This window comes from Physcomitrium patens, chromosome 14, assembly GCF_059467195.1.
Source record: "Physcomitrium patens ecotype Gransden chromosome 14, ASM5946719v1, whole genome shotgun sequence".
In the NCBI taxonomy this organism is placed as follows: domain Eukaryota; kingdom Viridiplantae; phylum Streptophyta; class Bryopsida; order Funariales; family Funariaceae; genus Physcomitrium; species Physcomitrium patens.
Genome location: NC_143423.1, coordinates 5,026,335 through 5,087,282, shown reverse-complemented (window position 1 = coordinate 5,087,282; position 60,948 = coordinate 5,026,335). Strand labels below are relative to the sequence as shown.

Genomic DNA, 60,948 nt, shown 5'->3' with positions numbered 1-60,948 from the left:
AAGTAGAATACGAGTCACGAAAGATACATACATACATACATACATACACGTTTACGAACACTTTCTAAATCCTACTAATGCTTATGAAGAGCCGCGGTTTAAGTAGAACAAACGCCCTTCCTGGTTGGAACGGACGAAGGCGGTCAGAACGTTCCTCTCTGCTATATACACGCGGACGGAAGAAACCCGACGTATTTCTCGTTCATTGACGTCCGGCGTGAACTCAACGAAACACGGAGACGGACGACGACGACGGAGCAAAGGGACAGAAAAAGGAAGAGCAAAATGACAATAGGAATAATAACAAAACAAAAACTGCTGCAGCGCTATTTTTGCTTCATCGCTGACATCAATCATCCTTATGCCAATTGAGTTACGGAGTCCAATCTCGATGTAAAGTAGCAGCAACAATGATAAAATGCTAATAATAGAAACAACTGGAGCAACTGTGAGAAGAACTGGAAGAAGCACAGATTGTCACCTCGATTTCAAGCTCAGATTAGTCCACGCCTCCAGTACAAGTCTGTTTTCATTTTATCTGGTGGTTTTGAATGTCTAATTTTAAGGTTTGTTGAGGGTGGTTGAAGAAAAGAGACAAGTGCAGCTGAAGATGAGTGAGGTGAGGGCCCTGAGTAGCTTAGTGTAGGAGGGAAGTTTAGTGTTGAGTGTTGCGTAAGGATTTAGCTTGGAGCCGAGTTGCTCCGTTGTGGCTGTGGAGGTGGTGTTTGTGGGGGGTTGTTTGATGTTTTAGAGAATTAAGTGGCAGAAGTTGGAGCGATAGTTAGGGGATCGTTTGCACGGGATTTGTAAGAGTTGTGCAGTCTTTTCAAGAAAGATTGATTAGGTAATGAGTTTACTTAAGAGTAATTAACTAGTATTCAGGTGAGTTATAGGGCAGATTGTGACGAATTTTCATTGACATTGTGTGTGAAGCTTCTAGTTCGAGCATTAGAGTAGTTACTATAACCAGATGGTGTGGCATAGAATTGGTGCTGTTAGGGCTCAGAGATGATAGTGTGAGTCTTTCTTTTTTCTGAATTGTTCACATAGAAGCGATGTTTGGGGATAGATTCTCAGATAGGACGAACCCATCGATGGCGGAAGCGCGGACAGAAAGTTGGACGGGGAAGCGGATTGTGGTTTCTCCAGTGGAAGGTAGCGATTATACTTCTATGTCTCAAGTGTGGTCAGAGCCTCCAATTTTGTTTTTTAATTTGTATGAACAGCATTGTCCACTTTCCTGTGTCATTGCCCTGGATATTTTGCTGAAGTCCGTCTTTTTGGTTTTATCATATGAGATGGTTAGATTCTGTACGTTGAAAGTAATTAGGTCGTGTTTTGCAACGTTAAATTATTGAGATATTCATTTGCCTCTGAACTGCAGATGCTTTTCCTAGCTTGTTGATTTAAATATTGCATTTTAGCTCTTGAATAAGTTTAAACAGTTTTGATTATGAGCGAGGTCGAGCTAGTTGTGGTCATGACTGTAGTATAGGATGCAGTGTATTATAAGATCGATATCATGGGCGCATCGTAGGCCATGGATCATGGGAACAACTCGAAATCGTTGAGTGTACTACATCTACATGGGATCCACTTCATGTTTTCGATTCAATCTTCCCCAAACTGAGATCCAGTGCAGTCTGCAGTAATTTCACATCCAATTTAACTTGAATGTGGTGCAGTGACGAATTTTTTGGGTTCGATACCATTATTGCAGCAGCTACCTGGAACATCAATCCAGAAGATCGCAGAAGTAGTGGAGCCACTTCAATTTGGTAAGAACGAGAACTGAACTATATTATTATCCGAGTTGGTTGGTGTAGTTCACACTCATTCTAAAATGATCCTCTGTCATTTAGGGAAAGGGGAGGTGCTTTTGCGAGAAGGTACACCTGAAGATGGATTGTACTTCCTTTGGAAAGGAGAGGTACACAAAATTTAAGCTTCTGATTAACTAACTATTTTGTGAGTTTTTAGCATATTGAATTTCATTCTAGGCATCATTCAGAGACACCTGCTCGCGATGGGAGAGGGGTAATGGATTAGTAGAAGGAACTATTCAGAGGTCTTTTCTGTAGTTTTTGCATGCATGTGTACTTTGACCCGTCTTCTTTTACACGAATCATTGTTCTTTTCTCATAAGTTATTTTCATTGGCAGGTAGAAGTTTCGATTCCGAACTCTATGGGAAGTCATACTTTGGGACTTTTGAAGTCAGGAGATTATTTCGGATATGGTAAGTTATCTCCTTTCTTTCTTTGGAGGTCAGTATATCTTATCCCATGATTTGCACAAACTTTGTGAACCTCTTTTAAGTGTGTCCATAAAAATGAGTAATAGCCTTTTCAAGTGCTTTTTGCGATTATCCTCAGCGTATGGTGACAACTGAAAATAAAACGTTCAGCAGATACATGAGCGGTTAGCATTTGTGTAGGTGTGTGCAACATTCTAACATGAAATGGAAGACCCCTGATTCGTGTCGTCTTTGGCAGCTTCTGCTGAACTAATTAAGAATCTCAATAAGTCCGATGTAACGGCTATTTCCGAGGTTAGATGCTGTCCTTAATGGTTTTGTTATAGGATGTGTACTGGCATTTAGCATATCTATATTACATGATTCAGATTTCAAGTGGTCTTTTTGAGCTCACCAGCGTTCAATCAGTGTCACAAGGGTTGATATTATTTGAATTTACTTTTGTCTTGAGTACAGATTGACTTTTGCCGGCTCAAGCTTAACTATGATGGTTTTGTTCATTTAGCTAGATCCTTTTGCATGTCTGGTAGCAATTCTAGTTTGATATTACTGTCTCTTGTATTGAGTTATTTCTTCTACAGTGAATCTGCCTCATTAAATCATTGCTGTGTCTGTTCAATGTTTCACCTTTAGTTTTCCTGAATCATTATGTTCTGGAGTTCATTGCAGGTTATCTGCTTTGTTCTTCGTAATGAAAATGCGCATCTGCTATCTAGTGTATCTATATGGGCACAACAACCAGATGAAAGTGAAGTTGCTCTTCTTGAGCGCATACTAGAGTTGGAGACTTTAGAGGTGAGAGGTATAGACATTATGAAAATATTTAATGGCGATGAGAAGAGGGATTCATTAGTTAGCTGTATGATATTTTTTTCTAAACAGAAGCTCTACGGTCATCGTTTTCTGATGATGCTTTGATGAATTCAGGTTGATTTGTATAAAGGATACACGAAGCCTGACTACCCCTCTTTTGGTGGGAATGTCTATGGCGGGCAGCTCTTAGGCCAGGTAAGATATGTACCCTTAGAGTAATAAATATCTTGGTTTTACTCTTGATGTGGAATGTTGCAGGGGTTGTTCAGTATTGTAATTGGTTCCATTTCAATGAACGTGTAGAGAATTATACACGTGTATGTGAGAAGACTTACTATATAGTGCAAGTTGCAGGCTTTAGCAGCTGCTAGCAAATCCGTGGATCCTGCACTACTAGTCCACAGCCTTCATGCGTACTTTCTCCTTACTGGAGATGAACGGAGTACGATTCATTTTTCTACGCACACATGTGCAGCAATTGCTGGAAGCATGCTCTGGTCAATTTTACTAAATTAGTCTTAATTCAGAGATTATATATTTTTTTCTAAAGATTTTGTAAATGATTATTTGTATACGAGCGTTGCGTGGACATGTTTCTCAAGCAGCATCATTGTTTGCTTGGTACTTTCCTGCCTGGTTCAGTGTAAGTAGTGCCATGTGTAATACTTGGCTGTACATTTAAAGTTTGTGTTATAAATGCAGTGCCAATCATCTACAAGGTAGAGAGGACGCGCAATGGTCACACTTTTGCAACCAGACAGGTTTCTGCAATACAAAAAGGCAGAGTAATCTTTACAATGTATGCCTCTTTTCAGGTCAGTACATCTCCTTCAGCTGTACAAATTCTTATTAGTCGAATGTTATGATGACCAAGCTTTCTAAGGATTATTTGAAAATCAGACTGGCAAAATTCCTCAGGTATCTGCAAGGAGCTTTAACAGTACTTTTCTTTATGATGGTTCTTTTGGTGTGCTTTCTTATAGAGATCCATGGAAGGTTTTGAACATCAAGAATCGATGCCAAATGTTCCTACTCCAGACCAGGTAAGTTCTATATTTTTGGTTGATCTTTGTTGTTTTTTATTTTGCATCTACTTCATCTTGCTGAGTTTATGTGCTAGCTTTTTCCCAAGTGTATTGCTGCTTAATTCTTTCTCTCAAATCAATGAGACATTCGTGGATAATTTTTCTGGATTTTCAGCTGTTATCCCAGGATGAATTACGGAAAAGATACTTTTCTGATCCTCGAATTCCTTTGTAAGCATATTTTTCTTCTATCCTTATCTCATTATGTCGACGGAATTTTATTGACTTTGTCAAAGATACAGATTCAAATAGTAATGTGCGGAATTTCATGGCAGTGCTCAAAGCCACCAAAATCATAGAGCTTGTGTTAGTGTAAGAGGCATGGGTATAAACGGCTATGTTATAGAGGTTATCTTTGCCACAAAAAGCAGAAAATTGATTCTTGTTTGCTAAAGTGAGTGAGGGAAAGCCATGCACCGAATGTGAATGGTCATGACGTGTTGTTTCAGGAAGAAGAGAGAGAAATGGGCTGGTGGTAAGCCAACCAAAAGTAGTCCTCTGGATGTGAAGGAAGTTGATCCTATTGACGAAGTATCTAAAGAAGCGCTACCACCATGGTAATTCAACTCTTAATCCACTTCCTTGTTGGGAGGCGCAAGCATTAATTTGAGTACTTTTACATGGTTAGTTTTTACATAGTATGTCTTTCTCCGTGTGTACTAATTTTGACGTCAAGTGGTGCAGGCAGAGCGTGTGGATGAAATCAAAAGGCAAATTAACTGACGATCCTGCTCTTCACCGGTATTCTATCTAACTCTAGACGTAATAGTGTAACTAGTAACGAATTGCGTGCTTCATGAAAAGAATAAAATTGCAACACATTATTTTACCTTTCATTTATTTATTTATTTATTTCATTGAGAGCTCATTTAACTAAAGAATCTATAGCTGTGATTTAGTACCCGATCGAATTTGGTAGTTACCAGTGGTACTTTGTGGCATTTCAGAAATGCAAACGCTTTTTCACTGTTTAAAAACGGATTGATAAATTGCATCTTTATAATGTTAGGACGTTCAGCATGATTACTGTACGTCTAAATTTATTCTGTTTTAATTATAATTGAGTAAATTAATCAATTGAACTGTCATTTTCAGGTGTGCAGCTGTGTATGCATCTGATTGGACTTTTTTAGCTACAGCAAAGCGGCCTCATCGGACAGTACCAATTCAGCTACTTAGTTTGGATCACTCGTACGTCTTATCGTATCTGCTGCATTCATCCTTCAAGTCTGTATACGTTCAATTGTTTGCCAACTAGTGTTTTGTTGACGTTAGATATGTAAAATTCACGTATTCCGCTTCATTTTCGTTGTATGGGCATTAGCTCAGTCAATTTGGTTCTGTTGCAGCATGTGGTTTCACAAGCCATTCAGAGCTGATGAATGGCTGCTCTTTGTGGTATGTTTCCGCTCATTTCCCCTTGATGTTGTAGGGCATTCAAATAATAATCCCTATTGAATTTGTTGCAATGATGTATAATCTTGTAAATGTTATGTTGTAGTACCCCACATAAGTACCATAAATCATCGTCATATAGGGTGTTTAATCTTTACAGCAGGTATCCTTGAATAAGGCTAGGTCAATTTTTGCACTCTATGGTGTCTTTGCAGCTGCTATGTGTGTCTGAAGGTTTCGGTAATGCTAGAATATGATGGAGTAGGTCACATTTGATTTTACATCACGATTACGCGCACTAGATCTTGATGGGATTGGAATGACGATACAGCAATCAAGTCCACGTGCAAGCAACGGTCGAGGATCAGTATATGGACACTTTTTTAATCAAAACGGAGAGGTACGAATTTGTGGTTGTTCATGTTCCTGCTCTTACTAATCTGCTGATTTGCAAGATTGTTGGGGGGCTTCACAGTACGGCCAAATTTAAGGGAGTTCTAGCAAGCATCTTATAGTTCTTAACTGTTTTGTTCAAATATCTTGCAGCTTGTTATGTCAGCTTCTCAAGAAGGGTTGATGCGCAAGCTTCAAAAGTCAGACCGATCCGTAGCCAAGTCCAAGTTGTAAGAGAATGGATGCCGACTGCATTGGCATTATTGGATTGTTATCTGAAGACGACGAACTTCGTATTTACGAGTGTGTCGTCTTGGCAAGCCCTAGACATATTACTTTCACATGACTTTTACAGCTAATCAGAATTCTTCTGTATTCCAAAGTATCATATGTCGATTTTTCAACAGCAAAAGATTATTTTGTTATCTGATTTATGGCCCATATGTGAGGGTTATACACCTGTGTAGGCAACATGAATGACATCTTCCTTGTATGCAGGTTATGGACTTGTCCATTGCATTAGATAGTTTCCTAAATGGTGGTACCAGCACATGTAGGCTTGTCCAGGGATAAGATTGAAGAAATTGAACTGCTGAGTCGTTGACAAATGTGTGGAAAGAGCAATTCCTACAAATGCTCACTTTATTAAAGAGGTAAATGTAGGATTTATATATATCTATACATATGAATTCAATAAATTGATGTGAAGTGTAGGTGAGAGTAATGGAAAACCATGAAAATATTGCAAACACAAAAGTGTGGATTAAAATCTGAAAAAGAAAGGAACAAATTTAGGAGAAAATTGTAAATTAGAAACACCATTGTTTAATTTAAATAAATACTTTGACATTGTATTAAGGTAAATTGTGGTATAACAATATTTGTTAGAGAGGCAAGTGTTTGAGAAATTTTTTTTTTTGTTGGATGTTATTCAATTAATGCAATAATTCAGTGATACATTGACATGATCAATATTGAATACAATGTAGCTTTCATTGATTGAGGGATCATTTAAATCGAATTACTTTCCTTGTGTTCAAATTAACATTTTTACGAACTGAAATCATTGAAAAATAATAAGATAAAAGGAAATATCCCAATAAATAATATTATAAGCAAATTTACAGTTGTGGAATTGTGCTTGGAAAGATCAGATTAATATATTCAAAAGAAAAAAAATATTAAAACAGATATTTTTTTATTTTGCGAGATTATTTAAATGTGTTTTGTAGTAGATATAATATATACACATACATTTATATTTAAGTACAAGCAAATATGCACAACCACATGTGAAGGTCAAAATCTTTTCTTGTTGTTTAGGAAGAAGAAAAGGACATCAAAGTGAGACTAAGTGAAAAATTTGCAACAAGACATTGGACCTTGGACATAATAGGTTAAGAACTCATAAAAATTTAAGATTATTTTGATTATTTTTTAAGAAGTTACTATCAAAAGTGAATTATCATTACTTTTTGAGTTGATTTTAAGTTTAAAAAGAGACGATTCAGAAATATTTTAAAAATTAAAAAAACAGTAGGTGGTGAATAATTGGCTACCTTGGCTAAAATTGCCTCATTGACTATGATCATAAACATTTCTTAAAAGTTTTTTAGAAACATGATTATTTTATAAGAGTAGTAATTCATATTTTATGTTATTGTCTTCTTTGATAATAAAGTATAAAAAATTAGAATTAAATTTTCTTTCTTTTGAAATTTGGATATTGCTTTGTGTTGTAGTTAGAAAACCAAAATATCTTGTAGATTTGACAATAGAAATAGAATTTTAAAAAATATAAAAAATATTTAAATCTTATTTTTTTGTGGCATTATAAAATGTATCAAAATATTTCAGAATAGTTGATTAAAAATTTTAATTATCAAGATCACAATTAAGAAATATGTTACAAATGCATGCACCTATCAAAAATCAAACATGTTTATGGATTTAAAGAATAACAATTCAAATCATTGAAATCTAAACTCACTTTACTACCAAAAGCACATCAACTCTTTATCTATTTAGTTTTTAAAGGGAAGAGATATGATAATAGAAAGATGAAATTTGTAAAAATACTTCTTATTAAAAAATAAAAATAAAAACTCCTTGACCCACTTCCGAAGCTTCGTACCTGGTTCCTCCCATATATTGCCAAGCGAGTTCTCATCACGAGTGTGAACAAGGACCCATATCATCCAAGTGAAGCGCGACGAATGAAACAATGACGAAACACAATATCATCCATCCATCGGTGTGGGGAGCTCCAAGTCTCTGTCCGAAGGCGAGCGTGGTCGAGAATGCGCGATGGCAGCCCATTTCAATTCGATCGGTGTTTGAATGTGTGCGTCCGTGTGTGTGTGTTTGTGTGCGCGCGCTATTCCGGAGCCGATTGATTGAGACTCAAGATGATGTGAATTTATTCCCATTTTTTCTGGCTCTATTGGTAATGTCCCGACATGGTTCCTGTTTCTGCAATGTGAGTTTGTTGCCAAGTAGGTTTTAATCCTGGAGTCGGAGTATCGGTGACTTGTTTGTGGATTGTACGCTTGGGGTGATGACACTGCTAAATGGATTCGGTGTAGGGGGGAGTTGTGACTGATCGATTGGATTTCGGAGGGAGAGTTTTTTTTTTTTTTTTTTTTTTTTTTTTTTGTTTTTGAGGTGCGGCATTGGTCTAGTTCGGAGTTTGGCTGGAGTTGCAGCCATGGCGCAGCGCAACCACAAGTACGATCGTCAGCTCAGGTGAGTCTCTATTTTGCCGTGGTTCGGCAGGCTGCCGCACTTGTGACCCTTAATGTAGCTGGTTCACCCATGGTTTGAAGTAGGTTGTAATCCTTAGTTTGACATGAATTTGATCTGTAATGTCATTGTTTTTGGTGAGTTCCAATTCTAGGTTAAGAGTACTCGAACTGGTGTTGGATTGATTATCGCTGATTGGTGTGGATGATATTGTCGTTTTGATTTATGAAGTGTCGTCCGTAGCATGGTCTTGAGATCCACCACTGCGGAGAACAATCTCTGTTTTCGGACCACTTTTAAGTGTAATTAAGAGGCAATGTGTTGTCGACATGTGCAGAATATGGGGGGAGCATGGTCAGACTGCGTTAGAACGAGCACGCGTTTGTGTTCTCAATTGTGGTCCTTCTGGCTCGGAAGCTTTGAAGAATTTAGTCCTAGGAGGGATAGGCTCTTTCACTGTTGTGGATGCATCCAAAGTCACTGAATCGGATTTGGGCAATAATTTCCTGGGTGAGCTTCGTTTGACCTGCCCATTTTCCTGGATTCTTCTTTGTAGGTCGATAAGGTCCGAAAATGTTTCGTGTACTCCCATTTTCCATGCTCGTTGATGAACTAAAGACTGAGTTTTGAACACTGCCCTTCTTCATATGATTACTTTGACTGTAGGTAGTTTTTTTTTTTTTTTTTTTTTTTTTTTTTTCCCCTCCAATGGACTGTGTCAACCTTACGGATGTTTGGGGATGTATTTTTGCAGTTGAATGGGAAAATCTGGGACAATCCAAGGCAAAGAGTGTATGTGCATTGCTTCAGGAGCTGAATGAATCAGTCGGCGCCAAGTTCGTTGAAGAGTCGCCAGAAGCTTTGTTGGAATCTAACCCGGCATTCTTCGCACAGTTTACTCTTGTTATCGCAACGCAGGTAAATGATACAGTTATCGTGCTAACACGCGATTTCTTTACGACGTGCCGTTTCGTGCTTGGCAATCACAGAACGCTCATTGTTCCGGTAGCTCTGATACGGAGTAGCCTTTGCCAAACCTTGCCTTGTCACTTATACAAATAGATGAGCTTAAAGTACATTTTTGTGTCTTTTTCTTGATTACATGTAGACATGGTAATTTCAAACCTATTTTCTACTATTATACATCTTGTGCTCAGGTTTATTTAGACATGAACTAATTCTAGTTTCAGAAAAATTCAAAGCTACCTTCATTCCTATCATTTTCTTTACCTTTAGTCACTGGGTTTGGTTTTGGCTAGATGACCGAGGCGGCTTTACTGAAGTTGGAGGAAATATGTCGTCAGCAAAAGGTTATGCTTGTAATTGCTCGCTCCTATGGCTTGGCGGGACTTGTTCGATTATCTATTGGGGTACGTGCATCAGGCGATGACTCTCTCAGTTGATCTCGCACTCTTCCTTATTTGGGTCATTGATCACCTCAATTCTTGTCACTTCATAGTATTTTTTTTATTAAGGGTGTTTGGATGATATATGATTGGAGCTTTACTTTAAAGTCCGAGGCCGTGCGCAATGTGCTTGCGATGTGACAAAACTTGATATATCCATGTTGGAAATGTCTGGTCTTTGCAGTGTTATAATGTAACTTCGTTTCCCGCCTGTACAGGAGCATGATGTAATTGAGTCAAAACCAGACAGCAAAGTGGAGGATCTTCGGCTTCATAAACCTTGGCCTGAACTTCAAAGGTCCAATATTGTCAGAAATACTGAGTTGTTTCAGCATGAAACAGTTTTTTGCTGCATTGCTCGAAGTGATGTGTGAATGATTTCCTTGTATAACACGTATACCGGCTGATACATTCTCTGTACCCCTAGGTGTCATCTTAATTAGCCAAGTAGTAGAATTTGATTGCGTGGATCTAGAGGTGACAAAGCATTATTGTGGTTTCTTAAGATCTGATAGATATTTTGCGGCTTAGCTTGCTTCTCTGGATATAGCTTGTCTTATTCCTCCTCGTATTTCTGTGTTGTGCAGCTACGTTAATGAATTCGACATTGATACCCCAGATAATAACTTGCACAAACATATTCCATTTGCAGTACTCCTGATAAAAATTTCAGAAGAATGGAAAAAAGCACACGATGGCAAGTTACCACCAAATGTTAGATTGTTCAAGGTACCCATACGGCACATTTTATCTTGAAAAAGGCATGGAATTTGATAGTTGTTAAATTTTTTGGAGAGACAAAAGTTCATATTATAATTGCTTATCCAGCTCTGTTGATTGTTACGTTAGTCACTATCTCTGTTTCTGAAGGACTTTTCGTTGTATTCTTAAAAAAATTTAGGAAGCAATCTCTGCAAGGAGGCGGGTTGAAGAAGAAGAAGACAATTATACTGAAGCTTTGAAAAATGCATACATTGTGTTGTTTCCTCCCCAAATTAGTAAGTTCTATGTTTCTGAATGATTGTATTGGTAAGGGTAAATGCTATTCTTCCATTTTCGTTTCATTTCATCACTTACTCTCTTTTTTCTCTTTTCTATAATACTTTTTTATTCAGGTTCTTATCAGGTGAGCTATAAGGTTTCAAGTCCTCAGAGAAACATTTGAATTTTGAAGTCATAAACCTTCTAGCTTCCATTTCTGATTGGTCAGTCTAGCTCTGTGTTTCAGTTCTGGTTTACGAATTTCTGAATGCCGATTTGTAATGGCTCTTCAATTCTTGGTATGTGCCAGATTCGCAATTACATGCTGTTCTGGATGACAAAGCAGCGGATGTTGATGCGTCATCTTCTGACTTCTGGGTCATGGTTGCTGCTCTCAAGGTTTGTTGAAGCTGGTCCCTATCTGAGTTGATTATCTGATACGATGAGGTTGCTATTCTACAATTTATTGAAGCCTCTTTTATGCACCCAAAGTTTTAGTTTTGTGATTCTACCATTTAGGTGGAAAATTTCTGCTTTTCCTAATTTCCCATATTTGCTCCTCTTTACTATTTCCCTGTTTAAATTTGTGCTTTCGTGAATGTTATTATCTTCTCTTATCTATAGTGTTTAAGCTACTTGCAGCTATTCATGGCCAATGAGGGTCAAGGAGATCCTCCATTGGATGGTGCAATTCCAGACATGCATTCCTTTACAGAGTAAGATGTCATCATCTCAATTAAAGTTTATGATTGTCGCGCTTTCCCGTCATAAGTCAAATATGTTTTAAAGATCAGTGGTAGATTTGGATAATTGCTTGCGGTCCCATTTTGGAAGGAATCAATTTATTCTAGTAAATGAATATGCCACCTGAACTTGTAGTCTTGACTTCTATCGCAGCTACTATATTAAGTTGCAAATGATATATCAAGCACGAGCAGAGGCTGATTTAATAGCTATGGAAGGACATGTGGCTCGCATATTGAAGCGAATTGGCCGGGAATCTTCTCCTATACCTAGAAGTACATTAAAACTGTTTTGCAAGAATGCTCGTAATTTAAAGGTATGAATGTTGGTACTTGCCTTTTCTATGTTGCCTGTGTAGTAGGTCAGGGAGTACCTTGCTACTTCGACAATTTCTAATGAATACCCGACAGTGTCTTGACCGTTTCAAGTCTCTTCAGGCAGCTCTTAACATCGTTAAAGCTTATGCAGGTATTGAGATGTAAGAGGTTGGGTGAAGAGTTTAGTCCCCGGTCAGGGCCTGAGCTTCAGAGACTTCTTGCCGTTGAAGAAAGCAGGTAAAGAGACTGTTCCGATCATCCTTATCTCTTACTTAGTATTCTTAGTGTGCAATTTCAAAGTGTAATGCAAGAGTATTACATCCAAATTCCCCATTTTCTTTACGACTCTATTAGGTTTCTGCTCTTTGCAGATAGTTATTTTAAATGATATGTTGAGAGGTTTTAAATGTATTTATGTTCGATTCTTTTACAGTCATCCAGCTTTGTATGTGCTGCTTCGGGCAGTAGACCACTTTTCTGCAACTTACAATAGATTTCCGGGTGTCTTTGACCGGTATGTGCTACAACTACTAAGAGAGATAGAATTTCCTTGATCTTTCTATCTCATGCAATGGATCAATGGCTGGACTCTTCATGTTAGATTTGGGTCTTATTTGCCTCCTTTTTTTTGAAACTTCAGAGGTGGCTCAATATTTGACGGAATTTTATGTACATCACATATTAGATTACTGACTGAGGAAATAAGTAGTTTCTTTGCAGCTTTTATTAATATATAGTGAACCAGTCTACATTTCTTAGGATTTGGTTTGTATCTATTCCTTCCATCCTGAAACAAAATGGAGTAGAATTTTAGGTACATAGTATTGTGTCTCGAAATACCAACGGTTCTGTCCATTCAGGGAGATGGAGGAGGATGTATCAAGGTTGAAGGCGTTAGCGGTAGGTCTATTAAATGACATGGGGGGAGGTGGAGCAAGTCTTCCTGAAGACATAATTAGCGAAGTATGTCGGTTTGGAGCAGGCGAAATGCACTGTGTGGCATCAATTGTGGGGGGAATTGCTTCTCAAGAATGCATTAAGGTATTAATGCTCCTTTATTCCTCAATTTGTGTCGATCATGAAGATTAATTTGTCGACTTCTGCTTTATGTTGCTTTTGACAATGTTTTTCTTTTTCTTTTTCATTTCATTGCTTTTCTTTCAATGCTCTATTCAACAATATCCTTAACTATTCTTGTGTCTTTGCAGTTGTTGACGGGGCAATTCACACCAATTCAAGGAGTGTTCATCTATAACGCTATGAGTGCCACCTCCTTAGTGCTAAATCTGTAGTTCGCAGCTGTTCTAATATCTCCTGCAACGGCTTCCTCTGCAGGTTACTAGGGGGGACATTCGCCATTCTGCAATCTTAGACCTTTCGTTCGTTTTTGCTCTCTGATCTGCTAGGTAATTCTGATTACACTGAATATTAGCTTCAGCAATCGCAAACATTAGATAAGGTGCATGGAGTGTACAGAAACTACTAAGGGTGGTTCTCCTCCCCATTAACAGATGATATGCAGACCTTCACTTTCCACTTGTAGTGGTCGGCTGTTCGTAGCTACTAGAGATGATTTTTATAATTGCAACGTTTCATGGATAACGTTTCTGTGTCAAATGATCAGCATATTTGATGGTTTTGAAAATCTTATGTCAGCCTGAAGTGTTTGTTTCAGGACAATTATGGTACTTAGGTAGAATGGCAAGAACTTATCTATTTTCAATGTGACATGGTATATTTCGCTTCTTTAGTGGAATGACATAGCTACAGAAGGTTGAAGAATCATCTCCACAAAAGCATAACATATAGCTCGCGGTTTACGAAGATCCAATCTTCCGTAATCAAGTATCAGGTTGCCCAGTTTTTAGGTGATTCTTACTTTGCGTTATATAGATTTATTCGTACTCCACATCTGCAGTAGTAGAAATGGTTTGAGTTATATTCCTGTTCTGAGTACCACAGACGATGTTGATCTCAGTTTAGAGGTACATTGGGGTTAGTTTTTGTTCCAGTATATCATGCAGGGACAGCAGTTAAGTGCTTTTTTCAGCAGAATGTTTTGTAAGAAATTTCAAGGACTTTGCAAATAGGTCCAAGCAATTAATCCTTGGAGAGACTTCCTTTGTATGAATCATATTTTATTCATTTTATTCTATATATTGTAAGAGCATAAAATCTAATAAAATCTAATTCTTGCACGCTAATGTTAGTCAATTATCATAGTATTTTTGTCATTTCAAATGGCTTTAATAGTTCTCACAAAAGAAATGAAATGCATTAATTTTATCCTTTTAGGCTTAATATTTGAGGGCAAGGTTACCAAATACTTCCACTTATTTGCACTCTAAATCCTTTAACATTGTTATATCCTCTCAAATGTGGGCTTTTGTCAATGCAATGAATATGTCTCCTTACTTGGTAATTTCACGTTTAGATACATACATTCATTTACATTAGAAAAATTCCATTTCAAACTTTTGTTTGCTTGCAATCCCAATGTTGAGATCTCATGTAATATAATAAGTTCTCTTATACACTTAGATAATCTTACTCCTTTCAATAAACAATCAACCTATTGATAGTGCAAGACAATAGACTATGTTTTGGCTTGATATCTTACTTACATGCAGGCAGAAAATTTCAAAAGAATATTTAGAGTGTAAATCAAATACTCATTACTTTTTCACTAAACCAAAAATAAATAATAAATAAATTATATATATATATATATATATATGCTGAGTTGACGATAGGGGACACGGTGATCCATTCGAAAGGGACGTTTCGTCCCCAGCAGGGAAACGTTCGAGACCCAACACCGCGCTCTTCGACTCGGAGGGGGTCCCGTTGCCGCGCTGGGGGATCACGGCAGAGTCACGGGGCCTCTGCACTTGTGCACTCGCTACTACAATTGCTCAACCTTCCGAGATCTGAAGCTTTGCTTCGTTGAATTGCTCAGTTTGCTGCGGTTTCCGGTTCTCTAAAGTAATCTGGAAGCGGCGTTTTCGAATTCGGATTCGTCTGAGGAGGTTGCATTGACTGCGGTATGGTTTTTGTGGCTAAAGAGAGTGTGTGCGGCCAATTAGGCGCTGCTTTTAGGTTGCGTGGATTCAGCTGTCAGCGGACTGTGGAGAGCTGTTTAATTTTGTACGGAATTGAGATAAATGAAAATTTTAGTGTGAGGTTCGATCTGAGTTCTCGTTTAAGGAGCATTGAAGCTGGAGGTTGTGTGCGAGTGAGTCGGCGAGGAAGAGGTGGTGCTTGGAGGAGAGGGTGTACTGGTAGTGAGCAGATCGATGTTAGGGCTTTTGGATCTCAAGAAAACGGGCATTCGGATACGGTGAAGGAGCAACCGAAGGTTTGTCTTCGGTGTGGGATGACCTATCAAGATGAGGACAATAGTCCGATTGTTTGCAAATACCACGGCCACATGACGGGTCAGTATCCTACTCTAAGCTTCTCTTTACGAAAGATTTCTTTTGTACGTGTAATGCTCTTTTTTAAGCTTTCAAGTATGACGAAAGCACAGGTCCCTCGTTCAATAGAGGATAGTGACTTAGGAGAATTGATCAATGCTGTTTCTCCTCGGGCAGATTGTGGAGGCTAACATTCATGTTTTCACCGTCAAGTAGCCCACACGTCAAGTACTGTTACCATTTCCATCGGTTGAAACAAGCGTATTGTCCTCCACTTCAACAATAAATAAGATTGTCGCAATCACTGCTGCTATTTTTGCTTCCCCCTACGATACTTCAGTGCGTTGATGTAAAAACTACACCTCGAATTGATACAACTCAGTTTCTAAAATGGACATGCCTAATTGATGCTGACTGTAGAAGAGTGGAGCGGCTTTCTGCTGCGGCTTGCAAAACATTTTGCAGTGCATTGTGATCACTCTGTGGTTCTCTTGTGCTGGGCATCAGGAGATCCAGGTTTGTATACCTACGCGCCTCCACATCAAGGAATAGACGGAGAGTGGGCTGATTCAAGTGGAGTTATTGTCTATAAATGGAATACCAAGAATGAACGACCAAATACGGGAAGTAAAAATTGGAAACAAAGGTGGACATGCTGTGGGGTGTACGATGAAGACGCTGCTCCTTGTCGTTTGGGAAGACATGTATCCTACGACGATGGAGCTACTCGATTTTGATTATGAATGTTATATACATATATCTGTGGGTATTGCACAGTGTTTGTTGAATTGCTGTGGTGAGTAGTTCAAACACAACCATTTATGCATCGCAACTACTCGTCGCAATTGATAAATGTTAATGTGGTAATGAAAGTGAAGACAATTAATTTGAAGAGAGAATTGTAACCTCGACTCACTACCAGCAGTTAGATGCTAATGAGCTTGAAAAGCGAAAAGATGCTTATCGGCAATTTCTAAGCCACGTTGGTGATGACGAGATACATCGGCCGAGCATTTCAATACCCGGTTCTACTCGTACAAAGAATGGTTTGTGCCTGGCTTGATTAGCAGAAGAAGCACATATCGTACAACAGTGCTACAATGCTTTCTATCCTCCACAATACTTAGCTACTACGATGAAATCGCCGGATCGACAAAAAAAGAAAACATACTAGCGAGAATGTGCTATGAGTTTGTGCTAAACTTCGTTGCAAAGCCCTGGAGCCTCTCTAGCTTTTTTCACGCCATAAATGCAGCTTTCATTTCATGAACTCGTTGGCGTAGATGGGGAAGAGGGCTGCAGTCAACAACCACGGCTTTTTCTCGTTGTGTGGCATCGGCTGCTTCCGAACCAATGAGAAACCGTTCGATCAATGGGAATCAACAACAGACGAATGTGAATCAAGCGAGCGAAAGCCCTCGAGATGCCGGCGATTGCATGGAGTACGATTCATGTCTAGGTCATTCACGCAGACACATCATCGTTGCATCCTGCAAGCAAACTGGTGAGTCGATTCTGGGGTAATCCCGTAACCTAAATTCTCAAAAATGTCTGGGGGTGAGACTTCACAGGTACACATCTGATTACAGTACATTCTTCAACGTTGTCCAAACATCAATTGATTACCGTGATGCAAGTTTCCTCCCGTGAAGAAGTGAACCGGTTGGAATAGACGAGGTGGAGAAGCTGGTACCAATTTCAGAATCTGCGCGGCCAATGACAGCGTCAAAAGCTATTCACCTTCACGTGACACAGTAGCTTAAGATTAGACACCGAAGTGAGATGAACGACGGAATTCCCGGGGGAAAAGAAAATGCGACAAAGACTAAAATGCTGCTACCCGAATGCTGGTATCAATCTACATTAACACCACAATAGTAAGCAAGTTATTGCTGAGAAACCAACAGATGCATAGACGTTCGGCTTCTCATACTCAAAAACTTCTGATATCTAAACCCAGAGCAGATAATCGGTAAACATGGGTAGTTACTAGGACTGAATGACATCACAAAGCATTCCCAAAGAGCAATTTATCAGCAGCGGAGCCAAGGCAGATGACCAACGATAAGATCGACTACACCGAGCTCGATAAAGTAACTCGAATCCTTCCCTCAGTAAGGTGATTTTCTCTGAGGTCTCAACAAAGTTGCATTGTTGACAAGTATCTGATAATCGGTTTTAACAACGGGTACAAGTCGCGGCGTGAGAACGAACAGGAAATGACATGAATGCGCACTTTCTCTACTCCCTCACTAGCCTCGAATTCTCCTCTCAAATGCAGTCAGTGACTTGTTGTGCTTTCCCAACGTTACCTGTAGTGAGACGGTAGTACACGGAAGTCATCACTGTCGTAACCCAGACAACCATAACAATGACAAGCATAATCCGCTGGAAGAGCTCCCACTGCTTCGTCTTCCTCACTCGCCGCAACCGAATGCTCAGTTGAGCCATGGAACACGCATCGTACATCTTGAGCGCCATGGTGCCGCCAGGGCTCTGAACTAGATTGGCAGTTGCGTGGAGGTGCAATCCCCAGGCTCTTCTTCCCTCCCCAAACACCCCTCGTTAACCCCACATCCTCGACCTCGCCTTCCCATCCACCGCCCCCCAACCCGTCGGCATCTCCCAATGCAGCATTTGTAGTGTCGGGACCTCGCGCGCGCGGCAACGAATCCCTTGCGTTTCCAGGAAAAGAAAGAGAAAAAAAGGGCGGGATAGGAGCATCATGTGGGTAGCATGCACCGGAGAGGATGTGCTCCTGGTGGAGATGCGGTGCTGCAAGGCTGGCAACTGCTATTGCGCGCCGCTGGAGTTGTAGGGGAGTTGTAGGGAGTGGGTGAGTAAGTGACGATGATGTCTCTCGCAAGGGACATGGGCAGGTTGCAGTGGTAGGCAGTGTGCAGTATGTGCAAAGATGCGACCTTGGTGTCCTCCTCTGCCCCTTGTTCTGCATCACCTCATTCTTCATGTTCCTTTCTTTCGTTCCTTCATTCCTTCATGATCCCATTCCTAATTGTTTGTATGTTTGCATGTTTGTTTGTTTTCTTTTTTTTATTTTGATGTCTATATCTTTTTCCAGATAATAGTTGGTTGTCACAGTGATACCTGGTGGGTGGGGTTAAATTCACATCTCATCCCCTCCTCGGCTCCACTTCCGATTCCGATTCCCTGGAATGCGTTGCCCCTGTCTTAAACGGCTTCTGCTCGTCAGTTTGTTTGCCTCCACCTCCTCCGCCGTCGTCGTCGTTCTCGTTCTAGTTCGAGGAAGAAGACGAGTGAGTAGGCGAGCGAGGTGAGGCCAAACCACGTAAACCATGACACCATGAAACCATGAAACCATGAGTTGACATGGGTTTTTGCCTTTTCACTTTAGACATTGCAAAATAAATCAAATAAGAGAATATGGATAGGATTCCAATATGTAAATTTTTAGGAAACATTTTTCTATAAGAATAGAATAATGTAATTCTATTGTACATTTATTTTAATTAAAAGAATATAATCCATAATTAGATTGGATAGTTTATATTCTTGATTACTTTTTAATAAAAAAATTGTAACAGAAATTATATTCTAAGTGTGAAAAAATCAACATCTTATTTTTGGTGCAAAAGTGTGTATGTATGTATGTATATATATATATATATATATTCATTCTTTTGATGTATATACAACATCCAACCTTAATCTAAGTTGATAGTTTGCCGTAATTCTAAAGCAATATTAGAAATATTAAGAACATGTAAATGTTATATGCAAACAAAAATAATTAGAAATTGGGATTCCATGTTGTTTTCTTTGATATTATGGTTTGTTATAATTTGGTCAAAAGTCCAAAAGTAATGAAAAAATTTAAGTTATTATTAGAAATAGCCAATTTTATTTAAGTATTTTGTATATATTATCTAAATATATCTAATTTGTTTATTTGGATTTTTTTTTAATATATATATTTTTCTTTTATTTATTGTAGGTATATAATTAAAAGATTGTGAATTAAAATAAACCATTTAAATTTATAGCATTCTATAAATAATTAGTTTTAGAGTAGTCTTACATTAAAAATTTAAAAATAGATATTAATATGTATAAAAAATATCTTTGTTCATTAATATAATTTATTACAAAGATAAGTATTAATTATAGGAGGTTAATAGATATAAGAGTGTGACTTCTCTCCTCCCTCTCAATGCACAATTTCTTCCTTTCTCTTTAAATAACTTTTCCCCTCCCTCTTAATAACTTCATCACTTCTTCCAAATACACTTCTCTCCACTACTAGACCTCTTCATTTTAGTAGTTCACTTCTCTTATCAATCCTCTCTCTTATTCTTTCTATTTCTCTCTTCTCTCTTTATACATATTAACTAACACATTTCTTTGGTTAAGTTTCTAGCAATGCCACACTCTTCTATAAGAAATTTAATCAATAAGAAGCAATTATAACTATGTAAGCCCAAATGATCATTTTCTTGAAACCTTGCAAAAAGAATTAATCAAATAAATAAAATAATAATTTATTTTTTTCTAAACTTATATTTAATGATATAATTAGGAATATTCGAAATAAAAATAAAGAAATAAAATATAGAACATGCCAAACTTGCAAGTAAAGACATTGACATAATTATATTTTACAAATAAGACACTTCCTTTGCAAATTGGGTGCTTCAATATCAAGCTCACTTAGTAGTTTTGTTAGATGATTTGATAAAAAGAAATCGAATTTTTTTTCTTTGAATTAAGTATTAATAAGGCCGTTAAATTTTCCAATAATTAGCTTCAAAGTTCTAAAGTCAATACAAATATAAAGTAGTGAAGTCTTATAGTGAAAGTAGTTTTGTTAATAGTAGAATCATTAAACTTGAGATGTATATACCTCAAGCAATAGTAACAAAATATAAAATCTAAAATATATACAAAATGCATAAAATTAGACTATTTCATTGCATGGTACATGACAAAAATAGTGTTCAACATTAAATTAAAGGTTTAAAGAAAGATAAACCTAGAATCACAATTGGTTTTATCACTAATGCAAATGGCTTTATTATCAAAGAAAGTCTTTTTTAATGGACATCTTATAAGATTAGAAGCATTCAATTAATATTGTAGCATCTAACTTAAATTTTATTACCAAAATAATTAAGAAGCTTTAATGAATTGATTTTCTTTTTTTTCTTTTTTTAGAGTGATTAGCATAAATATTGCTTCTACTAAACAATGTCATATTCTATACCAAAAGAAATTTTGAATCAAAAAACACTCGACTACTTACACTTATTACAAACATAATATAAAAAATCTAATCCATTGATTAACTGAATTTTTATAAGATATTAAATAAATATATAAATCATATTTTTTATTTAAATATATATATATATATATATATATATATATATATATACATATATATATATTAAATAAATCATGTCTAATGCTTTGATTTATGTAAGTAAAAACAAAGTAGTAAGAAACTTATAGTATTAAAAATAATCAAATTATATTATTCTTTTAAGTTGTTATGAATAATCAAACTACATTGCAATATTCTTAATTTTTTTTTTTTTTTTTGGTTTTATCTTCTTTTATTATATTTTTAGCTATTTAGAGTCTATGTCAATTTTTGTAGTTATTCTATTTATTTAGATATTTATCTATCTTTTGCATATTTTTTTTCATATAAATTTGTTGTACTTAACCAAGTCATTATAAATTGATTTTTTAATATAGAAGTCACATTATTTTTTATTACTATTTAAGAATTATTATTTTTATTTAAATTAAATTAATCTATAAGTATATTGTTTATAATAATGACCATATGTTGCTAAGACTTTTCTAATTTGGATGGTGTAGTAACTAAAAATATAGCTTGTTTTTTTTTAAAAAACTTTTTTAATTCTTTATTTTTTATAATCAAAATAAATTATATAAATAAATAATGTTTCCTAACTCTAAATTCTCTAAGCTTTTTTGGAGTTACAAAGTCTATATATAATAGATTTTGATGTGTAATAATTATATAATGAGTACTCAATGTCAATACTCAACAAATCTTAGCTTTCCCATGGGTTCAAAATCACACCATTATTCCAAAGAATCCAAACAATATATTGCTTTATTTTGTGTTTAAGATTCAAATCATTTGTTTTGTTAAAATTATATATTTTATTAAAATCTAATTTACCAATTTTACTAAACAAATAGTTTAATATTTTTATTTTTTAATTTTTTTTAAGATCCATTCATGGTACTTTTAAATATTTTTCTATCTATTTTTTTAATTGTCAATTTGGACCTTTTTTTAATTAAGATATAAAACTTATTGTAAAAAAGAATTTCAAAAATCTCAAATTTTGGTAGTTTAGATAATTTGAACTAAGTGTAATATTTATCATTTAAATTTCTAAAAAAATAATTAATAGATGTTTGAGAATAGAAAATAAAATTTTTCACCATTATTTTAATTTTTAATTTTTTTTAAAGAATAATTTTAAAGAGCCAAGAAGAATTATAAGAATGATATTAAAATACTATTGATAATGATATCTTAACTAATTGCATTATATTTGAAGGAGCACAAGTAGTCAAATTTGTATTTTAATTTATCAACTAAAAACTAATCCACATTGTAAGTATAAAAAAATAACTTTTAAGAAATACTTAGAAGTTTTATTAGGTCAATAGGTAATACCTAGGCCCATCTTAAATCATTAGTTCAAAGCTATTGCACAAATTTCTTGTTTTTCCAACATGCTATTTGTTTTTGACCAATTCTCAAAGTTCCAAAGCTAGGCTAAATTGTTTTATAATATAAATAAGATTATTTAAATTGGCTTCTTTTTTCTTAACAAATATGGTAGAAACATCTATATATTGACACATAACCTATTAGTTTAAGCTCTATGGAATATCAATGAAAAAAATTATTTTAGTTCAATTACTATTTTTAAATCACTATTTATATATTTTTAAATATTTTTTATTAAAATAATAATTTTACAGATATTTTAATTTAAAAATTATTTATTAATAATTAAAAAATATTTATTAAAAAAATTAATTTTAAGTAAAAAAAAAGAGGTTGTATTGAGATTTTGATCCATTTGGTTTTTTTAGAATTATTAGAATATCATTCAAAATAAATCTTAGAAATAGGAAAGTCCTTTGATTTTTATAGATCACATCAATCAAAAAAAAATTTAGTCTTTTTATAATAATTTTTTCTATATATTTTATATAAGGTATTTAATAAAGTAATATTTTATTAATTCCTAATTAAGATCTTATTTGATCCTTTATAAAGAAAAATGATGCAACCTTACATAATGTCTTAAAATAAGTATCTATTGTTAAAAAATTGATTGATCATTTTAATAGTTATCTTTATAATGTTCTAAATTCTGAATCCTAAATTCTAAAACTTTGAAGAATTCTATGTCTTAATGTTGTGAACATCTTTTTTAAATATAATTTCATTAATAGTTTCTTTTAATTCATTGAAATTATTAAAAAAATAATTCCTTAATTACTTTATTTATAAATTTGATAGAAATAAAATTTAATAGAAATAAATAAGCTATAATAATTTTGAATCTAAATGGCTACTTGCTTTTATAAAAATTAGCACATAAGTTATAATAAATATTTTTTAATTTAAAAATATTCTTTTCATTTTGATCATTTGTTGTTTTTGTGATATTATAATAAAGGGCCTATAGTATCTAGCTTTTAATGCATTAATACATTCTCTGGTATTAATCTTACTATGAATTTTCTACTTGAACTAAGTTCAAATTCTTTAATCTTGTCTTTATTTCTCATGTTGTATTAATTATGTTTGAACCATTTTTAAGGATCTTTAAATACTTGACTCTTAAAAGTAGACTTATAACATTTAGATTGCCTCTCAAATCTAGTCTTAAACTTCTAAGTAAAGTCTATTTTTTTTTAAAAAAAAAATTACAAAAGATGTTACATAATCTTATTAAATTTGAAATCTAATTTATTTTTTTTTCTTTATTTATATTATTTCGTATATATATATATATATATATATATATATATATATATATATATTTTTAAAGCATTTCCGTATTACTAGTATAAATATGTTTATCTTGTAGTTAGGTTTTTTAGGACTTAACTTTAGTTTAATAAATATTTTAATTAAACATAGTTTAAAAGTATAATATTTTTTCTGATTTTATATTCTTATATTTAGTCACTATTAAAGAAATTTGAAATTAGATAATTTTTTTAATATGGCTAGAATTCAAATATTATCTCTTTTATTGTTACAAAAAAGAAATTCTAAACCTATTTAAGATTAGAAATAATCATTGAGATAGAGTCTAAATTTTAAATTGTTTCAAGTACTTTTTTTTTATTAGCCAAAATATTACTACAAATAATAGATTCATCCTTTTTATTTTTAATCTTATTCAAAGTTTTACTTAATATTAAGAATAAATCCTCAAAAAATAAATCAACTAAGTCTATTTACGTTTTTTTTTTTTTTTTTTTTTTTTTTTTATATTTTTTGGATGCATAAAAACTAAGAAGACTAATATAACCTTAAATGCCTTGATATCTAAGTGAATTGAAGTTAATTACTAAATTTTTAATAGATATTAAAATTAAAATGCTAATCATTTTAGTTTTTATTCTTTTATAATCATTTATGTAGTATTTTAAAAAAAATTAATTCATTTTTGGCCAAAATAAAATATCAAATTCTTATGTACATGTATTATATAATTTTTATTCTTAAAAAAATAAATATTGCATTTTCAAATGATATTTTATATATTACATTCAAATCTTAGAATTTTGGATAGATCATTTAATTTATGCTCATTGCATAAGAAGATTTTAAAATTCATGAAATAAAGCAATAAAAAAGATATACCTTAAGGCATTTGATATTTAGTCTTTCTATAATAAGAATACAAGAAAATTACTTCTAATATAAGAATTTTTCTTTGATATCTCTTTTGAATAGATAATAAAAAATAAAGATTTAAATTATTTTTTTGTTTATTGAGATAGAATCTCAAAGACCTTTACAAATAAAAGATTTATTATTTATTATTTTTTTATAACTATTTTCTTTAAAAATTTATAAAATCAATAATATTGAATATAATTTTATCATATAATTTAAAGATTTTATTTTAGATTCTACTCTATAATTTAAAATTTCACATAAAATACTATAGCTTTTGCAAATCAAATTACAATTAGATAATATTGTAATAATAATATATTTTTTAAAATTATTTATAAAAAATATGTATTATTATCATAAATTTGATAAAATAAGTAGAAAATGGAATCTTAAGTTTTTTATTAAGTATTGTTTTGAAGATCAAGAATATTTTTTTTTATTAAATAGATGTAATTGTTGTTTTACTTATTCTACAATTCTTTTCAAAATAAACTTGTATAGGGGAATTCAAACACAAGAGAAGACTAAGTGCATGAGTTTTACTTATTAAGGTCACATAATTAACTGTATTCCGAACCACTAAAACACCAAGAAACATTACGATGCTTTCTCTCAGTAACAATACTCCTTCATCAATTGATAACAACAATGTGCAACCCTACATTCTCAAAATACCACTCAAAATATAATAATTTCCATCCAACACTAGGAATAACAAATTTCACTCTAACAATCTGAATTCACATAATTTTTGTAATCATAGACTTCCTCAGTCAAAACACACATAACTCTCAATAAACAACAGTTATAATCTTCCAATAATTCCTCATATAATTCAATCACTTAATACTCCAATTACATAATCAATAATTCATAAATCAATCTTTGATTTATTCCACAGACTCACTTCTCAGTATTCAAAAACTATCCATTACTCTTCAATAACAAAGAAAAAAAACAAAGAAACAAAGAAGTAGCACCAAGCTTATCCCAGCTCATGACTATCATAGTCTGGCACTCCAACAAACTTCTACAACTTCTATATAATTACTCTTGATTTTTAGATTCTAACCATGATCTTATAATTAACTACTTTTAATAACTAAATCAATCATCCGTCCTCCTGAACTGACTATTCTATGGACTATTAGTCTATTTTACCAATATCTTATAGAAACAAACTAATATCTATTCTATATAGCCTCACTCCTATTTATGCAGCGTCCTCGCAAATACAGAATTGTTACCTATCTAAAAACTACTTAACAAAACTCTACAAAGTTATTATTTCCTTTGGCCCACCCAATTAATCATTTGCTACATTATTGAATATACGTTCCATCAAATCTAGTTCCAATTGTAAATCTTCTTCCTCCCCCAGTCCTTCCATCGACTCTTTTCTCAACTGGTTTGATAGATCTTCATTATACTCTCCCAATTCATTGACATGAGCTTCCAGTTTTAAGATCTAGACATCTCGAAGTTCTAATTGATACTGCTCTTGACTCATCCATTCTGCAACATCTTCAATCGACACTTGTGACTGACTCTTCATTGTTAATTCTTAACTGGAACTACTACTCTTGAATACACAAGAAACACAAGAAAATGGTACTCCAACCAATCCAAAACAACACCATAGAATGACTTTAACTGGTGCCCCACTCCTATTCTTTTACTACCTAGTAATAATGACAACATGTTATCCATACTGTCCGTGGAAGGTAATAGGAAGTAATCTTTCTCGGTGGCCGCATTAAGTTTTCAGAAATCCTGACAAATTCAAATTTTTTCATTCTTTTTCGGCACCATCACGATTAGAGAAACCCACTCACTATTCAGTACTGGGTAAATAAAACCAACCGCAAGAAGCTTGTCCAATTCTTCCTTCACCATGACGAAATATTTAGGATTAAGACAATGTTGCCTCTGTTGTACTGGTTTAGCATTCTCCTCTAAAATGATACAATGCTCACAAACTTCAGCGGGATACCTTTTAGATCATCATAAGTCCAAGCAAAAGCTGATTTATGATGTAAGAAAAATTTTGTCCAGCAAGTCAACTCTTAGTCCTTAATACCTTTGTAGACCTTAATTGTCTGAGGCTTTGTTGTGGTCGCTAAGTTGATAGTTTGACATAAAGGTGCAGTAGCAATGTTTGGTTTCAACTCCTATATTGGTTGAAAATCAGTGAGTAAGTCCGACATGTGTAAAGTATTGAATCTTGTGTCTAGGGCACTCATATGGTGCATATCATACTTGGTCATCCAATCAATATTAACTTTAGCAGAGATTTTTGAATCTGGCGGATATATCAAGTGCTTCCCCAGACCTCCACATTGGTATACCACTCCAAGGTGTTGGACTACTTCCAAGGACGCCTCTGTAATCGATGCTACTACGTCATTGTAGAATATGTAAATAAATTTTGTGATAAGTTACTAGTTGGTTATTGATAACATTGAGAATTAGACTTATGGTTATACAGTTTAGTTGGTAACAGTAGGTTGTTAGTGAAATAAATGGTTAAGAATTCAAAGGTTCATAACCTTTGGAATCTGTTGGCTGATGATCCATCTTTTAGTAGGATAAAGAGGTTGAAAAAGGGAGATCAGGGCCAAACTGTAATAGTCGTAAGTCGGGGTAAGCTTGGTGCTACCTCTTTGTTTTCTTTGCTTTTATTATTTTCTTATGAAGAATTACGATTAAGAGAAGTATTGTTGAAATTGTGATTAGAATATTATGAAATATGACTTTGGACTGACCGTTTTGGAGAAAATCTGTGACTTTGAGAATTGAGATTATCAAATTGTGTTGTATTAAATGAAGATATTAAATTTCGTATCATGAATTGAGAAATTGAATATAATAAGTAAGTTGGAGATCAATAATTGAATATATATAAACCACAAAGAGAGTAAGTGGAAGATGAACTGATAAGAATATGGAAGTATTGTTGAATTGATATTCATAGAATGGATTATGTGTTGAATTAAGACGGAAGTAATAAGCCTTGGTATTTTGTAGTTTGATAATTGATTTCAGATAGCTAGAATACAGTCAATTGTGACACTAACAGACCCAATTCATATAATCAGTCTTTTCCCGTGTTCAAACCCACCTCTATTAGTTCAATTGCTTTGGTATATTGAAGCTTGAACTCAAAGAGAACAATATTTTGGCACCGCTGCCAGAGAAATGATAATAATATGAAATGTTAGAAATTGATTGTATAGGAGATGGAATTATATGTTGAATGAAAATGTGAGAAGAACCAATTTTAGGGTTACAAATATGTGAGGTATAATTCAAGGCAGTATTGATTTTGTAAAGAAAAATGAAAGATTATGAGTGATAATCATGAAGGGAAAGATTATTAAAGAATTAATCGATAAACAAAAGAAAAACAGGAGTAATTACGCATAAGAAATTTCCTACGGAAACGACAATAAAGAATTGTAGGTCCAAGAAAAACCAAAAGAAAAAAAATTCAAATTCAAATAGCAAGGAGACCAGTAATAACACTAATGGCCATGAGAGTGCCAGAAGTATCAATTGCGATATAAATGGGAGCAGTAGGAGACCGCACTACAAGTGTGGCACTATTACCTACTTTTAGTGGTTGGTCGGGCTCTTATCTCGATTACCATATATCTCAATTCTTGACAGCGTATGTGGCTAATAATGGTAGAACTAAAGACATTTGATTGACATGGTTGTCAATAACTTTAAAAGATACAGCTTTTGAATGGTATAATCGGCAACCAATGGGTAGATTTCTCAATTGAGAGGCCTTGAGGAATGCCTTCCTAAGCCATTTTAGACCAATTGGATTTGAAGATCAGCTTAGAGAAAGTTTGATGAATAGGAGGATGTTTGCAGGGGAATCAATAGAGTCCTATTATGGCCGGGTCACAGATATAATTCGTAAATGGCCAAATAATCAAATGCCAAATGCGTTTATATTATCGATATTAATTAACAGTTTGCATCCATCAAAATTGAAAATGTTTGTAAAAGAGGCTCGACCAGCTACGGTAGAGGCATTGTTGGCACGAGCAAAGGTGTGGGAAGAATGTCATTATGACCAATTGTTAACAGTGGAGGCCACGATGATTCCAAGTTGAAGAAGCTAACAAATACAATCAGAAAATATGTTGATGGATAATTATCTATAAATGGCTATCTCTAATATGAAGAATGTTATGTTGCAAAAATCAATTAATGCTACTCCACTCCAAGCAATAGCACCAATAATAATGACACCTTATTTTACATCGTCAATCTATCAACAATCGAAGTTGTTCATAAATACGACTATTAAAGATCCAAATGAAGCCTTGTTATTAAATCTAATAAAGAAGATGGAAGAATTGGCCATGAATTTGGTTAAAGATAAGGAGAAACGACATAAGCCTTCTAATACGAGACTTAATGTATAGTGTAATAATTGTAAGGGACAAGATCATTTTGATACGGAATGTCCATCACCCAAATAAATGGGTGTTCAATGTACATTTTGTGGAAGAAAGCACCATTCCCAAAACTGTTGGCATTTACAAAGGCAACAACAGTTCAATAATCAGACATTAATATAGCCAATTCAATGGGATGTTAATCAAGTACAGATTAGAAATATGGGTGGTTGAAAAAGTAATCGCCTAAATCGACCTAATCATGGCTTTGGAAATTTTAAAATACTAATTATAATCTGATTTATAGAACAAATATATAAAATGGTGGAAATAATCAAGGGAATAATCTCCAAACAATACCAATTCAGCAGTCCAATTCTCGACCAGTAGCAACTGGTCAACTAGGATCATTTACTATGGCTACCTAGAATCAGCCTAGTAGATATATCCTAATGGAGACACCAAGTGTACTTGATGGTATGGGCCAAAAACCACTATGTTGCTACTGGTGTCGACAAATTGGTCATTAAGCCAGTAAATGCCCTAATCCAAGGTTTATAGATGAATATGCTTCAATATGTAGAAATTGCAATCAATTGGGTCATTTTCATTATCCTTGCAATGTTCTATTTAATCCTAATAATCATGATCAGAAGATACAATCAATTGTACAAATTATAGACGAAAAAAATAACGGTACACAGGAATCATCAGTTCATCAAGTAGAAGTAGTCCAAGTTGTCCTTATAAGAAATCAGCAGAGGAATAAAGGACCAATTCAAATATTGGAGGAACCAATTCTTGTAAATCGTGATGGACTATTATTGGGGAAAAGTAATCTAGTATAAATTCCAAATAGAAATCTAATATTAGACATGAGTCAATCCTCTCCATTCAATCTTGTCAATATATTTGGTCGACCACCAAATTCCAAAGAACCAATATCAGTGCAATTGTGAGAACAATCTTACCCATTGAAAGAACCGATTTTACAAGCTCCGTCAAATTTAGTTCCAGTAGCTTTACCAATTTCTAATATAGAAAAAACTAATTTATCTACGTTTGTATCTAGGACTAGGAAGAAGAAATGGATATTGGAAATTACCAGTAATACAGAACCATATGATATTCTAAAAGATTTGGACACCATATAGTCCACAATGTCTATAAAGCAACTATTGGCGGTAGCACATGAGTGCCAAACTATCTTAAATTCTTCATTAATTCATCATAGATCTCAATATAAAGAAATCCGAGAAGTAAGTTTGAACCTCGATCCGGGTGCATCAACAATTCATGTCTCAATTGATAGAATGTTAGTATCGGGAGTGCAAGTAAATAGAGAATCTAGTGTAAATCTTATGAATGCCGTTACAATGGAGGAGTTGGGTTTGGATCACTTATTGCCTACTACAATAGTTTTGAGAATGGCTGACTCCAATCGAGTTAAACCTATGGATATTTTACAAAGTATTGATATAGTAATTGTGGGAATTAACTACAAAATTGATTATATTGTTTCTTGATTGCGAAGCTTTATATTGTCATATCCAATTTTATTGGAACGACCGTGATTGTATCAAGCTAAAGCTCGAAATGATTGGGGCCATGATACATTGACAATTGAGAAAGGTAATGATAAAATTGTGCTTTAAATGTACCCTATCTAATATCACAGAGAAACTCAAGTTGTAAGTTCAAAATTCACGTCGAATTGTGAAGATGAGTCTACAAAAGAAAAAATTGGTGCACCTGACCCAATTTATGCTGATACAAGGCAAGTTGTCGAGCATACTAGAATGAAATACCAATACAAGGGATCGAGAGAGTACTTAGTTCCTCCAGATATTATTGACGATTCTGATCATATGATTGCATATTTGATAAATAAATAAGATGTTAATCACGTTAGTGCTATAGAATTAGAGTTAGAAAGTTTCAATTTGTCAATTTTTATGAAAGTTTCTAGAATTGAGTAGAACATTATTCCAGAAACTCTTGAAATTCCACGATGCCAATCAATTAATTAAGGTACAAGGGAGGCTCTTCAAATCATTCAAATTTACGATGGTATAAAAGATAAGGAGAAAGAAATTTAGGTGGATTATTTTTTAATGCATAAAACTGCTTTTGCATGGTCGTATGTGGATTTGAAAGGAATTCTAGCTGAAGTTTGTGAACATCAAATTATATTAGAGGAGAACGCTACACCAGTAAGCCAAAGATAACATTGACTTAATCCAAAATACTCACTTATGGTAAAAGAAGTACTGGATAAAATCTTGGAGGTTGGATTTATCTATCCAATTCCTTTCAGTGAATGGATTTCACTAATTGTTATGGTACCAAAAAAGAATGGAAAAGTTTACATCTGTCAAGATTTTCTTAAATTAAATGTAGCTATGAAGAAGGATTATTTTCTTTTATCATTCATGGATAGTATATTTGATGCTGTTGCTGGACATGAATGTTATTGATTTCTTGATGGATTCTCCGATTATAATCAAGTTAAAATTACATTAGAAGACCAGTTAAAAATTACTTTTACTACGGATTGGAAGACCTTTACCTATAAGGTTATGCCGTTTGGGCTTTATAATGCACCATCTACATTTCAAAGGGTAATGATGCAAGCGTTCTAAGATTATCTACAAATTTCAATGGAAATATTTCTAGATGATTTCTATACATTTAGTATGAGAGCCAGGCATTTACAATGTCTAGGTCAATGTTTGAATCAATGTACCAAATATGAAATTTCTTTAAATTCAAAAAAGTGTCAATTTGGTGTACCTTCTCGTAAATTGTTGGGTCATATAGTTTCAATAGCACGCATTGCTACAAATCCAAATAAAATAAAGATTATAGTAGAATTAAAGCAACCAGATATTGTTATGGGTGTTCAAGCATTTGTCGGTCATGTCAGTTAATATCAGTGATTTATCTATCTATTTACAGTTATATGCCTTTCCTTGACAAATCTCTTAAAAAAACCACCAACAGATGGGACCAATCAAGTTTGGACAAAGGAATGTACAATTGCATTCAAAACATTGAAACAGAAATTAGTTTTAGCACCAATATTGGTGGCACCTTATTGGACAAAACCATTCCAAGTTTATGTGGATGCATCTAATGTCACGATTGGTTCTGTGCTAAGCCAGAAAGATGGCTGGGGTTTTGATCACCTTATTTATTATGTAAGTTGTCAATTAGTAACAACTGAAAGAAATTATACAACAACCAAAAAAGAAGCATTAGAGATGATTTATTCCATACAAAAGTTTCGACATTATCTTCTTGGTTATAAATTTGTTTTCCATCTCGACCATGATGCTTTAAAATATATGATTAATAAGCCTCAATTGAAAGGTCGTATTACACGATGGATTTTACTCTTGCAGGAATTTGACTTTACTATTCAAGTAAGACCAAAAAAATCACATTCCAATACGGACCATTTATCTTGATTATCCAATATATTGGATAATAAACCCATTAACAATGCACTACCTGATGCGGAACTGTTTGCAGTAGATGTAATTACTCCGGAGTATAGTAAAATGATTCAATACTTGACATTTCAAACCTTTCCACCAAATTTTAATGAAAAGTTTAAACGACATTTAATATTAAAATGTGCACTTTATATGATGATTGGTGAAGCTTTATATAAACAAGGCAAGGATGGAGTTTTGCAATACTATATTTATCAGACTAAAGTGAGTACTATATTGGAAGGTTGCTACTTGGACAGTTGTAGTAGACATTTTGCGGGGGACAGCACAGCTCGTAAAGCTTTATAGGCTGGTTATCGGTGGCCAACAATGTTTGCAGATGCCCACCAATTTGTCCGTCATTGTGACCCATGTCAGAGAACGGGTCGACCTATTGGAACTTCAACAATGCCATTGGTACCAATTCTGGCTCAAGCGCCTTTTGAAAATGGAAAATTGATTTTGTGGGACCAATTGCACCAGCCTCAAAAAATGGACAAAAATGGTATATATTGGTAGCAACGGATCACATTACAAAATGGGCTAAAGCCATAGCTATGAAAACTGATAGTGTAAGTACAATAGCAAATTTTTTGTACGAAAATATTATTACACCATTCGGTTGTCCACGAGAATTGGTTAGTGATCGAGGAACTCATTTTATAAATAGTACAATCAAAGCACTTACGGCTAAATACGAGATAAAACATTATAAGACTATATCATATCATCGTAGAACTAATGGACAAACAGAAAAGACTAATAGAATTTTATGTAAAATCTTAATAAAAACAATTTTAGGAGCGGGAACAGATTGTGACACTAAGTTGTTTGCAGCTTTATGGGCATACCATACTACGTATAAAGTTACTATCAATGCTACACCTTTTCAATTGGTTTATGGCCAGGAAGCAATATTACCTATTGAATTAGAAGTCCAAAGTTTACAAATTGCTATAGATAATAGAATGAGAGATCATGATTCATTACGGCATCGTTTAGAAGAATTAAAAAAATTAGATAAAATTAGAGCCAATACATTAATGATAATGGAAACTATACAAAAATGAAGGAAGACTTATTATGATAGTAAGCTTAGACCAAAAGCTTTTATGCCAAATGATTTGGTACTTCTTTATGATAGTCGATTTAAAAATTTTCCAAGAAAATTTCAAGTTCGATGACATGGGCCATATCGAGTTATTGATGGATTTCCAAATGGTTCAGTGCAATTGGAAGATTTTATGGGTACTAAATTTACAATACAAATCAATGGCAATCTACTTAAACTTTACTATATATAAACTCAGGATGGGTTTTCTGTTACTGAAGGGAGGGGGGGGGTAAATAATGATGATGATAGGATAGTAAATGTAAGGTGATAAGAAGTGTGAGGAATATGGATGGGATTAGTGACAGCGGTAGTAAAGACTGGTTGTCACACCTAGTTAGTAGGGTATTTCATCATGACGAATCGTGAGATATAAGGGGGAGTCGACCCAATTGATTGAACCATAGTAAGAAGTAGGAAGGGGGCTCTTGACAAGCATTGTGTTTTCTTTTGTGTAAGCAGCCGTATATGTGTGTTTTGAGAGATTAGTTGTTAGTACTTGCTTGTGTTAGAATACAATGGCAATTGAGAAGACTAAGAGGTAGTTGAATAGAGAGGAGAAACAACACAATGTAAAGCGCAAGAATGAGTTGCCACCATTGGAGTATATTATTGTGACTAATATAGAGTCGATCCAATTGGATGTTTGTTGGACTAAGAAGAAGTAGCAAGATTTTCGAGGAGTGCATATGCATGGATTTTTGGACATTTTACAAAACTTATCACCAATTGACGTTGCATTGATGGATGTTAGGGTTAAGGAGAAGTGAATGGCAAAAAAGGAGAAGATGGCAAATATGGTGTCTGAAAAAGCAAAGATGGAAATCGATTGGAAGGAACGGCAAGAGCGGTTGCAAGTAGAAGTTGCGATGTTGCAGACTAAATTAGCCACATTAGAAAACAAGGCTAATAATTTAGTACAGACCAATATGCTAGTTTCAATGACAACACCTTCAAAAATACATTTGAAATCGATTGAAGAATGGTAGAAGATGTTGGAGGAGCGCGATAACCAAATTGCCCATCTTGAGTCTCAAGTACGGGAATTGAGTTTGTTGAATGAAGATCTGATGGTGCGTTTGGATGAAGAATCCTTGAACATCAAAGCAAACGATAAAGATGTAGCAGAGAAGGAGGTCACCAATTCAAAGGATGATAAGCCAATGCCATTGATTGAAGAAGCCAATGTTGCTACGTCTTTATAAGTTGAGGCTAAATAATGTTTGTGAAGGCACTGCACAATTAAGAGTGGATCTATGTAGAATATGTAAATAAATTTTGTGATAAGATACTGGTTGATTATTGATAATCTTGAGAATTAGACTTATGGTTAGGCAGTTTAGTTGGTAATAATAGGTTGTTAGTGAAACAAATGGTTAAGAATTCAAAGGTTCATAACCTTTGAAATCTGGTGGTTGATGACCTATTTTTTGGTAGGATAAAGCGGTTGAAAAAGGGAAATCAGGGCCAGACTATAATAGTCATAAGCTGGAATAAGCTTGGTGCTACCTCTTTATTTTCTTTGCTTTTATTATTTTCTTATGAAGAATTATGATTGAGAGAAGTATTGTTGAAACTGTGATTAGAATATTGTGGAATATGACTTTAGACTGACCATTTTGAAAAAAATCTGTGACCTTGAAAATTAAGATTATCGAATTGTATTGTGTTAAGTGAAGATATTGAATTCCATTGTCGTAATACGTGAAGTCTTACTTGAGAATGCTCCAGGCACCTAGCTGTAGAAGGAAAAATGGAAATTATAATAACAAAATTCTAATTCTAATAGAATACTAACAATCCTCTAATTAGACCATAATAATGTTAAGCAAGCTTAATCAAATTCAAAAAAACCTCAAAGAAATTTCAAACAAACAATAAGAATTCTTAAAGAAATATTAGAAGGATCACAAATATCACTCAAATACATCTCAATTCAATCTTAATTTAATTCTAGTTAAAATCCTATTGAACATCATTCAAACTTAAGGCCAAAACTAATTAAATCTTAAATCCTAATAAAATCCTAAATCCTAAATCAAATCCTAAACAAACCTTAAATCAAACTCCAACCAAATCTTAACCAAATCCTAAACCAAACCCTAAATCCTAAATCAAACTCTAATCAAATCCTAATCCAAATCCTAAATCCTAAAGCAAATCCTAACTAAATCCTAAACTCTAAACCCTAAATCAAATCCTAACCAAATCCTAAATCCTAAATAAAACTCTAATCAAATCCTAAATCAAACCTTGATCTAAATCCTAAATCCTAAACCAAATCCTAACTAAATCCTAAACCCTAAATAAACCCTAAATAAATCCTAAATCAAATCTTAAATCTTAAATCAAACCCTAATCCAAATCCTAAATCCTAAACCAAATCCTAACTAAATTCTAAACCAAACCCTAACCAAACCCTAAACCAAACTCTAGTAATTCCTATAATAGATTTATACCTCAATAACTAATGAATAAACCGTTGATCTTAACTCAAATTTTGTACACTTTTAAAAAAATAAGTTAAAAACAATCACAAAAAAATTGAAAAGGATCGAAATTACCAAATTGACGATAACCTCAAAAATGTGCTTGGATATTGGCATGCCTCTTTTTTCAATCTTGATGCCAATCTTTTAGAGCCAATATCTCTCTTTTGCACCATTCGATTGATCTCAAAATTTTCATACAAATAGAAAATCAAGTCTAATATTTTCTCACATAAGTTTCACTTCAATTCAACTAGTAAATTACAAGAAATCTTAAAAAATCCCATTGGACCTAAAATTCTAGTTTTTGAGACCTTAACCCACTTAAATCTCAATATTCCTAAATTCAACCCTTAGATCAAGCTCAAATTTACAGTACATTTTAAATACAACTATAACCATAAATCTACAAAATTTCACCTATAGATCTATTACAAAACTTTTGAAATCATCTAAAACGTAAACCTTGTTTTATTTCATAAAATCCAAGACATCCAAAACAAACCTTGACTTTGCAAAGCTCTTACAAAGTCAGAACAACTCCAAATCATCTAAAATCAATGCTTATAGAAACCTTATCTAATCTTCTATCAAATTCCACTCTTTGATTTGCCAAAGAATTTTGGAGTCATCGTCGAGACTCAGTTTTGTGCCTCAGGGTCTGATTTCGACCCTAGTTCATAACCGGCCCTCTCCAGGTATCAACATCTAGTTTTTTTAAGTAATTTTTACTAGAATTTACTCTTAACTTTCTCCTAAAGATGTCTACATTATTTATTTTTCCAATCTACCTTATTTTGTCTTATTTTTGGCCCTACAAAGTAAGTAGAAGCTATTTTTTCTAAAGGGAAACATTACTACTAAAAGTTTTACTACCTTCCTATCTTTTATCTGTATTTTTCTACATTTTTTTTTTTTTTAACTTGGATCTTCTATAATAAGATCCATATTATCATCTTTCACCATATTGTCATGTTACAACACGACACCATGTCATGAATTAAAAAAACTAAATATAATAAGTAAGTTAGAGATCAGTAATTGAGTATATATAAACTGCAAAGAGTGTAAGTGGGAGATGAACTGATAAGAATATGGAAGTATTGTTGAATTGATATTCATAGAATGGATTATGTGTTGAATTAAGACAGAAGTAGTAAGCCTTGGTATTTTGTAGTTTGATAATTGATTTCAGATAGCTAGAGTACAATCAATTGTGACACTAACAGACCCAATTCATATAATCAGTCTTTCCTCATATTCAAATCCACCTCTATTAGTTCAATTACTTTGGTATATTGAAGCTTGAATACAACAAGAATAACAGTCATCATTGGAGCTAAGCTCATCATCTGACGTCAATTCAGTTGCTGGCAATTGAGACTCTCCATGATAGTGTAGTGGATACATTTGTAATACCATTTTATCTCCGCTCTTGTCAATTGTCAAAGTATCCCGACCCCAATCATTCTCGGCCTTCGCTTGATAAAGCTAGGGTCATCCAAATAAAATTGAATACAATAAAATTGAACATTATAACTGAAAGACAATGTAGTTGATTTCATATGCAATACCAACAATTATACTTTAAATATTCCATAAAATATCCATTGGTTTAATCTGGCTATGATCTGCCATCCTTAAGACCAATATTGTGGGTACTAAGTGTTCCAAATCCAAAGCATCTATTGTATCAGCATTCATTAAATTGACGCTGGAACCACCATTTACTTGAATACTTGAGATCATAATACCATCAATCAAAACATCGATGGTTGTTGCACTTGGGTCAGGGTTCAAACTGACTTCACAAACTTCTTTATTGCGTTGCCTATGCGATGTTAATGATGAATTCAATATAGAACATCATTCTAGTGCATCCTCTAGAAGTTTTTTCATAGAAATAGAAGGCCAAATAGCATCCAGATCCTTCAAAATGTCATAGGGTTCCATATTTAAGGTAATTCCTAATGCCCTATTTTTTTTTAATTGTGTTGAGTTTAACTCCAAAAGGTAAGATATTCTTCCGTCTTGGACTTAAAATTGGAACAGTAGTCGGAGCTTCCTTGGAATTTGTACCCCCAAGAGGATCTTTCAACAGATAGGATAATTTTTGAAACTGCGTAGAGAACAAAACAGCTTGAAACGAAATCAAAGCCTCCGTAATCGGGACCTCATTGGATTGCACAACCGAGTTAGGTCTCATATTAGATAAGAAGCCCGAAACAAGACCTGGATTGGATGTCCCCATAATTGGATCAAATTCGCCCTTCATATCAGGCTCACCCAAATATTGAATTGGTCCTTTTTCCTTTGATGACTCTTAGTAAGAACAGCTTGGACACATTTTACCTAATGTACTGGAGAATCTTGAGGACCTTAATTTATTTCCTTCATTTTTCCTTGGTTTTAGATCTGCTGATCCCAATTATTGAAATTGAATGGGGCATTACATTATTGATAAGTATGCCCCGACTGCTTGCAATTCCCACACACTCGCACATAATCGTCACTGGCTCTGGGTTTGGAACATTCACTGGCATAGTGACCAATCTATGTGCAACGAAAACAACGAAGTGATCTTCTTGCACCTCCATCAAGCATATTGGGTGTCTCCACTAGTATATACCTACTAAGCTTGTTGCATGTTGGATTAGAAAATGATCTGGGTTGTCCAGTTGATACGGAGGGTACTTGATTTGATATCGCTGGTGGAGCATATTGCTGATACCTCTCCTGCTTCTTCTCATAGTTTTGGGGATTTGATGCACATCCTTGATTAAAATTGGAACTTTGAAAGTTATTGAATGCTCAATTTTATCGATTAGATCGATTTCCATTCCATCCATACGTATTTCCTGTTTGAACTTGATTGACATCCTACTGAGTCGGTGGGATCACGGTCTGATTACTGAATTGTTGTTGTCTTTGTCAATTCCAACAATTAGTTGTTAAGTACTTTCCTTCGCAAAATGTACATTGACCCATCATTTGTGAGGGTGAAGGGCATTTTGTTACCAAATGACCGTAGCCCTTATAATTACTACACCATACATTGGTCCTAGTATTGGTAGGCTTGTGCCTCTTTTTCTTATCCTTGGCCATATTAATAGCCATTTCTTTCATTTTTTTTATCAAGTTCAATAATAAGGCTTCATTGGAATCTTTAGAGGCTGCTATTATTGATCACTCTGCTGTAGTTAACACTTATTGATATGGAAAATATGGAGCATACGTTGTTGTCACGTTCGATGATATAGCTTGTAATGGGATGACATTAACTGGCCCCTGAATCTTGGCACTAGAATTGGCCATTGTTTCTAACATCCGTGGATAACTATCCACTCATCCGTTCCAAGTCGGATTTTGATAGCTGCCTTGAACTGGAATCATTATGGCATCTGCAGTTAAAAACTCATCATAATGGCATTCCTCCCAAACCTTGGTTCTATTAAGAGATGCAATTATCTTATTTGGTTGAGCCTCTTTTACAAACATTTTTAGTTCGAGTGGGTGCAATCCGTTGATTACTATGGACAATACAAAAGCCTCTGACATTTGGTGATTTCGTCACTTGCGGAGTATATCTACTACATGACCATAGTATGATTCCACTGCCTCTCTTGGACCCATTTTGCTAGTCATTAATCTTTCTCGAAGTTGATCCTCAAAACCAATTGGGCAAAAATGGATTAAAAATGAATTCTTCAATGCTTCCCAATTGAAAAATTGACCCACTAGTTGACAGTTGTGCCATTCAAATGTCGTGTCCTTTAAGGTTGATGGCAACCATCGTAACCAAATATCTTCAGTTCTTCCATTATTAGCTATACATGTTATCAGAAATTGAGACAAATGTTGATCGGGATCCGCATCCAAAAAACCCATAAAAGTAGGTAATGGAGCTATGCTTGTTGTGCAATTATTCACGTCACCTATTTGTAATGCTATTGGAACCATTGGACCACTCGTCGCCATTGAAGAAAACAATGTTGCTCTTAATCTTTTGTCAAAACAATTCGTGCTTTCTCCAATTGATTGTTCTGAATTTTTAAGTTTCTTCAATTTGCTATTATTGTTCCTTACTATGTTAATTAGTTGAATTGGAGGTAAAAACGTCAGATTTTGAAATACACTGAATTGGCCCTTATTGACTAGTAATTTATGCCACTCTACTGAACTAGTTTTGACGGAATTAGAAACTTCTGTTATTGAAAACGTATCCAATGGAGTATCCAATGGAGTATCCAATTCTTCTGTGATTCTCCCTTTTGCAGTTAATGACCTCAAGGTAAACACTAGTCTATTGACCAAATTTTCTAGAAGTGCTTTTGGCAATTTTTCTTATGATATATACTGCTGAAATATTTGATGTTGATCAACTTCTGAGTATACTTGGATATGCCGACAGGCATGCAACCATGGTTTAATCCAACTTTGTCGATGATTCCTTTTTAACTTCCGTTCTTGCACGTTACGTAATAAATTTCTTACTTACAATCTCTCTATTCTTTCTTTTGACTGCCATATTCTCTTTACTATTAAGTTCTCATTCTTAATAACCATACTCTTTCATTATATTCTACTGAATTTACTTTCTATTTTCCATCTAACTAAATCGACAGTTAATTTCTAACACTCAATGCTATTGTCTATATCTGGCAGCGGCACCAAAATGTGATTGTCATTTTACTTATTCTAAAATTTCTTTCAGAATAAACCTGTATAGGAGAATTCGAACACAAGGAAAGACTAAGTGCATGAGTTTTACTTGTTAGAGTCACACAATTAAGTGTATTTCGAACCACTAAAACACCAAGAAATATTACGATGCTTTCTCTCAATAACAATACTCTTTCATCAACTGATAATAACAGTGTATAACCTTGCATTCTCAAAATTCCGCTCAAAATACAATAATTTCCATGCATCACTAGGAATAACAAATTTCACTCCAACAATCTGAATTCACATAATTTCTATAATCATAGACTTCCTCTGTGAAAACACACACAGCTCTCAATAAACAACAGTCATAATATTCCAATAACTCCTTATATAATTCAATCACTTAATACTCCAATTACATAATCAATAACTCATAAATCAATCTTTGATTTATTCCACAGACTCACTTCTCAATATTCAAAAACTATCCATCACTCTTCAATAACAAAGAAAAAAAACAAAGAAACAAAGAAGTAGTACCAAGCTTACCCCGGCTCATGACTATCATAGTCTGGCACCCCAACAAACTTCTACAATTCCTATATAATTGCTCCTGATTTCTAGATTCTAACCGTGATCCTGTAATTAACCGCTTTTAATAACTAAATCAATCATCCGTCCTCCTGAACTGACTATTCTATGGACTATTAGTCCATTTTACCAATATCTTATAGAAACAAACTAATATCTATTCTACAATAGATATACTTAAAGAATTTCTTTTAGATGATGTATAATCAATTAAAAAACAAAAACCTCCTATTATTGAATTTTTTTTTGTTAAAGTTGTAATACCACAAAAGAGTTATTTAATTCAAAATCAAAAGAATATGATAATGATCTGTAATGGTGATGAGAAGTAATCAAATTATTATTTAGAATAAATCTAAATTTAATTATTCCTTTTTAGAGTATTAATATATTCTTCATGTATTTCATTTGGACTAAAAATGGACAAATAAAAGAATTAAATTCCTAGGACTTTAATAAAAGAATAGGATTGATCATCCTCAATTTCCATATCATTGAGAATTAGTTCTTCTTGTGTCTTTTTTTTGTCATATTCTTTCTATCAATATCTTTATTGATATGTCTTTTCTAAATTATAATATTTTCATAAATCTCAATTTTTAGCAATGTCTTTGTATTAGCATTCATCTAATTAAATTTTATTTAAGTAATTATTTCTTTTAAGTTTTGTTTGTATAGGTCTTGGTGGTGCAAAAAAAATTATTATAATAATTTAAGATTTTTGTAACCAAAGATCTTTTTTTAATGTCCAAAAGTCCTCAAAATTATAAATATGTCTAAATTGCAATGGTATGATAGAAGTGTTTTTAATAAAAGTACTATGTTACTTATGATAGGATCTATAACTAATACTATGTTTGTTACATACAAATTTTTCAATTGGAGCGTAGTTGTTTCATGCATAAATGCAACAAAGGCAATGCTCTTATGTGATGTGGTGATATTATAAGAAGATAGCTTATTAAGAGTCTTGTCTATTTCTTCTTCTTTGAAATTGCTTTTAGTGTTGCAATACCAATGCTTTAACTAACTATAGCTTTTAATACTATAATTTAGTGCCATAGAAGTATTACAATCTAATATAAAAATATAATATTATAGAAATAATAGTAACCCAAAGGCTTATAAAAGTTTTATACTATAATCTACAAAACTTAAAAAAGAGATATTTTTGTCAAATAAAAGGTGAAGTATCTAAACATAACTAGTCAAACTACTTCTAATTTTATCAAATTATAATATAGCTATTAAATAAAATAAAAAAAAATTATATTATAAAAGAGCTTAAATGAAAATATTTTGGTAAATTATCTTTAAAATATAATTAATAGACAAGAAGGTAGTAAAAATTAATAAATATTAATAATTTTTATATTTTATATAAAATTAAAATTAAATAAATATTAAATAGATTATTTATGTTTTTTATTAAATAGTTTTATTGCTTATAATATTATTTAAATTATCAAATATACTAAGACACTTTAATATTATCAACTAAATCAAGATCTTACTTTGGTGGTATTAAAGTATTACAATGGTTTTTTATTTTTAATTTGTAATATTATAAGTATTATTAAAATTTGGATCTAAATTAAAAAAGATATTTTTTGTTCACGTTTTAATAGTAGTGTAGCTCTATTATTACATTTTATATCTTTGTTATGTAAAATAGTTAAAATTCAGTTTGTATCCATATCCATATCCATCTTATGCATTTACACGTTCCAATTTGGCTTTCTATGATTTGCTAATATTAATTTATATCTATAATTAGTATATAATTTTATTTTTTTAATCATTTTTAAAGATACTATATTCTCTTAGTTGGAAATTCTTCTTTATTCTAGTCTTATTGTATTACATTGTAAAATGTGATTGCATAAAACTAGAAAATGACTAATGATTAAATTTCTATTTGATTTTTTTAAATAACTCTATATCTAAAGAGGTTGTGACACTACTACAGGAGATGCCATTCTTACTAAAAATAGTATATGATATCCATGTTAGTATCTATTTGTTTGATTACTTTTATAATCAATTTAAATAATCTTTTTATATTTATCCTTCTATTATCTTCTAACAAAATGTCATTGTCTTTCGATGTTGAGGCATTGGCTATATTCAATTCTAATGTCATGTAAATAATAAAAATATATCAATTTTAAATTAATTAATATAATATATGATTTTTTCATTAATAACTTAGATATTTGAATTATTCTAATTTTATAATTTTTATCATTTATATTATTATAATTTAAAATATTTAAAGATATGTATGTATTTATGTATCTAACATTTTGATTTGTAGTATTATTGGTATGTGGTTGTAAAGAATTTGATGTATTATTCAATAATATGCTACAAGTCTTGATTCTAAGACATGATCTATCATATAATAAATTATTGGATCTTAAACCTTCTTTTTTTTTCTCTATTTTTTCTTCAATGATTTGTATAATTGTTTGTCTTTCATATTTGTAATACAAATAAAATCTTCCTTGTGAGTAATCTAATTTTTAGTAGTTAATGATAAAAAAAACTTATCAACCATGCATTTGTTAGACTTATTTTAGTCAAAATCTTTGTTTAGATCTTGTTGTCTCTTTCTATGGATGATAAATTATCTTTTTAATATTCTTTTGGAATTGAAAAGTACTAAATATTCTTTATTTCAATGATTTTTTAATAAAATAAAAGTAACATATAATAAAAAAATGATTTTAATTAATCTCAATAGTAATATTTACCATATTATAAAATTTTATAAATAATATTTTAAAATTTTATTTAAAACTTAATTGCATAGAAATACAATTATGAGGTTCTAAATATTCTTATTCTTCAAATCTATACAAATAACATCTTCAATCTTGCTTGCAACCTTTGAGGTGACTAATTTGTTTTTAAGTCCAATTACAACCTCTAAAATAAGAAGTTTAAACTTTTCTAATGAATATTTTATAATAATTAAAATTGAGATATAAAAACCACTAAAATTAATTATTATATACAAGTTTTAAAATGCTTCTAGATCAAATAGAGATTCTATTGCTAAAAAGTATAGATTTCAAAGATAGAATAACATAGAATAACCTTTGAATTTTTCAAATAAAAAAAACTTTGTTGATAATTCTTGCAATCAATAGAAAGTCCTTTGCAAAAACCTTTAGATTATGTTATCACATTTCAAAATCTTTCTTTGATAACATACCACCAACAAAGTATACAATAATAACTTCTTTTTTGTAAATATGTATTTTTGGTAGTAATAAGATTACAATCTAGTACAATTTCACAAAGATTGGCTCTTATCAAGAAACCTAAGTAGCTTCTATTATATTCATGCAGCAAGTATTTACCTAATTGTGCCTTTGTTAAGTAAGGTCGACTTTCTTGTCTACATGCTTCAAAAGCTTCTTATATTCCATTATGTAGCTACTTTCTAATTCCATCTATAGATTTGTTGTGCACCTAGGACTCTCGTTGTGTAGAGTAATTTTTTTGTATAGTGTATATTTACAATGCTATTGAACAAAACTTAACACAAAAAATCAAAATCAAAAATCAATTAGTTATTAATATAATCAAACTTAAATATTGTGAATAATTATCTGTATGTATAGTTATTTTTATATAATTTTAATTTTTTAATATGCATATTATTATTATTATTATTATTTATATTAAAACACACCATTTGAGAATATTCTTTATTTTATTTCTTGTGGATACATGTGCATGAACCATATTAATCTCATGCATATGAAGCCACGCCTTATTTTTATTTGTTTGGAATATCAACTTAATACTTTACTTTGTCAATAAATCACAGCTTTAATTGGAGATACCTGTAATTTGCTTTCAGGGATAATACTTTTGAATATTAATCTTCCTGAGAAAACATTTTCCACCTTCTGTGTTCAACAATGACACCCTTGTGCAAGTTATTTTACCTTGTTTTCAAGTCATGAGAGTATACATATTTTTAACGATTCATATTATGATTATCCTCCAATTTTTTAAAAAATATTTCCAATTGGTAGATGCAAGTAAGACATTTTTGGGGGTCTCACCCCCAAAGCAATTAATATTGGTCTGATGAGCTTGGGAAGATTGGACATGGATAGGATCATGCAACTCATCAATACGATAAAAGAACGTCGACAGAATCTACATGCAACATCAGCTTCATCAGTAGTGCGGACCGAGAGTCATGTGGCACGTGGCATCACTGTTTCACTGAATGGTGTCCAACAGACGGCGACCTCCAGTAGGGAATCCTATTCATGGACGAACGCTGGACGCGAGGCGCGCAGTATTCATCTATTAGCAGCTACTCAGGGATGAGATGAAGGTGAACGAGATTCATTCGTCGCACTGTTATCCAGTAAAACCCTCCAGTCTTGGTTTTTTCCTCACAGCGACGCAGTGCAGGGTCGGGAGCTCATCTTCTTCAAGGGAAGGGCCTCGTCCTTGTTGTAGCTGGGCTATGAAGTGGGAGATTTGAAGGCACCGCTGCCCCTCAGCGTTGGGCCGTGTCTGGATTCTGCGGTAATCTTCTCTCTGTCCTTGCTGCTGTCACCGTGAACAGCTTCCCATTTTTTTTAAGAAAAAAATTGTGTTCCAGGACGTCGGTGGCGTGGCTTTCATGGTCGGTGGGGAGAGTTTAGGGTTGTGGAGCTCAGCGATTTGCATGAAACTTAAGATATATGGTTGCGTTTTCCTGTAGAACGTGTGAAACGGTGTTAATGCAAATGAAATTCTGCAGCTGCGGTGCACTTACGAGGGATTAGGAGGACGTCAGGGTTTTTTGTTAGCGTTGATTGATTGGCATTGGAGATTGTGTGGTTCAATAGCTGTTTTGGGATTGTTTTGTTGATGGAAGTGAGAGTAGAGGTAATGGTCGCGACGAAAGAGTCTTTTCATGAATTACAAGAGTTGCTCTTGTGGTAGATTTGCCCAGTGCTTGCGTAATTGAGATGTGGCGTAAATCCTACAATTATTGAACATATTAAAATTTCGAGATGCGTATTTTTTCCACCGTAGGGTTGGTGCATATAGTGGGCATAGTTTCCTTAGTTTGTTCTCAATTCTCTGGTGAGAAATTGCGGAGTTTGTGCGACGCCTCGGGAATGGATTCAAATTTATGTTCATAAGCTCATCAGAAAACTTCCTAGCAAACGGTTGAAGCGTAATCTAGTTTCTGAATTGTGCTGTCTGATTGGAGCACTGCTTTTTAATAGAAGTTGAGTGGGAACCAAGTTTTCAAAGTGCCTCCGAAGGCGGCCAAGTCAAAGATTATGATTCCAAAACCTTTTCAAGTTCAGCTACATAGCGAGCGTAACTTAAATAGATTTTACATTTGAGTTGTTGTGTCAAAATTGGGTTAGGTTGATGCGATGGAACGATCAACATCTGTAACGTAGTGAAGTATTCAACCATAGAGTGCGGATTCTTTTTTTGATTTGCAGGCTAGAGTTAATGGTTGGGAACTGCATTATATATCTGCTGCACTAGAATTGGAAGAATGGCGTTAGCGAACCTTCAAGTATTGGTAAGTGGTGTTCCTTTCTGAAATTCGTCTTCCATGCTGTATGTTGGAATTGAGTGTCATTACTGAAAGACTGTTTGTTCATGCGCAAAGCTTAATGGAAGTAAGATCACGTTTACTGTGTGTTCTTATGATATCTTTCACACATTAATGTGTTCCATTAATGTGTTCCATTAATAGGTTGATTGGGTTAGGTTGATGCACCTTACATGTAGTTGAGGTGTTGAATTTGCTGAGTATTACTTTTGCAGGGCGCGAGCAGCTTGCATTTCGTAAGAGTAATTACTCCACAGACACGAGTTCAAGCGCGAGATAAATCTCGTACACCCCCTGATGCAGTTACTTTTAGGCCTAGAAAGCTTTGCAGAGTCCAGCACCCTTCTTGGTTAGAACCTCCATCTCCGTCAGGATTGCGATTCCTGTTCTGGTGTGCATTGGGTGTGGGCAGCTACAATATAAAAAGTACTAAGTAATGAACTTTTCATTTTGTGTTGTAACTTTGCAAGTTCAAATTTGTGTACTTGTTTGCATTAATGCAGAAAATGTTTCGTTCTGTTGTAGTTCTGGCAGTTTCCTGAGTTCACGACGTGGAGGTTTGATCCGGTTTCAAAGACCACATGCCCTATCATTGCAGATGATCACTGCTGACCACGAAAATAGTGGAGAGCAGGATCCTGAGCTATCTTCTGAAACTGCATTTGAAGCCACGGACGCGTCATCAGAGTTGCAAGAAGAGGAGAATTTGAAACAAATTATTGTTGTTTCTTTGCAAGGCTTTCAGGAGCGTCTTAAAGAACTACGTGAACGTGGAATGCTTGAAAGTGCTAAATTAGGATATCAAGACGCTCAAGAGAAAGTTCAAAATCTTGATGCTAAGCAGTTGATCACAGATTTAAAGTCCTCTCAATTGAGCAACCATGCAGCTAGATGGTGGCAGACATCCGATCCCTGGATTAAGTGGCCTATTGCTATTTTGTACGTACACTCTGCTGTCTGCTTTTTGTATGATAGTAAGAAGGTTTCTCGTTTGTATGTGCAGGAATGTCAAAGTCATGTTAGTTCTGATTCAGCTGTGTGAAGATACAAAAGTGATTGATAATTGTAGGTGGATGACTTTATCATGTTTCAGTCTTTGTGGCTGCTTTTGTATATCAGATCTTGTAGATCTTTGAAGGTCCTACTAGATTGTGGGTCTCAAAAATTGCAGTGGCTTGTGGCTGATGTTTCAGGGCAACTCCAGGGAGTGGATGTCATAATTTGACTTGAAACTGACTATAGTGCAATTTTGAATGATTTTTCTATGTGCAGTGTACCTTTCTGCTTGCTGGTGACGATATTCTTTGGCCTAGCAGTGTCACAAGATCTGCTGCCTTTATGGATTTTGGGACCATTGATTACTGGCATTGTGATCCGACAAGTTTGTCGAGCAGCTGAATTGAGTCGCGTAGTGGCTGAGAAAACAGCTGATCAGAGAGCCCAACTAAATGCTGCAACCTTGGCGCTATACAAAGATGCGAAGGAAGGGACACTACCAGAGAAAGCGAAGTTGTTGGCAGAATCAACGTTGTCTGAATTGGGGGAGAGAATATCAACAAAAAAGTCTGAGATCACAGTCTATGTTTCAAGCGGGCAGGCAGCAACGGGCGCGAAGATTTTTCTTGTAAACAAGGCAACTGACTTTGGGGAATACACTGCTGAGCAGTATGCAGATTACATGGAGTGGTGGAGGCCGAAAGGCCGTGCTCTTTCAAGATGGTTGAAAAAAATCTTCTGATTTAATCAGACTCCGAGTCTAGTTTGGTGCAACTCACAAACTGGTACTCTTGCAAGTGACATCTTAGAAGCTGGCATTTTGAAGCAGTTTTGACTTTCCAGCTTGAAATTAGTTCACATACCTCAGTTTTGGATTGCCACTAATAGTGGTCGTTATTCTTTCTAGTCCCCAACCATAAGCGCTTCCCCACACAAGGGGACCGGAAGTCCTGCTGGATATAGGACCATGAGTTAGGTATTTTGGCAACTTCTACAATACAGAGAATTTTTGCAACAGTGAATGATCAGGAAGATTCTCTTAAATGAACTTAGTCATTACTCTGTTTTTGACGTTGTTCATTTATATCGTTTCCAGGGTTCCAAAATACTCCTGACCTTTTGTAGGTTTTCCAGAGCTTTATGTACTTTTCACTTTCAGCACGCAAGTACGAGTGACACGGCAGGTTGAGCACTTCAAAATCCAGGATTGTCATGCTTTGAGCTCCTCGTCTTCTTATTCAAGTCTACTTTAGTTTTTTCAATTCCACTTGTTTCCCCTTGAATGATTTGTAGATCCTGTAGTTTTATTCGCACAGTTTCTCTGTGGTGGAATACATTTCCAGTTTCAGAGTACATTTCTTGATTCAAACTTGTCTTACATTTATTTAAACCAGACAATGCCAAATAATTGAATACAATTTAAATTGTACATTGAATTTTTCAATAAATTTGAAATCTTCAAAATGATACCAAAGATGATAGAAAAAATTAAATGCTATTTTTACTATTGAGAATGTTTAGAAAGACACAAGAGTAATAGTAAGTAATACATATCCAAGAGTAGTAGTAAGTCATACACACAAGAGGGTTTCTAAGGAGAAAGCTTCATACATAAAAATCTATTGATCTGGTTGTATCTTATATACAAGAAGAAAAAAGAAGAAAAGATAAACAATACTTCTCTACTAGACTCTAAATATTGTAGCTACAGTATTTATTGTAGTCTATAGTAAATATTATGGAGAGCGTCGGCTACATTTAATGATCTCAACCCTCCTCCTCACTCATCATAATATTTACATGATATAAAATTTGTATAGAATTATGATCTATAATTTTTTGTAATCTTGCAAGATCAACAATTGTTGCCTCAATTGTATTTAAGGACAAAACTATAGATGAAGGAAAAAGAGTACAACATCATTTTCTTTAATTGTTTAAAGAGTTCATTAACTTTCTTATTTAAGAAAAGTAAGTTGCTGCATACCAATGCCATAAGTAAGTCGACGATGGTTGCACAATGGGAGAGCTTTGGTAAAGAGATCAGCAAGGTTATTTGTAGATTCAATTTTCTTAATTATAAGTTCTTAATCAGTAATCAAGTCATGAGTATAACTAAAATACTTTGGATCAATATGCTTTGTCATGTTGCTTTTAATGAAACCAACTTACATTTGAGCAATACAAGCACTATTATCTTTATGCAAGATAATTGGAGAATCATCATATGAAAATCCACAAGTTGTTTGAATGAATTTATCAATTGATCGCAACCAAATACATTCTCGAGATGCTTCATGTAAGGCAATAATTTATGCATGGTTGGATGAAGTTGCAGTTATTGTTTGTTTCATTGATTTCCATGATATTGTAGCTCCATGTCTTAAAAATACATATCCTGTTTGAGATTTAGTTGTTGCAGTATCAAATTTATATCCTGCATCACAATATCCAACCAATTTTGGATCTGCGGATTGTATGTAGTATAATCTTAAGTCTTCAATACCTTTTAAATAACGTAATAAATATTTGATGCCATTTCAATGTCATAGTGTTGGACATGCACTATGTTTTGCAAGAACACTAACTGCAAATGCAATATCTGATCTTGTAGATGTAGCTAAATACAAAAGTGCTCCAACTCCTACGAGGTATGGATATTGATCTCCCAATATTTCCTCTTCCTCCTCACATGGATGGTATGGATCATGACCATCATGACCACATCTAACCATTGGTGTAGACAATGGATAAGCATCAATCATATTAAATCTTTGCAAGATTTGTCTAATATACGTTAGTTGGTAGAAAAAAATGCTACCATCTATTAGATGCATACTTTGAAGACCAATACAAAAAGTTGTTTTTCCTAGCAGTTTCATCTCAAATTCACGTATAGGTAGATTAGTAGTTGTAATACATGCAGATGTAGTGCCCACTAGGTTAAGATCATCAACATATACATCGATGATCACAAAACCAGTTTTATCTTATTTGATAAAGAAACAAGGGATTAGTGGATCACTTATAAAATTATTTGTAATTAAATAATCTCAAAGATGTTGATACCACATGTGTCTAGATTGTTTTAAACCATACAAGGCCTTACATAATTTAATACCACGATATTATCTTGGAGCGGGTCCATTTGGAGTTCTTGTTTCTAAACTAGGTGGAACTTTCATATAAATATTTGCATCAAGAGAAGCATATAGATATGCAATTACTACATCCATAAGATGCATCTCAAGGGTGGCATGAACTGTCATTCCAATAATATATCGAAATGTAATCCATGACTGGATAATATGTGGATTCATAATCAATGTCAAATCATTGAGTAAATCCTTGAGTAACAAGACGAGCTTTATAGTGGGTTATTTGACCTTGAACATCTCGCTTGCTTATTAATATCATCTTATATTCCACAGGGCAAGATGTAAGAGTGTCTACAATTGGACCAAAGACTTTCCTCTTATGCAAAGAGGAATATTCCTTCTCAATAGTAGTTTTTTATTTTGACCAATCAGAGCAATGCATCGCCTCCTCAATGGTTTGAGGTTCAGGATCATCTTCCTTGCAAAAAAGAGCTTCTATAATCATATATGCAAATGATTCATCTACCATCATAGATGGTTTGTCCCAAATAACATCTATAGCACAATACAGAATAGATAATTCTTTACTCAACTTGTTCTTATTCCTTCCAATTCCAAGATTATTTTTCATAAGAATTGAAGGTACATTATGCATGGATATATCATCATGAATTGGTAGTCCCGCAGGATGAGTGGTAATTTCTTGAGAAATAATATCAAGATTAGTCAATTTTATAGCTTTCTTCTTACGAAGTTGTTTATTTGATCCACGAGTTCTTTTAGTTGTTGTTGTTGTTATAACTTGAGGTATTATAGTTAATGGCACTGCAATCTAAGCAGGTTCATTCTGAGCCTCATTAATAGGAAGTCTTGTAATTCTAGGTGCATCATTGAAGCCATCAGGTATTTCATCTGCAATCCGTTTTAGATGTAAAATCTTAGCAACTTCAATTTTTGCCAAAGATGTCATAGGATCAGGAATCATTGTAAATATTTTTGGTGCTTCAAATATGAGTATTTTATTTCTTTGTTGATTGGATAATACTCCTTGAAGAGATGAGAATACATTTTCTTCAAAACGGCAATTTTATAAATGTGCAAGTAATAATGAGCCAGTTGATGGATCAACAATACAAATAATGCTTGGTGAATCAAAACCAACATATATGCCTTATTGTCGATGAGCTCTAATGGTATGCCGTTGAGGTTCTAGTACTGGAATCCAAGCACGGCAACCAAATATTCATAAGTGAGATATATTTGGAACACGACCCAAAATGAGTTCATGTGGTGATACAATTTTAAGACAAGAAGGGCAGAGGCGTATTAATACAACAACATCTAAAACTGCATGATTCCATATAGATGCAGATAAATTTGCATGAAGGAGTGGCCGGGTAATGAGTTGTATATGCTTTATAAATGACTATGCAAGTCCATTTTGAGCATGTTCATATGGAACACAATATGTCAACTCAATTCCTGTTGCAATACAATAGTCTTCAAAAGACTTTGATGTAAATTCTTTTGCATTATCCATATACAATGTTTTTATAGGATAATCAAGAAAATGTGCCCAAAAATGAATAAGCATAAGCAAAAATAATTGTTTACATGATGCATCAACAAGGACCAAAAAATAACAAAATGGTCTCGATATTGGATTAATAGGACCACAAATATCACCATGCAATTTTTCAAGCATTGGTGGTAATTCTTGTGGAAGTTTCCAAATTGAAGGTCGAGTTATCATTTTATCTTGCACGCATGTATGACATAATTCCATAGAGTCTACATCCGCAGGCTTTAAATTGTGCCTAGTTATATATGAAATGATCTTTCTAAATAATGTGGATCCTGGATGTCCCAATCGTCCATGCCACAGAGAAACATGACTCTGTGTGATAGATGATGGATAATTAATTATATTGGGAGGCCGAATCATAATTTGGTATAAACTATTTTTTGTAGCAAAAGCTTTTTCAACAACTTTATGGCTCTTCGCAAGAACCAAAACCTCTTTTCTATTTAAAATGGTGGTCAAGAAGTGATAACCATTAATACGCACATCTTGGTAGCTGATCACACTCCGAGGTGTTGAAGGTGCAAACATTGCATGTTTATATTTTATGATGAAATCTACATGTAATTTTACCATTGTTGTGCCCTCTTGGAAACAAAACGCATTTTTTCCAGCTAGGGTCATCATATTTTTAGTTTGCCAAGTTGAAGATTTTTCAATAAAAAATTATCTATATTGTAAGATAGTATGTGTTGTTGCAGAATGAATGAGCACATCATTTGATTCATCATTAGAGGTTTTTTCATTCATACAAGCCTCTAAGTCATCAATACCAATTGAATCCATCAACACATCCATGGTATGAACTTCACGAGCCTCAGCTCATAGTTTCTTATGTTCTTGGAACATTTTAATGAAATGATTTGAAGTATCGCACTCATGTGCCAAATGTCCAATCATTCCACACTTATGGCAAGAATGCATCTCTGATTTTTTTTCTCTACTATAATTAATATTAGAACGTTTATTCTTTCCATATAGATAGAAATGATCATGACTATGACTACCCTGATACTTATAAGCATGTTTCGCATGTTTATATTTTTTTTTTGAGATTTTGAAATATTAAGTGCATGAAATTCTGGAACTGTAGTTCCAATAGGATGAGCTTCAGCATTGCGTAAGAGTAGCTCATTTTGCTTCTCAACAATAAGTAGATAGGATATGAGATCAGAATGACTCTAAAATTTCATATTCCTATATTGTTGTGTAAGCACAGCAAATACAAGAGGAAATGAAGAGAGAGTTTTCTCAATCATTTCTTCTTCAAAGATGCTTTGTCCACATAATCGTAATTGTGAGATAATATTATATATTTTACTATTGAAAGCATTTAAATTTGGAAAATCTAAGACACTTAAATGTGTCCAATTATGATATGCACTTGGAAGAAAAATAGTCTTTTGATGATCAAACCTAGATTTAAGATTCTTCCAAAGTTCAATAGGATCTTCCATTTTTAAGTATTGATATTGTAATGCATGTACAAGATGATGACGAAGGAGAAGAAGTGCTTTCCAACGAATAGCAGGACGTATAGAAATACTTATTGTAGGAGATTCTTCAAACATAATGACATCCGAGAGTTATTCTGCAAATAAATTTACTTTTATCATTTTTGTCCATAATAAATAATTGTTTCCATCCATAGTCAATGATAGAAATAAAAGAGCTTAAAAATATTAGAATGCACTCGTAATAGTTGAAACCATAGTAGAAGCAGTTGAAGATGTTGAAGCACTTATTATAAATAAATCTATAAAGAAAATATAAAATCAAGTAGAAAAGTTGAATATAACGTACCTCAAAATATAAAGTCAAATAAAATGATAAATTTGAATTTAAAAAATAAAAATATTATTATTATTATTATTATTATTATTATTTTTTATAAAAGAAATTGTGGATTAAGGTAGCAGAACAATAGTAAGATGGGAGCAGCAAGCACCGGTGGGCACCAGTGGTAGGACGATGGGCAATAGCAATAGCGGTGGCAGGATGGCAGGGGCGGGCAGCATCGACAGGGTAGGCGACAACAATAGCATTAGTGGCAAGATGGCAGGGGCGGGCAACAACAACAAAGTGTTAGAGACATAGTCCTTAGAACCTTCTAGAGACAAGTTTCTAGAACCTTCTAGAAGCAAGTCTCTAGCACCTTCTAGAAGCTTCTTAGTTAGTAGAAGATGTTAAGGACATAGTCCTTAGAACCTTCTAAAGACAAGTTTCTAGAACCTTCTAGCAGCAAGTCTTTAGAATCTTCTGGAAGCTTTTTAGTTAGTAGAAGATGTTAGGGACATAGTCCTTAGAACCTTCTAGAGACAAGTTTCTAGAACCTTCTAGAAGCAAGTCTCTGGAACCTTCTAGAAGCTTCTTAATTAGTAGAAGATGTTAGGGACATAGTCCTTAGAACCTTCTAGAGACAAGTTTCTAGAACCTTCTAGAAGCAAGTCTCTGGAACCTTCTAGAAGCTTCCTAGTTGGTAGAAGTTAGTGGAGAAGCTTCCTAAATAGGAGTATATATTAGAATCAAGGCTGAAGAGTTCTTCAGTCTCGACAATACATCTCTTGGAGCTCTAGCTCACCTCTCTGGTGTTGTTCTTGTATTCATCTGATTAATCTAATTCTTGCCAGTTCTTCTTGAACTTCTTGATAGATCTCGAGTCTGTATTTCTTTGTTTGTAACAGTTTGTCGAGATTTCACTCACCTCAGATATTAGAGCTAGTTTCTTCTTCATTAGAGTGTAGATTATCCCTCTGCTTGGAAGTGTACTAGCATTTTAGAGGTTGCGGATTACCCTCCTCTAAACTGATACTTCTTTTGTTATAATATTGGAATCTTATTCTTCTTGGAGAGAGTGAATTACCTCTTTTTTTGAAGCTCTTAAGGCATTTTAGAGGTTGCGGAGTATCCTCCTCTAAACCAATATTATCTTCTTGTAGAGTCATTTTTGTCCTTCTCTTAAAATGGCCGGAGGCCAAGACATTAGTATGACAGAAAGTTCGAAGTCCAAGTTAGATGCTATCATGAATGCCCTTGCTACGTTATCGCAAAGAACTGTAGAAATTGAAAAAGTTGTGGCAAGGCTTCATAATAATGGAGTATCTGGGATGGCACAATCTAGGTTGCACCAGCCTCAAACTTCTGCACTTGGAGAAGCAACTTTGCCTCAGGTTCAACAAGCATCGCTAGTTCTACAACATAAAGAGCCACGAGTTAGCCTTCCGGACAAGTTCGATGGTACGCGTTCCAAGTTTCGAGGATTCGTCAACCAAATCAAGTTGATAACAGTTTTATAGCCCGAACGCTATCCAACGGAGGAGTCACGTGTTGGGCTTGTTGGAACCTTACTTACAGGGCAAGCTCTATCATGGTTTGCTCCTTTGTTTGAGAAACGATCGTCTATACTAAACAACTTTCAAACCTTTTTGGAGGCGTTTACGAAAGCATTTGGTGAACACGACAAGGATCGATGGGCTACAACAAAGATCCGGTGACTATGACAAGGGATGCGCTCTACATCAGTCTATGCATCAAATTTTAGGAAATTAGCATGCGACATTAATTGGGACAAAGAAGCATTGATGAATCAATTCTATTAGGGTTTAAGGGATGATGTAAAGGATTTGCTGTTAACTCTTCCTGATCCGCAAATGCTCAACGAAGCTATTAGCCAAGCTGTGAAGTGCAATAAGTGCCTATTCCAACACCGCCAAGACCAACGTTCAAGACAACATATGGTTCGCCATGCCCCAACTATGTTGGCAAGCAGCATGAATTCACATTCAGAGATAGAAGACATGCAAATTGATGCGGTACGTGTCAAATCTCTTACTCTAGAAGAAAAAAAGCGACGTATGGAGGAAGGTCTATGCTTATATTGCGGTGAAGAAGGCTACAAAGTTGGAAACTGTCCCAAGAAGCAAAATCGACGTATTGTCAGGACTAGGGGCACATTTATTCAGAAAAATAAGGATGCCCAGCCACAATAGGAACCGTGTGGCTAGACAATGAAATATTGCAACAACAACCAGGTTCCTTTCTTTCCGCTCAATCTACCCTTTGCTTTACAATCCCTTTCCTTATTGGCCTTCAAATACTGAGAATCTTGACATTATTAGATTTAGGAGCATCTGCTTGTTTTTTAGACGAAGAATTTGTAAAGCGTCATAAGATCCCTTTAGTACAAAAATCCAAACCTGTTCACGTTGAGGTTATAGATGGGCTATCTTTATTGTCTGGTAGTATCATCCATGAATCAGAACCTATAGAAGTGATGTTTAAGGGCCATAGTAGTCATATTATTTTTAATATTATTAGAATCCCATCAAATCCTGTTATTCTTGGTCTTTCTTGGTTGAAAAAGCATAATCCAACCATAGATTGGAAGTTGCGGAAGATGACCTTTCCCACAAAACCACCCAAGAGCAAGCCTAGTAAAAAACCACGAATAGAGAAATCCTTATTCATTGGAGCAAAAGCGTTTATAAGATCATCCAAGGAAGGCACACCGTTTGTCATTTATGCGGCTCCAACTATCAGGGAGAAGATCTCAACAGCAAGTATACCTGAGCAATATAAGGATTTTAAAGACGTGTTTCAAAAGAAGAATGCCGACATGCTATCAAAACACCGACCATATGATTGTGTCATAGACTTGTAAGAAGGAGCACAACCGCCTTTTGGCCCAATCTATAATCTATCGCAGATGGAGTTGGCGGAGTTGCGGAAGTACATCGACCAGAATCTAGCCAAGAACTTCATCCATCATTCAAAATCGTCAATTGGAGCACCCATCTTATTTGTGAAGAAGAAAGATGGCTCGTTGCAGATGTGCATGGACTATCGAGGCCTCAACAAGGTAACAAAAAAGAATTGTGACCCGTTACCCTTGATTTGTGGTCTCTTAGAACAACTTGGACGTGCAAGGATCTTTACAAAAATTGATCTAAGGGGAGCTTACAACCTTGTACAAATCAAAGAAGGAGATGAGTGGAAGACAGCGTTCCATACAAGGTATGGCCATTTTGAGTATAATGTCATGCCCTTTGGTCGAAGAACCAATGCTCCAGCGATCTTTCAACATATGATGAATGATATTTTCCGAGAGCACCTTGACGATTTTATTGTCATCTATTTAGATGATATTCTGATATTCTCCAAAAATGAGGAAGAGCATGAAAAGCACGTTCGTTTGGTCTTGAAGAAACTACGCAAGCGAGGACTATATGCTAAGTTAGAGAAGTGTTTATTTCACCAAATGGAGATGGAGTTTTTGGGGTTCGTTGCAACTACGGAAGGCTTGAAGATGGATCCCAAGAAGGTGGAAGTAATCATGTCTTGGGAGGTTCTGAAGATGGTTAGAGACGTACAATGCTTTCTTGATTTTGCCAACTTCTATCGAATCTTCATCAAGAATTACTCTCAAGTTGCTGCTCCTCTCACTCGGTTGACATACAAAGATAAGCTGGAATGGGAACCTCTAGCAGAGAAGGCGTTTCAAGACCACATTTACTATAGCTCTAATTTTGGTACATTTAGACTTTACAAAGGCCTTTTATTTAGAAACTGATACTTCGAATTTTACCTTGAGAGCTGTACTTTCACAAATGGGAGAAGACAAGAAGTTCCATCTGGTTACATTCTATTCTTGAAAGTTCTCTGCTGCTGAAATCAATTATGAGATCCACGATAAAAAACTTCTTATTATAGTAGATTCTTTCCAAGAATGGCATCACTTTCTTGAAGGAGCTACACACCCAATGACCGTATACACAGATCACAAGAATTTGGAGTATTTCATGTCGGCTCGAGTTCTAAATCAACATCAAGTTCGATGGAGTATGTCGCTATCTAGGTTCAATTTTATTATTACTTATCGACCTGGAAAGCAACAAGGACTATTTGATGCCTTATCGAGGAGATCGTATCTTGTACCAAAGGCTGGAGAAGTAGTGTTTGATCAACAATGTATGACGTTTTTGAAGCCAGAGCAATTTCGGCTTTGTGCTACTATTGTGCCAATTGATGCTGACTTCCTGAATCAAGTACGTGCCATGACCATTGAAGATTCAGTAGCCATTAATATCAAGTAGCGTGTCTATGACGACAAGTTCAAGGTGGAGGGAGATCTTTTATACTTTGAGGAGCAGTTGTATATCCCAAAAGGACCAGCACAACTCCGAATTCTTCAATCTCGCCATGATTTTCCAACAGCAGGATATTTTGGATTCAACAAGACCTTGGAGCTTATTTCTCAAGATTTTTGGTGGCTCCAAATGTAGAAGGATGTGAAAGATTTTGTCCTCTCCTGCGACATCTGTTCAAGATCCAAGAATCCTCGACATCGCCCTTATGGACTTTTACAGCCATTGCTGATTTCACGTCGACCATGGTCTTCAGTTTCCATGGACTTCATCACGGACCTGCCATCATCGAACTCATTTGACAACATCTTTGTTGTGGTAGATCGACTTACAAAGATGGCGCACTTTGTCCCTTGTAAGAAGACATCGTCCAGTGAAGTCACAGCAAGGCTCTTTCTTGATAATGTGTATCGATATCATGGACTACCAAATGATATCGTATCAGATCGAGGAACCTAGTTCATATCAAAGTTTTTGAGATCTCTCTTTGAAATATTGAAGGTGGATATCAAACTTTCTTCGGCTTTTCATCCTCAAACTGACGGCCAAACGGAACGGGTGAACTAAGTCTTGGAACAATACTTACGATGCAACATCAACTTTCAGCAAGACGATTGGACCACATATCTGTCGCTAGCTGATTTTACATATAACAACACCCTCCATGCGTCGACTCAATACATACCATTCTTTTCCAACTATGGATATCATCCGAAGCTTGATTTATTGAGTCCATCAACAAATAATAATCCAGCAGCTGAAGGATTTACGAAACAACCATCAAAGCTTCAAAATACGTTGAAGCTTCAATTACAATCCGCTCAAGAATCCTACAAGGCATCTGTAGATAGATTTCAGAATCAAGCACCTACTTTCAAAATTGGAGATAAAGCATGGCTTCTTTGACGGAATATCAAGACCAAGCGACCATGTGATAAGTTGGACTGTCGAAGATTGGGACCATTTATCATTCAGAAGCAAATCAATCCAGTGGCATACCGTTTGGAATTATCGGCTTCTATGAAGGTACATCCAGTCTTTCATGTTTCTCTGTTGGAGCCTTATCGATAGTCGTCTTTTCTTGAAAGAGTGCAATGTCCGCCACCTAGTATTCAGATCAAGAACCACAAGGAATACGAGGTTGAAAAGGTGTTGGATTCACGGCAAAGGTGGGGCAAGTTGGAGTATCTTGTTCATTGGTGCGGGTACGACATTAATGAGTGAACGTGGGAGGAAGCTGAAAATCTCGCCAATGTGCCACAAAAGGTACAAGAATTTCATCAACAACATCCTCATAAACCTAAGCCGGTTCGACAATAGCTTCCTTTTGAAGCTTGTTCACCCAAGAATATAAGAAAGAGGGAGAGCACCACCAAAATTCGTAGTTGATGTAGTTATTTTCTCCAAGTTAAAGTAGAATTTTTTTCAATAGCCATAGTTTGGTCTTCTGATATGGATAGCCAAGAGATAGATACTATACCAATCAGATTATCTCAACCGACTAGCTCACGAAGGCAACCTCGAGATGAAGAACTGCCTACAACATGACGACGACGGAGGATACCGAGTAACCGATCACTGGTGATTGTATTTGAGTTCGAACCTGCTTACGATGGTCAGCCAGAAGGTGTGTTTGCATGACAATTTCACAATGAAGACATGGAAGTTCATGCTTGGTCAGAAGTCGAAGGAGTGGGCCACTACCTTTGGCTTCAAAGGCCGATGAACCACTTGCCTCGTGAACAACAGTTGGAATTCATAGCAGACATTATGTGACAGATCTTCATTTTCTTACATTGGTACTGATTAACAACAACATTGCTTCTCAGAGACCTCGAAGCTAAAGGAAGAGGTGATGTTAGGGACATAGTCCTTAGAACCTTCTAGCGACAAATTCTAGAGCCTTCTAGAAGTAAGTCTCTGGAACCTTCTAGAAGCTTCTTAGTTAGTAGAAGATGTTAGGGACATAGTCCTTAGAACCTTCTAGAGACAAGTTTCTAGAACCTTCTAGAAGCAAGTCTCTGGAACCTTCTAGAAGCTTCTTAGTTAGTAGAAGATGTTAGGGACATAGTCCTTAGAACCTTCTAGAGACAAGTTTCTAGAACCTTCTAGAACAAGTCTCTGAAACCTTCTAGAAGCTTCCTAGTTGATAGAAGTTAGTGGAGAAGCTTCCTAAATAGAAGTATATATTGGAATCGAGGCTGAAGAGTTCTTCAGTCTCGACAACACATCTCTTGGAGCTTTAGTTCACCTCTCTG

General features: G+C 34.4%; 4 protein-coding genes and 1 long non-coding RNA gene across 35 annotated transcripts; 4 read left to right on the top strand and 1 right to left on the bottom strand.

The window, feature by feature from the left end:
- The first annotated feature begins 298 nt into the window (after positions 1-298).
- Positions 299-6,655, top strand: LOC112291894 (acyl-CoA hydrolase 2). Of its 27 annotated transcripts, none has more exons than XR_016506262.1 (19): positions 299-521; positions 1,070-1,155; positions 1,686-1,778; positions 1,863-1,930; positions 2,163-2,238; positions 2,495-2,550; positions 2,926-3,051; positions 3,184-3,264; positions 3,424-3,511; positions 3,772-3,884; positions 4,053-4,112; positions 4,270-4,325; positions 4,604-4,711; positions 4,839-4,895; positions 5,250-5,345; positions 5,504-5,552; positions 5,881-5,949; positions 6,096-6,258; positions 6,441-6,655. XR_016506262.1 is itself a non-coding variant. In XM_090255680.1 (18 exons), the coding sequence occupies exons 2-18, from the start codon at positions 1,095-1,097 to the stop codon at positions 6,174-6,176; spliced, it is 1,338 nt and encodes a 445-aa protein (XP_090111806.1). In that variant the 5' UTR covers positions 299-521; positions 1,070-1,094; the 3' UTR covers positions 6,177-6,396. The 27 variants fall into 27 exon arrangements, 24 of the variants coding, with proteins under 24 accessions (XP_090111806.1, XP_073394793.1, XP_090111805.1 ...); XR_012218909.2 differs by having other exon boundaries at positions 327-521; positions 1,078-1,155; positions 3,412-3,511; positions 5,815-5,949; XR_016506261.1 differs by having other exon boundaries at positions 500-882.
- A 1,597-nt stretch (positions 6,656-8,252) lies between these two features.
- Positions 8,253-13,734, top strand: LOC112290994 (NEDD8-activating enzyme E1 regulatory subunit AXR1). Its single transcript, XM_024537900.3, has 15 exons — positions 8,253-8,388; positions 8,624-8,687; positions 9,022-9,194; positions 9,439-9,602; positions 9,944-10,054; positions 10,309-10,388; positions 10,678-10,819; positions 10,992-11,088; positions 11,382-11,470; positions 11,714-11,787; positions 11,969-12,131; positions 12,284-12,369; positions 12,566-12,646; positions 12,993-13,173; positions 13,341-13,734. The coding sequence occupies exons 2-15, from the start codon at positions 8,650-8,652 to the stop codon at positions 13,422-13,424; spliced, it is 1,563 nt and encodes a 520-aa protein (XP_024393668.1). The 5' UTR covers positions 8,253-8,388; positions 8,624-8,649; the 3' UTR covers positions 13,425-13,734.
- Positions 13,735-14,954: 1,220 nt separating this feature from the next.
- LOC112291050 (uncharacterized) lies at positions 14,955-16,380 on the top strand. 4 transcript variants are annotated; one of them, XR_012218851.2, is made up of 3 exons: positions 14,955-15,569; positions 15,726-15,809; positions 16,056-16,380. XR_012218851.2 is itself a non-coding variant. In XM_024537993.3 (2 exons), the coding sequence occupies exons 1-2, from the start codon at positions 15,179-15,181 to the stop codon at positions 16,283-16,285; spliced, it is 621 nt and encodes a 206-aa protein (XP_024393761.1). In that variant the 5' UTR covers positions 15,020-15,178; the 3' UTR covers positions 16,286-16,380. The 4 variants fall into 4 exon arrangements, 2 of the variants coding, with proteins under 2 accessions (XP_024393761.1, XP_024393760.1); XR_016506259.1 differs by having other exon boundaries at positions 15,036-15,569; positions 15,726-15,897; XM_024537993.3 differs by lacking the exon at positions 15,726-15,809 and having other exon boundaries at positions 15,020-15,569.
- Positions 16,381-16,484: 104 nt separating this feature from the next.
- On the bottom strand, positions 16,485-18,159 carry LOC112291051 (uncharacterized). Its single transcript, XR_002972331.3, has 3 exons — positions 17,861-18,159; positions 17,175-17,253; positions 16,485-17,038 (listed from the first exon to the last, which is right to left on the bottom strand). It is a non-coding gene; the product is annotated as an uncharacterized LOC112291051 (long non-coding RNA).
- Positions 18,160-45,714: 27,555 nt separating this feature from the next.
- On the top strand, positions 45,715-49,069 carry LOC112291809 (uncharacterized). Of its 2 annotated transcripts, none has more exons than XM_024539716.3 (5): positions 45,715-45,835; positions 46,756-46,838; positions 47,087-47,220; positions 47,406-47,810; positions 48,144-49,069. In XM_024539716.3, the coding sequence occupies exons 2-5, from the start codon at positions 46,812-46,814 to the stop codon at positions 48,607-48,609; spliced, it is 1,032 nt and encodes a 343-aa protein (XP_024395484.1). In that variant the 5' UTR covers positions 45,715-45,835; positions 46,756-46,811; the 3' UTR covers positions 48,610-49,069. The 2 variants fall into 2 exon arrangements, with proteins under 2 accessions (XP_024395484.1, XP_024395483.1); XM_024539715.3 differs by having other exon boundaries at positions 47,397-47,810.
- The last annotated feature ends 11,879 nt before the right edge of the window (positions 49,070-60,948 follow it).

Excerpts from the sequence above, each read along its gene's own strand:
- LOC112291894 (XM_073538687.2), top strand. The coding sequence starts at position 419 with ATGCTAATAATAGAAACAACTGGAGCAACTGTGAGAAGAACTGGAAGA. Across the intron at positions 1,931-2,162 it reads ACTTCCTTTGGAAAGGAGAG|GTAGAAGTTTCGATTCCGAA; the intron begins GTACACAAAATT and ends TTTCATTGGCAG. Across the intron at positions 4,113-4,269 it reads ATGTTCCTACTCCAGACCAG|CTGTTATCCCAGGATGAATT; the intron begins GTAAGTTCTATA and ends CTGGATTTTCAG.
- LOC112291809 (XM_024539715.3), top strand. The coding sequence starts at position 46,812 with ATGGCGTTAGCGAACCTTCAAGTATTG. Across the intron at positions 46,839-47,086 it reads TAGCGAACCTTCAAGTATTG|GGCGCGAGCAGCTTGCATTT; the intron begins GTAAGTGGTGTT and ends TTACTTTTGCAG. Across the intron at positions 47,811-48,143 it reads AAGTGGCCTATTGCTATTTT|TGTACCTTTCTGCTTGCTGG; the intron begins GTACGTACACTC and ends TTCTATGTGCAG.
- LOC112291050 (XM_024537992.3), top strand. The coding sequence starts at position 15,179 with ATGGTTTTTGTGGCTAAAGAGAGTGTGTGCGGCCAATTAGGCGCTGCT. Across the intron at positions 15,570-15,968 it reads ATACCACGGCCACATGACGG|AAGAGTGGAGCGGCTTTCTG; the intron begins GTCAGTATCCTA and ends TGCTGACTGTAG.
- LOC112290994 (XM_024537900.3), top strand. The coding sequence starts at position 8,650 with ATGGCGCAGCGCAACCACAAGTACGATCGTCAGCTCAG. Across the intron at positions 9,603-9,943 it reads CTCTTGTTATCGCAACGCAG|ATGACCGAGGCGGCTTTACT; the intron begins GTAAATGATACA and ends GGTTTTGGCTAG. Across the intron at positions 11,089-11,381 it reads GTTGTTTCCTCCCCAAATTA|ATTCGCAATTACATGCTGTT; the intron begins GTAAGTTCTATG and ends GGTATGTGCCAG.